The 55,977-nt window shown below is 36.5% G+C and overlaps 1 protein-coding gene across 2 annotated transcripts; it reads left to right on the top strand.

Moving 5' to 3' along the window:
- Positions 1-16,433: 16,433 nt before the first annotated feature.
- On the top strand, positions 16,434-54,918 carry LOC581978 (adhesion G-protein coupled receptor G4). Of its 2 annotated transcripts, XM_030996368.1 has the most exons (32): positions 16,434-16,476; positions 19,469-19,628; positions 21,926-22,053; positions 23,975-24,238; positions 24,993-25,097; positions 28,038-28,142; positions 28,819-29,055; positions 29,435-29,584; positions 31,008-31,132; positions 31,610-31,864; positions 32,966-33,118; positions 33,526-33,750; positions 34,221-34,380; positions 35,150-35,277; positions 36,543-36,803; positions 37,543-37,656; positions 38,606-38,719; positions 40,528-40,920; positions 41,261-41,379; positions 42,314-42,539; positions 43,266-43,382; positions 44,008-44,129; positions 44,700-44,846; positions 45,899-46,084; positions 46,670-46,819; positions 47,276-47,530; positions 47,891-48,115; positions 48,471-48,580; positions 49,145-49,428; positions 49,754-49,820; positions 50,648-50,906; positions 51,636-54,918. In XM_030996368.1, the coding sequence occupies exons 9-32, from the start codon at positions 31,114-31,116 to the stop codon at positions 51,987-51,989; spliced, it is 4,443 nt and encodes a 1,480-aa protein (XP_030852228.1). In that variant the 5' UTR covers positions 16,434-16,476; positions 19,469-19,628; positions 21,926-22,053; positions 23,975-24,238; positions 24,993-25,097; positions 28,038-28,142; positions 28,819-29,055; positions 29,435-29,584; positions 31,008-31,113; the 3' UTR covers positions 51,990-54,918. The 2 variants fall into 2 exon arrangements, with proteins under 2 accessions (XP_030852228.1, XP_030852227.1); XM_030996367.1 differs by lacking the exons at positions 16,434-16,476; positions 19,469-19,628; positions 21,926-22,053; ... (3 more) ...; positions 28,819-29,055; positions 29,435-29,584 and having other exon boundaries at positions 30,849-31,132.
- The last annotated feature ends 1,059 nt before the right edge of the window (positions 54,919-55,977 follow it).

Genomic DNA, 55,977 nt, shown 5'->3' with positions numbered 1-55,977 from the left:
TTACAATAAATCTGTGAAGCCGTCCAATAGCATATTGTGAGCTTGGCATCAGGGGAGGGGGAGGGGGGGTGACATCTGAGCTTTTTTTTCGCATTTTAAACCTTTTAATATAAATGTGCATTTTTCCTTAAATTCGGGCGTATATAATGCTCACAGCCCCTAAATTTCTTTCTTTTCCGGACTCTCACTTTCTATCTTATGAGTTGTTTATGTCTTTTGTGTTTGCCCCTCCTACCTTCGTCCCCCCTTGATACACAAATGGATCGGAGTAGAAACAGAGTACAACATAACAGAACTGACGTCCAAAAGGCAGTAAATATTTGATATCTTTTAAAAATAAATTTAGGAGCAAAATGCTGCGGTTTCATTATGAATCAGTTATTTCGGTATGTGAGCACAGAAGTAGAATATATATTTGCATGGTTATGAGTCAATGGAGGTGTATTGGCGTAAGACCATTCCTGCCAACCTTCCACAGCCAAAGGAACCCATGAGGAATCTCTGAAGTAAAAATTAGGAATAGAGTGCAGGCGCGGATCCAGGAGTCTCCAATAGGGGGGGGGGGGCGTAAATTTGAAAATTGCGCAGACCGTTTTTCCAAAGTCATATTAGAAGCACCATACCGGTACAATTTTTGACATTTTAATCGGGGGGGGGGGGCTATAGCCTCCAGCCCGTGGAAGCTTTGACCTTTTATAGTTTAATGAAATTATTAGAGAAAGAAGATGATTTGTTATTCCATTATCGACTCTTAATCCTTCTCTGAATTCATTTTTACCCCTCCTGCGGAAAGCGCAGAAGCTTAACGTTTCATTAAATTATTAGAGAAAGAAGACTCTTCGTTGTACCGTTCTCGAATCTTAATCCTTGTCTAAATTCAGTTTCCCCTCCCTCGCGAAGCGCGGAAGCTTTGACGTTTCATTAAATTATTAGAGAAAGAAGACGATTCGTTGTACCGTTCTCGAATCATTATCCTTGTCTGAATTGAGTTCCCCCCCCCTCTCCCTTGCGAAGCGCGGAAGCTTTGACATTTCGTTAAAATATTAGAGAAAAAGACGATTCGTTGTACCATTCTCGACTCTTAGTCCTTGTTTAAATTCAGTTCCCCCCCCCCTCTCACGCGAAGCTTGGAAGCTTTGACCTTTCCTTCAATTATTAGAGAAAGAAGACGATTCGGTGTACCATTCTCGACTCTTAATCCTTGTCTGAATTAAGTTTCCTCCCGCCCGCGTGAAGCGCGGAAGCTTTGCTCTTTCATTAATTATTAGAGAAAGAAGATTTGTTGTACCATTCTCGACTCTTATTACCCTTTACAACTCTTTTCATGTATGTTATTACCACTCAATAGTGTCTGACAGTGAAGTCTAGCAAGTAAACAGGTTTCCTTGCATAATTTGAATATGAGGACACTGCTAACGTTTAAATTTCACAGATAGGACATACATGACATATTCATAATTCCTGCAAAGTTCTACAGCATTTGAGGTTGGCTGCAAAAGGGACATAGTACCTTTAATGAAATTATTAGAGAAAGAAGATGATTCGTTGTACCGTCATCGAATCTTTATCCTTGTCTGAATTGAGTTCCCCCCCCCCCCCGCGCGAAGCGCGGAAGCTTTGACGTTTCATTAAATTATTAGAGAAAGAAGACGATTCGTTGTACCATTCTCGACTCTTAATCCTTGTATGTATTCAGTTTCCCCCCTCTCGCGCGAAGCGCGGAAATGTTGACGTTTAATTAAATTATTAGAGAAAGAAGATGATTCATTTTACCATTCTCGACTCCCAATCCTTGTCTGAATTCTGTTTCCCCCCCCCCCCCCCTGCCGAACGATGCGCGGAAGCTTTGACATTTCATTCAATTATTAGAGAAAGAAGACGATTCGTTGTACCGTTCTCGACTTGTCAGAATTTTCGAAAATGTTTCTTTGTCTGCTCCTTTTTCGTCCTATGTCCTCTTACTGCCCCTACCGCCCCTGGCCACGCGCCTGCGTTAAAGGGAAAATGAAACAATCATGATTGTGATAGCACACAATTAGGTTATTAGAAATGAAAGGGGAAAAAAATCTATTACACCAACCATGGATAAATCACGGCCGGGAGCGTCATAGTTTTGTGTTATTGGGCGAGGGCCGGGGCGTAGCGACCAAGCGAGATTTTGCAATGTTGAATGCTGAAATTATGCATTCTAGAAAATCCCTAAGCCCAATATGTACGTTCTTTCCGCTATATTCCTTTCTAGCTATATTTCTAAATTTCCTGGGGGACGTGTCCCCCTATCGGGCCCAGGATTGCCGCCCCTGTCTATGATTACTACCAACATGAGTTCAAATACAAGCACAAGCGAGTTGGTATGAGCTGAATCCAAATGAATGGCAACATAAGAGTTGTGAAGCGACCCTATCGTTAATTTAAAATTTGACTGTTGAGTATATAACTTCTATATAAAAGAAAACCAAAATATTTTGCCCTTTTCAAATTTCTCTCTAAAGATTGATGAACGCAGGGGCTGTTCTTAACATTTAACTTTGAATCCGCGGCTCGAAATTTTATGCGGCCGGCCCGGCCCCCTCTATTCAATAGCGTTTGCCAAGCCTTCTGGAATGACCCCAAATCTCCCGATTACAGTTTTCCCTTATTCGTCGTTACTGTTACTTAGCTCCTTTTCCTTGTCTTTCCCGCTTTCTCACCCGACTTTTCTTCCCCCCCCCCCCCACCTACTCAGTGTTATCTAGAGTACGCACATGTATGTTCCCTCTCTTTGAAAGCACCCATCTTTCTCCGGTGTGTAAAGTCAGTACGGGCCGGATTTTTGTGTATTACGGGCCGGACTTTGTTGCATGAAAAGTAACTCTTTATCGGAAATTTTGGGAACATAAATTCGGTCCCTCTGACCCCCGGGGGGGGGGGGGGCTTTCTTCTTTATCTTTTCTGTTCTCTTTTCTTTTCTCTTCTTTTTTCCTTTCTTTTTTCCTTTCTTTTTTCCTTTCTTTTCTCTTCTCCTTTTTTTTTCTCCTCTTCTCCTTTCTTTTTTCTCTTCTTTTCTTCCTCTCTTTTTTTCTTTCTTTTTTTTGCGCCGCCAATAGGGGGGGGGGGGGCGCGGCCGTTTCGGCCCCTCCCTGGATCCGCCACCGGAGTGTGTTTTAAAAGCTTTTACTCAGATGTTTTTTAGAAAACGAGTGGCATGGGTTTCATAACACTCGATTGAAGACAGAAAATAGGAGTGATTACTCCAAAAAAGGGATGGGTGGCAGCTATGTAAAACGCCACGTACAATTACTCCCCGACGCTCTGCTAGATACTACTGGCAACGTCAGGCCACTTGAAGCTCGTTCTGAAGAACCCCGCACTTTTGTTTGTATCTGAACGGCATGTGAAGTTTCCAGCAGGAAGATTAATTACAGGATAAGAGGGGCGGCTGGTGACTTTCCGAAGTACCCAGTGCCAATCCGGACAAGTTGAACAGGATTCATTCCTAAAATAGGCATACAAATTAGATGGTCTTTTCTAGGAATCAAGTTAATCTTTTTGAAAGATTGATGATAAACGGGGAATAGGTGAATCAAGAATTGGGATGGTGTGAGACTTGATAGGCGATATATCATATGACATATTGAAGAAAAATGCTAAAGTTAGAGAGATGTTCTTGCCTTGGCAGAACATATGAGAGAGGGAGAGAGAGAGAGAGAGAGAGAGAGAAAGAGAGAGAGATTATATGCAATTATTTTGTATTGTGAACCCCATCCCTACCCTCTGGAAGTTTCGAGCTGTAAAAGGGCATCGAAAGCGTTTAAAAGCTGTTTACGTCACAGATGTTCTTTTTGAGCACAGGATAAGGGATGACTCGCAGTCGTTATGTTTGGTCATGCTCTGAATGACACCTAATACAAATATTTCTTCCTCGAATGTTGATGATTTGCAAATGTTTGTACGAATATAGATTACGATCCTAAAATAAACCTTTCTGATATTTTTTCATTGGCAATCAATTTTCATATAGCAAATGTCTGAACAAGTTTAGAGAACTTTAGCAATTCCATATACTAAGTCCAATAATAAAAATTATACATACAGCGCAGATACTTTGCAAATATAATATATTCGTCTGTGCTACAAGAGCTCGTGATATGATTAATATATACAACTCTATAATTCTACAACATAACGTTAGGTGACAAGATGTGCTTTTGGTTTTGACTTAAAAGCACATTCGATGGTGGGCATGCGGTATGCAAATGCTCAATCTCTCAAAAGAGGGGGGATCTGTGAGATTTTGGAACAACCACGAATCAGTCTTGCACAAGTGTTTTGGACCCACTGTAGTCGCCCTATTTGGGTGTAAGTGAGTCCATACAATAACCGATTACACAAATATATACTAAGTGGTGTTTATGGAACGTTCTGGAATATTACAAGAAGTAAGACTTTCCCAAGTAGTGGCCACTATTATAATTGTAAATGAGACAAGTTTTAATTTTGCATACATTTATTGATTTTTAATGAATTTATTTATCATACTGTGCATCTTTTGGTCCAAGTCAAGTATCGTTAGGCTTTTACAACACCCTATGGTCAATTGCATCCGTTGGGTTAAAACCTCTAGGGTATTCTCCACAGCAGCACTATTCATCTTGCGAGACAGCTGAAAAAAATATTGATATTCGATTTCAGTTTCAATATTGGTTTTATTTGACAACGCTTTGCAGCCACACGGTAAAGTGTGCATGTTCACAACAATTTCTCAATATCGTTTCACATTAAATGTTACCATTAGCATTTGCATTCAAAATCAAATGACAAACTGTAATTGGTTTAAGAATATATAATGCTTTAGAAATTATGAAATATTTGTATAATAAAAAAATCGTTCATTATGTAAGTGTGCAATATCAACAAAAAGGATAAACATGGTTAAAATATCTAAAATACAGATTGGAATAGTCAAAGGAAAAAGTCATAACACTAGTTGTAATGTCATAAGCTTTAGTAGAATGATTTTATTATATTAAAATCGGGTCATTAAAGTCATTAAATAGAAGTAAACAAATAACAAAGAAATTAAATTAATCGGGTTTTAATATCTAAAATACCGAATGTACTACAAATGACGTCAAATGAATGTAATTATTTTCTTGATTTAGGTGTGGACCTCATGGATTGGTCCAAATACATCACGTGTTTTTTTTTTTATAAATAGACCTGCAATATTCAGTAATAACTATCAGTGGCTAAGCAGTGCTCTTGTAACCGGAAGGTCCGAAGCTCTAAACCAAGTTGATAAGCTGCCCTTCCGTAAGGCATTAATCCTCATAAACTAGTTCCTAGGGGGGAATTTAAAGTTGTTGGTCCCCTGATTGCTTACTTATAAGCCTACACATTCATTGTTAGCAGTCAGGTAAATAACCAAAAATCAGCCGTTAACATGTAACCTTGTACGCCCTAAATTTCTTCAGCATATTATGTTCTGTATTCTTCATCTAGTTAACAATTATGACCCTCTATCACATCTCCCCTAACATTGCTTCCCCAAGCGTAATGTACCTAAATCTGGCTACAAAGTCTCGACTTGTATGCTATTACAATAACCGGTCACACCAGCAAGCCCGGCTCCAGAACCAGACGGGTTGGATGTAGATCATATGGGAATAGACCGATTGGGAAGTGAACGAACTTTGTGTAGACCAAACGGCAATAAACCCAAACAGCCCGACTCCAGACCCTATAGCAGACCTCACAACATGAAATTACACTAACTGAAAGGGCCAAGAATCGGTTGATCTGGAGTTGGTGTGAAACTCGCGGGTTTGGTGCCGAAACAGCCAGCCGGCGAATAATGAGGGGGGGGGAGGGGGGAGGAGCACTAATTTTGTTTTTCCCAATTCGTGAAAAAATATTTAACATGCATCCAGCCCATCCCCCCCCCCCCCACCCCCATTCCCTTGAGCCAGGGGAAGGGGGCCCGTCTTCATTTTTCCTCCAAAAAAGGTTAAATATATCCGTTTTGGGGGGCCAGGGGAGATCCCCCCCCCCCCCCCGCCTAGATCCGACACTGTGAAAGAGTTGTGATTGCTTTGTTTCGTTGAAAGGGTTTTCTCCCGTGTTCGACCCTCTTCAACACATGCACTAACATTAATATTATGGCCCTACCTATACAGAAACCACATACAATTGATTTGAAGCCAGCATTTCATGCATGGCATACATAACACAAAGAAGGTCCAAGGTCTCCCTGTGTCTGAAAGCGGAACTCAAAAATATGACAAAGACAAACATTCGTCACTCTACGAATTAGTCGATATATTGAATGTGGTTTGGGTTTTGTTATGCTTTTAAATCTAGAATATTTCTGTTTTGTGTGTAGTCGTACTACAAGATGTACAGACGCGGAGACAATTGCACTCTTATTGTGGTTTTCTGTTAGTGATAGCTACACCTTTTCGTTTAAGGACCACGAGAAAGTGAGTATGAAGATATCTACAGGGATAAATCTATTGTCTGTTTTACAAGCATTCTCTTCAAAATGATATATAGATTGCATTTACCTCGAATTGTCAAAAACGGTAGTGTAAGGAATTTAGCCGATCAAGGACCTCCGAAGTTTCATAGGTCTTCGTCTGGACGGTTTGCAGGTTATAGGTGGACACGTTCCTTTGGTTGCTACATTCTCGTTTTCATTATGGCATTTCTGCTATTAGAGAAATAAACTCTTCACATTTTCGAAATAGTCTTTAAAATCAGCCATGCCGCATTAGTACATATTTATACTGTATTTTAAAAAGGAGCCACATGGTTTTGTTTGGGCCGATTTTAAAGTTGTGTAAACTAAATCTTTAGTAGATGACTACTATCTCAACTTACTGACAGGCGTGTGTCCCGCAAATTTTCGACCTCAAGTTTTGCTTTGACTTCTTAGAAAAGTATCTCATTAAAATCATCTTCGAATTTATATCTGCACAGGAATGCTTTGTATGTACCTATAGTGAATTTACGTACTTTGAAACCTATTTGTTGTTTGGTGGTATATTACGTTAACAATTGCGCGATGTGTGTTAAATGAGCTGTATATGTGATTTGAGGTTTAGAATATGTTTTTATTTGTTGTCTAAGGGGGCGTGCAAATAAGGAAATAAGGAACAACATGATGATGATTAGTTGTCCCAATGCCAAATTTTCTAATGATTATAATTATACTGAATATCTGTTCATAATGATAATGCTAATGATGGGGATGATGATAATAATAATGCGTCTTGTTTACCCCCCCCCCCCCCCCCCGGTAGCCTCATAAGTATTTATGGTTTTCTCGTGAGCACTTTGCAGTCATACAAGAACTCGTCTTTGTTGTTATGATTATCATTATTGTTATCATTATTATTATTATTATTATTACAATTCTTCTTGAGTATCATTATTGTTATCATCACGTCCAAATAACCATCTATAACCGGTCTGGACTTTTATAGAATAATTTTGATTATTAAATTATATTCTGACAATATAAAATTGCGATCTTTATATAGATCACAAACAAGTAAAAACATTCTGGAAATCATGTTTTACTAAACGAAAGCAGTAATGTTATCGTTATGAAATAAAGCATTGCTATTATCAGTGTGTTATTATTTGTTATCAAGTTAGTTTCATTACTACTATCATTTTAATGAGTATGGACAATTATAATTCAGATTTTTAAAAGGTTAGTACATTCGTGAAATGAAAAAGCCCTCTACCTTTAAACCAACCACTCACGATACGGTTGTTCTCCGACTGAAATGAGGAAAATCGTGTTGAATTCCCAATCATAATCCCTTGAGAAACTTTCATCCACTACATGGGTAAATAACTATAATTGCAAGATGCCCATTTCTTCATTTTGTAACTTTTTACCCATATTTTATCCATATTCATCACTCAACTGCACATTCAAAAATCTCATAAGTATTTAAACGATCAGTTATCCAACAACTAAAAATAATATTAATCAAACTCGATTATCAATTTTTGGACAGGTTTATAGGCATGTAGGTATTAACTCTTATCGATGCAATATAATTTAGGTTTAAAAGCGACACATGAAAAGAAGTCATCGAACGAAGCTAAAAGCGACGATTGATGTTATAATGCTTATGCATGTCTTCTTTAAAGGACTTCACTTGACGAGTAACAATGGTAAGCTCATCTGTAGGAACTGCCCTTTACCTTGGACTTCTGGTCCTCCTTTTCCAGTTGGATGCTGTTATAAGCAGTAAGTATTATTATACAATTAATAAATAAAGTCCGTTCATGGAGTTGTCATGGTTTAGTGGTTTATTCACTTGAATATCAATGCAAGGGTTGAGGGTTAGAATCCAAGTCCGGCACTTTGTGAAGACATTAATCCACAAGGTATAACTGAGTACATAGTAATGATGATGCTGATGATGCTGACGAAAACTTTTATCACAAGGTGCGGTTACTAGATCATACACTTTAAAAAAAAGATACCAAATATTGGGTAAAATTTTACACTTTACGAGGGTAAAAAGGGAACATGCATGTTTGTTGGGTAAAATTTGACACAGGGGTGGTTGGGTAAAAATTTGCCCAGCAAATGTTTTATGTTTTACCCAACTCATGTGCAATATATTTGACCCAATGTAAAAGGTAAAATGTTACCCAACGACAACCATGTTCCCTTTTTGACACAACATTGGGTAATTCATTGGGTACTCGTTTACTTTGTTCTTGTGTAATTTTTTACCCAAAAGTTGGGTAAAATTTTAACCCAACCTTATTGTAGGATTTTTTATTTTTACACAGACTTGGGTAAAAACGAAAATTTGTCCGAAGAGTTGGCTGGAAAGGTACATGTTATATGTAGTGTAGTATATAAGTAGCAGTCCTATCTCTCTCTTTTTTGCTAGACAGTCTTTTGCTTGGCGTGCTCGCAGTAGGTGACTGCATCACGGCCGATGACATTCTCCATACAAATAATGTATTGTCCAGAATTATGAGGAATTTCATGTTCATATTGAGAAGATTTACACGCATTCATGCAAATAAATGCTGCAGAAAGACACAAGTGCATGATCGTAGTCTATTTCGAACAAAGTCGTCCATCTTCTGTCGATCTTGAACACGATTAATTCGACGAACAGCTGATTCGGAATGACCGACCACGCTAGCGCTTCAATCATAGTTGTTAACATCAGTTGTGTCATAATACCAACGTTTAGATGTCAAAACTTGTGTTTACCCAACGCGTGGTTCAATATTAAGCTGCATCGTTACTTTCTTACCCCAGAAATGAGCACAGTCGAATGTTGATATGACACAATGGCAAGTGTAATGACATTTCGAAGGGACTTGGTGTTTGACACAAGGTTGGGTAATACTTTACCCAACTTTTTTAAACAGCGATTTTGCACAGCAAAATTTTGCACTCTATTTTTAGAGTGTATATACTGAGGAGAATTATAAAAAGCTCATACATGAAAGAGGAAAATGGATGACAACAGTCGCAACTGTGTATTCAATTTCAAGTTCCATGGATTATATATTTAAAAAAAGTAAATTAAACAAATCATTGTCATGTGTATTATTTGGGATAAAAAATAATTTGTTGATCATATCTTTGGAGTAATATGAAAAAAGAGAATATGACACATCCCATGAAATATAAATATGTAAAAAAAATGAGCAGAAAAGAAAAATGTTTGCATTCATTGAGTAATCTTCGCATAAATTAGTGTTTTTTTCAAGGACACCCTTTTTCCCCCTCAAAGTCAACTCATATGTAAGGCACTCCGATGCAAACACTTTCTGTCTTTCCTTTCTGTTATTCTTTGTTTTTCCTGCTATCACCTTCTCTTATGTTATTCTTTATCAATTCCTTCTATCACTTTCTCTTTTGTGTTTCCTTTAATATGTTATTCTTTATATATTCCTTTAATCACCTTCTCTTATGTTATTCTTTGTGTTTTTTTAATCATTCTATCACTTTCTCTTTCTGTGTTTCATTATGTTATTCTTTGTTTCTTCCTTCTATCACTTTCTCTTTCTGTCTTTCCTTATGTTATTCTTTGTTTCTTCCTTTTGTATCACCTTCTCTTATGTTATTCTTTGTTTTTATCATTCTATCACTTCCTCTTTCTGTGTTTCCTTATGTTATTCTTTGTTTCTTCCTTCTATCACTTTCTCTTTCTGTCTTTCCTTATGTTATTCTTTGTGTCTTCCTTCTATCACTTCCTCTTTTGTGTTTCCTTATGTTATTCTTTATTTCTTCCTTTTATCACCTTCTCTTATGTTATTCTTTGTGGGTTTTTTTTATCATTCTATCACTTCCTCTTTCTGTGTTTCCTTATGTTATTCTTTGTTTCTTCCCTCTATCACTTTCTCTTTCTGTCTTCCCTTATGTTATTCTTTGTGTCTTCCTTCTATCACTTCCTCTTTTGTGTTTCCTTATGTTATTCTTTATTTTATCACCTTCTCTTATGTTATTTTTTTTAAAATCATTCTATGACTTTCTCTTTCTGTGTTTCCTCATGTTATTCTTTGTTTCTTCCTTATATCACCTTCTCTTATGTTATTCTTTGTATTTTATCATTCTATCACTTCCTCTTTCTGTGTTTCCTTATGTTATTCTTTGTTTCTTCCTTCTATCACTTTCTCTTTCTGTCTTTCCTTATGTTATTCTTTGTTTCTTACTTTTGTATCACCTTCTCTTATGCTATTCGTTGTTTTTTATCATTCTATCACTTCCTCTTTCTGTGCTTCCTTATGCTACTCTTTGTTTCTTCCTTCTATCAACTTCTCTTATGTTATTCTTTGTTTTTTATCATTCTATCACTTCCTCTTTCTGTGTTTTCTTATGTTATTCTTTGTTTCTTCCTTCTATCACCTTCTCTTATGTTATCCTTTGTTGTTTATCATTCTATCACTTCCTCTTTCTGTGTTTCCTTATGTTATTCTTTATTTCTTCCTTCTATCACCTTCTCTTATATTATTCTTTGTTTACATCGTTCTATCATTTTCTTCAAGGACGACAGCTAGCTCCGCTCCTAAAGTCACGTGACCTAACATCGCGATGTTACAACTGCGAGCGTTCATACTTGCCAAAACACGCCCAAACACGCCAAAAGATCACACTTCGTTTTGGAATGGCTTGGCATTTCTGCGGGTAAAGCATAGTTGCCCTTTGTAAAATTGCGATCAGGCTCCGGTTTGGCATTTTTTGCGTGTTTGGAAAACAGTGTAAATGCCCATAATGCTACATTATCTTTTTTCTATTCTGTGCTTTTTAATTTGTGTAAAAACAGAATTTACGTTTTATTTTAGTTTGTTTCATGTTCTTTATTTGCTTACAACTAAAAAGCACATATAAAAGAAAAATTGAGGATACATAATTGAAGTTAACATGATATAAACAAAAATAAAACATTCATACAAATATAGTTCCGTAAAATTTGCAGAGATATATGCAGGGAAATAAGCAAAAATAACAATGATAGTTAATGAAGTAAATAAATTAAAATAAAGCAATTTTTTTAACCCCCCCACATGTCAATAGGAGGAAGGCGTCACCGTCCATGCCACAACGCATTATCAAGAAACACGCACACAGAAATACACACGCCCAGAAACTCACACGCACATTCACTCTTACACATACAAGCACCCGTGCGCTCAAAATATCACATGAACACATCACTGATAGTGATAACTGACACCTACCCAATTAACTGTCTATAGAAATACAAATTAAATCTAAAACCATTTATAAAACAGAAACCATAAAAAGCAACACTCCCTAACAATTATATCTTTTAATTTCCGTCTCCCTAACAGTACTCCATTCAGGCCATCGATTGGAAAAAACAACATTCGTGTAATAGTAAATTTAGTTTTAAAAATTCTTTTAATGCATCCACATGGCTCAATTCAAATCTTCACAATTTACTGTTGCTTTGTACATACTTTTTTCTTGATTTGTTTTATTCGCATAGATTAAATTGATAATGATGATGATAATGATAATTATTATTATTATGATTAAAATAATTATGAACATTATTAAGGTTAATAGTACTACTAATATAAAAAAAGATCTGCAAACTTGTCCAGCTTCTTGTTTGCGATTAGTCTTCTTGTATTTAGTTCATGATTATAATATATTTCATTCCTTAACTGCATGTTCCTGAAAATAAAATGTGTATTCCCGAATAGATGAAGCACAGACCGATACAATAGTTTAAAATCGAAATGAAATAACATTTCTTCACCTAGATTTTTGAGAACCGTTCAAATTGCGCCAAATATGTATCGTTTCCTAAACTTAGAACAGTAAAACAAAATTTAAAAAAAAGAGGAAGAGAGAAGATTGATTCTATTAATAACATTTTTGAAGGAGACGTTTGAGTTTTGATAATTTGGCAAAGGACATTTTGTGACGCCTTAACCATCGAGTTTTGTTTGTGCTTTGGATCGTATGTTTACCTTTCATATTTAGCCATTGTACAAGCTTCGATTGAAACTATGTTTGAATAGCAAATATGAAAAAATGAATTGTGTGTAATGTACTAAACAAATATGCTTTCATTCAATACCTTTTCTGGCCCGAAGCAGAGTAAATAATGCTTTGTGTTTTCTCTATTGTATTCCCGAGGAGACTCTCAATGCCATCAATCCAATTTTCTGAACCCCCCTGACGCCAACTATAAACGCGTTCCTCCAGACAACTTGACAATTGAGATTCAAAGGTCTATTTGGTCAATTTTCTTTTTTTTGCAGTTCAGTTTCTATAGTTCGCAAGACACTTGTAAAAAAAAGTTACTTTCTGTAATACTTTCTTCCAGCTACGGCTGATTGTTTCAGACATTTTGGGAGAGGGAATGAAGAGGGTGGGGTTGTGTAGCCGACCCGCCCAGCTGCTGTCTTCTACCACTATAATTTGTCAAAAGGCCTTTAAATAGATACGTCTTTTTTCCACTCTGTCGGAGTCAGATTTTGAGGTGTTTATTTTCCGCAAAGGCTGGATATTTATTAGAAAATATATTGCATCAGTTTTAGTTTCAACCATAAAAGTTGTATTACATATATTATACATCAATACAAAGCCAAAGCTTCATTCAACCTAGTCAAAAATGAATATCAGTGTAATTATATTTGCTATTAGAAATCAATAAAATCATTATTCGGAAGAATACAGTAATATTTACTGTATGGTAATCTGTGACGAGGAGCACTCTAAATACATTTACTTAATAAACTACCATTTTTCAAATTCTTTAGAGCAAAACATGAATACGACATTAAACATGCATGAAGTAATTATTTCATATGTTTTTCGTCAAATCACCATAAAATCAGATAATATGCACAATATTTGACAGGATCTGCAAAAATAGATAATCTACTCATTGTAGCCGTCATATGCAGCTCCCTCATAAGGAATACTATTAATATAACAAACCAGATAAAATTCGAAATATCCTATGAATATATTATTATTATTTTACATCAAAAGCGCTATGGTACATATCAGTATAGCCCAGTATAAATGACCATTATTATTATTATGATTATTGCAGTTATTATCATTATTATTATTATTATTATTATTATTATTATTATTATTATTATTATTATTATTATTATTATCATTACTATTACATTGAAATATATAAGAGATATTATAATATAAGAACTGTTTATGCAATGAAAGATTTGTCATTGACCCCAGCTCGCACTTGGTCCTCGCACCCACAACCGCTATGGTGGCAGGGCCTTCTCAGTCTGTGTCCCCATTCTTTGGAACACTCTCCCCGTACATATTCAGGACTCAGCCACCACTGACATTCTTCAACAAAAATCTTAAAATTCATCTATTCCAAAAACAACCCCTGCCAATAAATATAAAAATAAGTGTGAATTTGTATTACAATGCCTTCATTATGTCTTTTGTAAATCGTTGATATTATTAATATGATATGTTAACTTTCCCAGAAATGTACATGTTATGTAAATTGCTTTTTCTTGAAGTAATTTTGATTTGTGTACAGCTCTTTGAATGTTTTACGTCACAAGCGCTATATAAATTGTTCGTATTATTATATTATTTTGTATTATTGTATCTAGCCGACAAACTTTTCGTAGCCGATGGAACACTGGGTCAGATCTTCTTGGCGGAGACTGACGGGGACTCCTTCCTTGCATCACCGCTTACTCCCCTGAATCTGACCATCAACGAATCACCGATAGGTCTTGATTACGACTATCGCTCCGACACTATATACTGGAGTGACCAAGACACGCACACCATCCAACGGTCTACTCTCAACTATGGTGGCCCTGAAGGGACATCGCGAATAGACTAAATCGTGAAAAATATGCGATAAAATTCACGATATCGTCAATTTTATCGCATATTTTTCACGAAGAAATTCACGAAATTGACGATATCGTGAACTTTATCGTGAACTTTTCACGATGAAATTGACGATATCGTGAATTTTATCGTGAAAAGTTCACGATATAAAGTTCACGATATCGTCAATTTTATCGTGTACTCTATCGTGTACTCTATCGTGTACTCTCCTGACGGGCGCTTCGTAAACAAAACCAGCCCTAGCTGGGGGAGACAGAGAGAAGGAAAAAAGGGAAAGGGAAAGAGAAGATAAAAGGAAAGAAAGAATAATAAGAAGAAAAGAGGGAAACGGGGGGGGGCGAAGGGCTCTTGCCTCCTCCTCACCCCCCCCCCCCCTCCCCGCCAAAAAATAAATCAGAGAGAGAGAGAGAAGGGAAAGGGAAAGGGAAAGAGAAGATAAAAGGAAAGAAAGAAGAGGAAGAAGAAGAAAAGAGGAAAACGGGGGAAGGGCGAAGGACTCTTGCCCCCCCCTCCCCCCGCCAAAAAATAAATCAGAGAGAGAGAGAGAAGGGAAAGGGAAAGGGAAAGAGAAGATAAAAGGAAAGAAAGAAGAGGAAGAAGAAGAAAAGAGGGAAACGGGGGCAAAGGGCTTTTGCCTCGTCCCCCCGCCCCCCGCCAAAAAAATAAATAAGAGAGAGAGAGAAAAGGAAAGGGAAAGAGAAGAAAGAAAGAGAAAAACGAAAAAGAGGGAGAATAGGAAAGAAAGGAAAAGAAAGAAAAGAAAGGAGGCAAGAGCCCTTCGCCCCTATTTCCCTCTTTTCTTATTCTTTTTCCTCTTCTTTCTTTCCTTTTATATTTTCTTTCCCTCTCCCTTCTCTTTCCCTTTATGGCGGGAGGGGGGAGGGGGAGGTAAGAGCCTTTCGCCCTTCCCCCGTTTCCCTCTTTCCGTCTTCTTCTTCTTTCTTTCCTTTTATATTTTCTTTCCCTTTCCCTTTCCCTTCTCTCTATCTCTCTCTCTCTCTCCTATTTATTTGTTGGCGCGGGAGGGGGGAGGAGGCAAGAGCTCCTCTTTTCTTCTTATTCTTCTTCCTTTCCTTTTTTATTCTCTTTCCCTTTCCCTTCTCTCTCTCTCTCTCTCTTATTTATTTTTTGGGCGGGGGGATGCAAGAGCCCTTCGCCCCCGTTTCCCTCTTTTCTTCTTCTTCTTCCTCTTCTTTCTTTCCTTTTATCTTCTCTTTCCCTTTCCCTTTCCCTTCTCTCTCTATCTCTTATTTATTTTTTTGGCGGGGGTGGGGAGGGAGGAGGCAAGAGCCCTTCGCCCTTCCCCCGTTTCCCTCTTTCCTTCTTATTCCTCTTCTTTCTTTCCTTTTATATTGTCTTTCCCTTTCCCTTCTCTCTCTTATTTATTTTTGGCGGGGGGGGGGGGGAGGAGGCAAGAGCCCTTCGCCCTTCCCCTGTTTCCCTCTTATTCCTCTTCTTTCTTTCCCTTTCCCTTCTCTCTCTCTCTCTCTCTTATTTATTTTTTTGGCGGGGGGGGGGGGGGGAGGTAAGAGCCTTTCGCCCTTCCCCCGTTTCCCTCTTTCCTTCTTCCTCTTCTTTCTTTCCTTTTATATTTTCTTTCCCTTTCCCTTTCCCTTCTCTCTCTCCTTACTTATTTTTTGGCGGGGGGGGGGGGGGAGTGAGGAGGAGGCAAGAGCCCTTCGCCCCCCCCCCGTTTCCCTCTTTTCTTCTTATTATTCTTTCTTTCCTTTTATCTTCTCTTTCCCTTTCCCTTTTTTCCTTCTCTCTGTCTATCCCAGCTAGGGCTGGTTTTGTTTACGAAGCGCCCGTCAGGAGAGTACACGATAGAGTACACGATAGAGTACACGATAAAATTGACGATATCGTGAACTTTATATCGTGAACTTTTCACGATAAAATTCACGATATCGTCAATTTCATCGTGAAAAGTTCACGATAAAGTTCACGATATCGTCAATTTCGTGAATTTCTTCGTGAAAAATATGCGATAAAATTGACGATATCGTGAATTTTATCGCATATTTTTCACGATTTAGTCTATTCGCGATGTCCCTTCAGGGCCACCATACTCAACGGATCATTTCATGAAGTTATTGCGAACGGTACAATCGGTAATAATACCCTTCGTTGATGTTGTTTATTTAAATCTAAGAAAAGTTGTGCCGATGGTAACTGAAGTACGAAATCACCGTAGTCAAAACATGAATTTATCAACTAATTTGAAAATAATTGGATTTTAAACATTTATTTAAAGGTAACCAAGTACATACATTTACTGCCGTAGATGTGTGTTGTGTTTGTGTGTGTGTGTGTGTGTGTGCGTGTGTACGTGCATTTTGGGATAATGCATGGCATCCATGCTAAACCCCTTGCAAAAATAATAACGAAAGCGGTTGATACAGGTGCATGCGACGCGGATTTGTTTAAAGCTCAAAAAACTGAAAGAATGTCCAAAATCATAGTTTTTCACTTTTTGATCTGGTTGCTAACATTTGAATTGGTTTTATATTTGTTGTTTGATTATAAATATGAAGTTTATTCAAATACAAAATGGTAACAGCCATGTTCCACCACCCACCACTAAGTTTATGTAAAGACGAGCAGATACTGATAGCTGATGGAACTAGATAACAAACTTGTATAACTTGATTATTTTGGTTATTCTGCATGTTTTATATTTTGTATTGATTAATTGCATTTCTTTACATTTTTTTTATTGGGGGGGGGGGGCGGGGTGGTCAGTTCTTGAACATCCTGTTTTCATATAAAACGTCCCTTTTTGTTACTTGAAATGACTCAAATTGTAATTATAATCAAACGGACAGCTACAGTTCTTAAATGCTTACCATTTGTTTAATGTTCTTGAAAATCGTATTTTTCTCTGAAATTCCAATATTTCTTCATTTGTTTTTATTGTAACTGCCCGGCGCTCACGTTTATCGCCTACTTTATGTCAACTAGACACATCATCATACCCGAGGTTCCTGAAAAACAGAAAGTCGTCATTTGAAATTATGTAGACCCCCATTTAACTTTTTTTTAATCAGTTTCAGGTTTTTGTCGTTTTGTTGTTGTTGTTTTTAAACATGTATTGACATAATTTCACTGTGTTTATCTTAAATTAGCCAAAATAAGCATTTTTTTTTAAATTGATATGTTCTTGATCGGTTAACATTGTAATATAGTTAATTTGTATTACCCCATATTCTGAGTAAAAATGTTTTGTTATGTTTAATTGCGCCATACGATGATATGTTTGTAATATCCAACATTAAAATGTACATTAAACAGGGTTGAAACATACATACATATATATATATATATATATATATATATATATATATATATATATATATATATATATATATATATATTTGAATAAGGCAGACTTATGGAACATAATAGCCCCTTCACCCATGAGTAAATCTTATTGTTTTGTATTGTATTAGTTTAGTCTTATTTTGAACGTATTTGCACTCAGGTTGTAGAGTAACCATGTACTTTTAAGAATGCTATCAGTTGCCTGATGATCGCTCGCAAGGCGTGAAACTCGGAGTTGCGACCATGTTCCATTAGTCTGCCTTGTTCAATATATAGTTTGCTCTGCCTATAGGCATTGAGCACTGTACGGAGGAATAGACCAAATCTAAGTATATATCAATTAACAGATAATACGTATTAATGAAAATGCGCGTGGCATCCACCTGTATCTTATTCCTCCGTATTTGTGCAAGAGTTTTCGCATGGATGCCATGCATACCCCCCAAAATACCATGAAAACGTTTTCGAGACGCATTTCATGTTGTTTTGCTGGTCTACTATATGGTGCGTATACAAAAGTGCACACAAATTAGTCGCTCCTATTTAAGTTATAATCAATATGACTCATAAATATATTACATGATGAAGAGTACTCGTTTTTTAATCTAATTTTAACCGATTCGCAATATTTCTGCCACGGGTGACTAAGCATCAGGGTCATTAATACGTGTTATAAAATCGCTTTGTACCCGGTTTGGTTTGATGGAACGAATGTGGGTCAGGCTACATGCACGTACTTCTTTAATCTGATATCCTTTTAAAATTTAAATTATGTGCTTCAGTGCTTCATTGTTTAAATTTATACTATGTATTTGGGCTTTCACAGAACCATGTTTCAATCCATTGGAGCCTACTAACTCTTGCCTCATGACGTTCTTTCAGCTCGCTTGTCAACTGCGCTATTTCACACGCGGAAGGAGCAAATTGTGTTCACATCGAATAACGAATGAAAACTAAAATGTGACTAAACCCAAATGCAAGAAAGAAATTATCAAGAAATTAAAAATTAACATCCCATATAAACTTTATCCATTTTGAATGAATCAATAAGACGGGTTACTTTTAATAAACAAAGGATGCGAATGTAGTCAATATTTTTATCATCATAATAGGAAGAGAATATCACACAGTTTGTTTGTAATGAGCATTTTTCGGAGTTTGAGTTGATATTAACACTTTTTCTTTTCAATAGCAAATGTGAATAAGTGAGCAATTGTTTTTGGAATACGACACAATACACATAATGGATTTTGAACACATTTATTGCCTAGCCCAAACTTGGTACAAGAGGATTTCGACTATACCTTTTGGAAATCCTGCTGCTCAGTTATCCGTAGCAGCACACTTATGAATATGGCATCATTAGATCTTGTATTAGTTATCATTTGCCTTGATATATGATTCAAGGTCACATAGATTATAACTGTTTAATTAGAAGCTAACAAGGTTGGGTATACTTTTCTTAAATATACGCACTTGATAGGCCCGAATTCACAGAGGAGTATTATTTCCATCCATGGTTTAACCACCGTACATAATGTATGCGTATGTCTTCACGTCTAATAGCCAATTGTGTATATTTATGTCCATATTCATGGCCCCGTGAAACAAAATTTTGAACAATCGCAGAATAGCAAAGGCAAATCAAAATCATCGTTGCATACACGCATTGTTTAAAAGACTGACTATCAACCAATCAGAAGCGTATTTTCAAATTTGTAATTGATTGCAAACCTTTGTGTTAATGTTACGGGGGCCCTGATCTGTTATTTTGGCCTACAGTTCCACATGGTATCGTGCTAGATCTGGAAGAAGACAAGGTGTTCTGGTTGTCAGCCGGTTCTGGGAACCTCTACCGGGCCAATCTTGACGGATCTAATCATGAGATCCTAGATCCTGTATTCATGGTCCCACGTGGTATCACAATCTCCTACAAAAGAAGGTATACCCAGACAGTGAATGTACATCTTGTGAATCCGGACAGTTGATTAAATCAGCAATTTGAAGAAGTTTAAAAGCAATATTTTGTAAGTTTTCTAACACTAATGCTGGAAATTATTATAAAGGATAAATATTCATCATGATTATTGCCATGTGATTGATATTTTTCGGTCGATCCAAAAGCAAAGCCGGACACCCAACCCCATCAATTGTACTTAATGAAAACTGAAGGGTGTAAACAAATATATGACACCTTTATTATTCCTGGCTCATTTTTCCTTATTGAGGTGTCATTATGCAAGGGCAGAACATTTTCTAGAAATGTGATTTTCTCTTTAAAATTCAGATACCGTTCGCCAAATGACGTATAAGTACCCTTTCTTTAAATTTTATTTAATCACTCATACTTGAAAAACGCATCATATGAGCTGCATCAAATTGAAAAAGAAGATCTAAGGTTTACAAATATGTGTCATTTATTAATCATAATTGTGATTAAGTCATGATAAAACATCGATAATTCTCGGTTTCGTTTCTTTCTCGGACGCACTGTATAGCGTATCCGGACACCTACCCCTGGACATCCACACCCGGATAACCAACCCCGGTCAACTACCCCCTAAGATAACTACTCCCTAGGGCAACCACCTCCTAGGACGACTACCCCCAGACCATTTCCCCCAGACAACTACCCCCAAGGATAGTTGTCCGGGGGTAGTTGTCCTTAAGGATGGTTGACGTAGGGTGGAGTTGTCTTGGGGTAGTTTTCCGGGGGTACTTGTTCTAAGGTGAAGTTGTCCTAGGGGGCAGTTGTCTGGGGGAAGTTTCCCCGAGGGTAGTCTTCCTAGAGAGTGGTTTCCTTAGGGGTAGTTGTCCTAGGGGGTAGTTGAATGTGGGTGGTTATCCGGGGGTGGATGTCCAGGGGGTAGGTGTCCTACAACCACTGTATATTACTGGATACATTAATAATGCCTAGGTCACATTTTCTCTACGCTTAGGATACGGTGGCCGTAGGCCCTCGAAATCGAGAGATACCTGCAGCGGCCGCAGATGATCTGCGGTGGCCTCATGGTCACCCTAGGGCGTACGGATCGCCCTGAGTTAAACCTTTTTTTCATTTCTAGCTTCGCCGTAGTAATTAGACAATTCGGCACACCGTGTCGTACGGTGGCCTTGCGGCTATCTTGCGTCTGCCTTGGTATTTGTCAAAAAAATTACGGCCGCCGCATGGACACCCTAATGCGACCGTTCGTCATCACTTCAAACGCCGTACGGCAGCCGCAGGTTCTCTGTCTCCACAAATTCTCAATACGCCATGCGGCCATCCTAACACATGTGACTGCTACAGTATGTGACAGTGTGAATGCTGCGGCGGCCCTATAATTTTGAATTGGCCGTATATATTTCAGACCTCACGGCCGCGGCGGCAAATGTGACCTAAGCATTAGTAAAACTGTGATTGAGTACTGGACATGTAATTACATATACACTGTGAAAGGAACTGTGTGAAAGCAATCGGGAAAGATCGATAATGAAGTACATAAGACTGGATGTACACTAGTAATTATGCCTGGGAATGAGTATGTAGGACTACACATACACATCTGACGTAAATTTTTCCCAAATATTTCAGATATTTCTCCACAGAAAAATTGAGCAAGCAATACTTTTATTCATGGGACATTGATGCTATGATTTTCTTGCTAACTGACATAATATGAAATAATAATACCCACAATACCCAATACCTGTTAATAGCATGCTACTAGGAACGTTGGTTACTAAAACAAATAAACATACGATTCTATCAGTCTATCCTCTATCGCTATCATATTTAGTTTTGACTCGACGTATGCTTCTCAGACAGGGCTGTATTTATTATTACAGGTAGAGATTGAATTAATGATGCACCTGGGATTATTCGTAAATGTAGGTTTAGATATATTTTCAATCCAGGGCTAAATTTCGGTTAAAGGAATTCAGTAAAAGTGGGATACTGACGACTGAGCATCTGTCGTAAATGTAATCAATTTGTAATTGAGGTGTCATGGTATAGTGGTTCATTCGCCTGACTCTTAATTCAAGGTTCGAATCTTAGCCATGCACTGGCTAGACATTAATCCCCTTTTGCCACACTCCACCCAAATGTAAAAGGACCTGGCAATCACTGGGGTAAAAAATAAATGCAGGGCCCTCAAGAATAATAGGATTTAAGCTGATGAGGCATTTCTGGGTAAATAAATTATCATTATTAGTTTTATCATTTACATCAATCTCTATCTACATTAATTTTACTAGAAAGCTCTATATTACAACGCGTCTGTCTTCACCTGCTATCAGAAGTGTGAACACTGATGGGACTAATGACGTTGTTCTCATCGACACAAATATCGCTTCGCCAAGTGGCATAGCCTTCAATTTCCAAGGTAAATGTTTTGCTTTTATTTTCAAAATTAGTACGCTACTCTGGTACCAAGACAGTTGGCCTGAATACATAATTTGTGAAACACAAATTAAGCTTGTATGCTTGTATCTTTACTATTTTTAGTTCTTCTTTTGGGGTGTGAACGTGTCATCACGAAAATGCAGAGAGCACCCTATAAACGGATATCAAAACCTGTTAATAGCTTTAAGTGTACTTTGATAGTTTCACTGTTAATGTCACAGTAATATTTATCCACCTGTATTTTACTTTTCAGAATCGCCTGGCCAGATTCTGTTTTTATAACCTTCATGTGTGTGTGTGTGAGTGCGTGTGTGAGTATGAGTCGTGATCGCATTACGGATTATGATACCCCCCCCCCCCCCAGGTCGGAATTCCAGTTGATACCAGTTGAAACAGTAAGGATTTCCAACTGGTATATACTGGTTTGAACTGGGCTCAACTGGTCTCAACTGGTACCAGTTAAAATCAGTTGATACAATTTGGAGACCAGTAGAAATACCAGTTTGAAGTCGTACAAATAGAATACCAGTTGTTAAAGGAACCAGTAGATTACTGGTGTCAACTGGTACCAGTTGGAAACCAGTAGAAAATACAAGTTTGAACTGGGACCAGTAGAATAACAGAGATGGGACCACTTGAAAAAAAAGTTTACATCTGAGACCTGTTGATGTTACCAGTTGATTTACCAGTTGAAAACCGGTAGACGAGTACCAGTTGATTTACCAGTTGCAAATCAGTAGATAAATACCAGTTGATTTACTTGTTGAAAACCAGTAAATGATTACCAGTTGAAAACCAGTAGATTAATACCACTTGGTTTTAATACCAGTTGAAACCCAGTAGATGATTACCAGTTGAAAACCAGTAGAATACCAGTTTGATTTACCAGTTAAAAAACCAGTAAATGAATACCATTGGATTTACCAGTTGAAAACCAGTAAATGATTACCAGTTGAAAACCAGTTGATGAATACCAGTTGATTTCCCAGTTGAAAAACGAGTAAATGTATCATGATCTGTCAAACAAATATGACAATGCACATCAATTTTGGGATATATATTTTTTTTAAATAAATTATTGTCAAATATATTAATATGTCTGATTATTTTTTACGTCTAATTTAAGACGCAAAAATAGATATGATATAATAATAACTAACCAGGAAACAACGTGTATACTTTTGTATATATGAGAACGAGCTCTAAATGTATTATTTAAGATAATACACATCTGTAATCCACTTTAAATGGCCGTTGTGATGGGGTAATTGCAAGAGTTTGTATATATGGTCAATTTGGTGGCCTGATGCTAATAATGATTATTCATTGATTATCATTCGATTACTGGATCATCAACTGGTATTCAACTGGTAAATCAACTGGTAAATCTACTGGAAATATCAACTAGTAAATCAACTGGATTTTCAACTGGTACATCAACTGTTTTTTCAACTGGTCCCAGTTAGCGTTTTTTCAATTTCCACATTAAAAACCAGTTGAATGTACTGGTTTCAACTGGTACCAGTTGACTACTGGTTTTAGCTGGTACCAGTTGACCAGTTGCCTACTGGTTTCTGAACTGGAATTCCGACCTGGATACGAGTTCATCACTTCCAGAAATTCAGCCAAAACAAAAGTGTTTGCTTCTATCAGATTGTTGATGAGAGAGCAGTTATACTCGTTAATGTTTTACAATTTCCTGCCACAGAGTGTTTTTTTTTCGTTTGATACGTTGCAACTTAGCATTGGGAAAAGTCGGTCGTATTTACTCTTATATGGCCCTACATAATGACTTTCGCGTGAAATGAGGGAAATGAAAATAAGAGCTTTTGCCTGTTTCTATGTCATTCTAAGGTAATGGCGTATGCTAGCGTAATTTATTTTTGTACCCTCATTCACAGAGCAACGTCTGTATTGGGCAGACGACTCCTTAGACAAAATAGAGTCTATGGATCCTGATAACAGCACCGATCGGATAATTCTGCCCTCCGTCATAGCAGGTTCAACGCTTGATTTATTCCCTTTTGGCCTTGCTCTCCATGGTGATGACGTCTACTTTAGTGATATCAACAGCCAAAAAGTCATATTGGTTGATTCTCCTTCAGGGGAGGTTAAAACGTTGCCCTCTTCATTTAGTCTGCCGACTGAAGTTCACATTTATATGGGTACGTTTATTATTATTACTATTTTCTAAAGTTTCATTTCGGAAAAATAGTCTCAATATATGTCCACTTCCGGAACGGCTCTTCACGAAGCCCCTTTTGTAATCGAATGTCTTATTTTTAAAGAGAACATTGTTAGCTTTTAATTGATATGTGACTCCATGGAATTGCACGCGAGAATTGTACCTTTCTGACTATATATGATAAACCTTAATCCAGCTCTAACTGTCAATGTAACCGATGTGTAGTGCATTGTCACAGTTATGAAAACCAAAGATAAGAACTCTTAAAATGCACAAAATAAGAAGCACTGCATAAATCAAAGATACTCACTATGGAATCTGAGGAAACGCATGATATCATTATTTAATGAAATCATAACAATAGACAACAGCAATTGGACCGTGACGCAGTATTTTTGAGAAAAAAAAATTTGGCACCTGAAACCGATATGTGTTATATCCCTGTTGGACAGGACTTATTTAGAGTGCAGCATTTATTTAAAGCATGATTATTAAAGTCGTCCTCCCCCACCCCCATGGCTGTTATTGATGGCATTTGTCGTAGTTTTATTCGGAACCTTACCCTTGTTTTAGTTTCTCTATCTTTTGAATATTACATATTTTTATGAAATATTTTATGATCATGAGATTTTATTACGTGTTATATAACTCTCATTTATTATGTTTTATTTTGTTTTTTCTTCTTTTTTTACCTTTTTTTTTCACCTTAAATTCTTAATAACTTTCTAAAACAGATGTATGCGCAAATAGATGTCTTAATAACGGTAGCTGTGTAAGAAGCTTGACATCTGTAAAATGTTCCTGCCCTTTCGGATTTCTTGGGTCAAGATGTGAAATCGGTAAGTATAATAAAAGCAGCACAATCATTTTTTCATTCGCTTGAACTGTAACAGATTTGTAAATAATTGAATAGCCGACGCGTTTGTCTTTAAAAGACGTGCTACTCTGTCAACATGATTTTATAATAAGAAGATTATAATAACATGATCGTAAAGATATTCGGAAAATCATTTTATAAATTTCAATAGCCTTGTCCAAAGGACTCATAAATATATGTGTTATGTTATCAATAACTGAATACACTCTCTAAAATATGTATAAGAGTTTTCCTTTCCTTTTCTCATATGGGTTACAACTGAATTCAACTAAATTCTCTATTTCATACAAATACAATATACTTTTGTTTGTATCTAAATATTCTATCATGTCAATATCTCATAACCAATTAATCTCCAAAGACTAAATCTAGTTTAAATGACCATACTAAAGAAACATGTAGAACTAACCAAAAAATGAGAAATATAGTCATTTCTTTCATTTCTATCACCAAATCTTCAAACTATAAATTCCACTTGCCCTCCTGCGGCGTTCTAACAAATCATTTTAAGCCTTGCCCATCGCATTTTTTAATGAAACAATACAATTCATCATAATATATTTAATATTTCTTTAAGGATCAATATGCGAACACATTTTAAGTGTACCAAAGTCTAAATTGCTCTAATTGCATGAACTTGTCTTCTCTTTAATGTTTTATAACCCAAATAGATATTTAATAATATCACTGGAACTTTCCCTTTGAAATAACGCGCCACGTCTTCAATTCGTAAAACGCCGCCTACGTTCAAACTAAATACTATTTACACGTATGCAATATCCTCAAACACCTGTACTATACTAATTAAAAATGTAAATTTCAATACCAGCTTATTGTTTTGCTTGAGCTCTGAAAATTATACATTACTCATACTTCTTTCACACATAAATGAAATTATTAAATGTTCAATGTCAACTAAATAAAACTCACTTCCTAGGCGACAATCTGGCGTCACAAGTAAATAATTTGTCTCTCGACAACTACTGACTTCTTGTTCTGTATTATGTCAAGTTTATTATTCTTCTTCGTTTGGTATTATAATGGCTATTAGTCAAATTTGACTATTGTTGCCAATTTCATCGCATCTCTTTCTTTTAATGTCTCATTTTCATATAATATTAGTCATAGTCTACCCAGTGTTATGTAACAAAATATATATATATATATATATATATATATATATTTCAAATTAAACCACGATCCGCACACAGTTCCAACTCACGCTGGCCCTGTCCTTTCTACGATGCCTAATATGGCGTAACGTACGGCGTACGGCGTAACGTAGCGAGTTACGTTACGCCGTACGCTTCCCGGTTGATAAACTCAACCTAGAACACTATGGCATAGACAAGGGGGCGTCGTGTACCTGTATGTTCTAGAGGGTTTATTTATTTATTTGTTTGTTAACGTATATTAGGAGAAAAACAACTGAAAAAACAGGCAAAAGCAAAACACTTGTGGGCTTTATTAGTTTATATGAGTTAGGAGTTAGTACATGAGATTATTTATATAGTGCATGAATTTTAACTACTATTATTATTCTATTTGTTTTAATTATTATTATTATTTATATTTTTTTTTAGCGTAATATGGTAAAACTTATAACGATTTTTAAACTAACTCCAAAATCTACGCTATAATAATAATAATAATATTTAATTTTTATATATAGCGCTTATTACAAATGTCTCTAAGCGCTTTACAAATATACTATTACCCCGGTCATTGGATTCAGTGCTTGCTCGCACACACTGTGTGCACAATCTCCACTCCCAGGGGAGCATTCCAGCCAGGCGATACATGACGCTCAAAAACTGTTTGACCAACAAGGACGGTCGCATCCTACCGGGTACCCATTTAACACCTGGGTGGAGAGTAGCAAGTGCAGGTTAATATCTTGCCAAAGGATATTAGTGCCGTGTCGGGATTCGAACCCTCGACCTTCGCATCTCCAGTCAAGCGCCTTAAACCACTCGACCACGACACTTCAAATGACCATCAATAAAAAGAAAACAATAAATAGCATGACAAAAAAAGGTTTGTTTAACAAACCAATTTACAAGTAAAATGTTTTGTTTTACATTGTGATCTATAACTGCAACACCCGCCACTAAATACGTGATAGACAAATTGCCTTTGTAGACAACTTTTGATATGCAAAATAGTTTGGTTTTCATATCTTTATGCTTGACGTTATAATGTTGGAATACGGTGAGCCTAAATGATACACAAAATATGATTCTAATTTGATAGTAGACATAACAATTTTAATGTGAAATATTTTGGGTTTCATATCTTCATGCTCGAAGTCATAATGTTGCCAATATAGGCCCGAATTGGCGTGATTCTACTCAAGATTACAAACGTTGATGATGAAAAAAATAGGATTGTTTTCTCTGTCATATTAAAGCCCCACTGTCCTACTTGTAGCTACTTGCTCCCTCTATATAGAAAACTTCCCCGATCGGTGCCTGTTGGTCCCCCATGATCCTCTTTTTCTTATGTTATTTGAGAGCTGAGATGATGAGATAGCCACCTGTCAGTGACCTCGCTGTGTGGTCTAATTCCTCCTAGTCACACTAGTGTTGATAAGCTTTAACAGAAGATGTCATAACGATGTTGTGTGCTATACCAGGATGATATTCAAAGTAAGGTGTTTTTTTTTAATGTGGAGAAAACAGGGTATTATGACATAGGCGATATTTCGTGCTCTGTACATTTCTACATTATTTAACCAAACTCCTAACTTCAACTTTGGACTGAATCCTAACCTTAACCTAAAACCTAATTGTTACACTAAACCTAACTCTGTAATTTTGACAAGGGTCACCGGTGCAAAAATTATATGTCGGATCTCCGTATAAAATATATTTGTCTTACCAGTTTCTGTCTTTTGTCGCAGATGCATGTATTAACAGATGCGTGAACGGAGGGACATGTGCTCCGTCTGAAAGAGGCTCCATATGCATCTGTCCCGAGGGATTCAGCGGATCTAAATGTGATTCAAGTAGGTCAATAGCTTACTATCCCTTTTATAACTTGTTCATTCTTCATTCCCACAACTGTGTTAGTTTTAAAAAAAATGTGATTCCCTCTGGAGCTTACAACCAACAAGCCATTATTTTACCCTAAGCTCCTTAATATCCTCATTTCCAAAGTCATTTAAAAATTAACTACACGTACAAGCAAACCAAAGTGATGTGAAGTAGTTAATGTCCTGTACAATCTTTAAAATGGTATTAACGTAAAGTGTTAGTCAAAGCATTGAGCATGATGAAGGCACAAAATGTAAAGTTTATTTCTCTCTTCTCTCTTTATTTCTGTTTTTGTGGGGGGGGGGGGGGCTAGAAATGTCTAAGAAACATGTATTCAAAATTCTCAAAGGCCCTGTGCAAAATCTCTTTCTCACTCTGGTAAGAAGCTGTGGGATTCCCCGGAATCCAGAGTGTTTCAGTGCTTAATACCTGTTTTAGGTGTTCCTAAAAGAAGAACAAAATATTGGACATTACACGTAGAAGTTTCTTAGAGCCATGCAAAAGTCTCGGTTTCAACTTCCGTATATTTCTTGGTTATGGGCCGTACGTTGGAAATTATGAATCGAAATTGAAATGGCTTTGATAGGTGGTTGGAAATATTGTTTTCGTTTATTATTAAAGGTCTCTCCCACTCTCTATACTAAACAGGATCGAAATATGCACCTCTGATATTTGTCTGTGATGAGGAAGCTGGAGCTATCTTCGAAAGCAGTGCTGATTCCTTTGATTTCCGCCCGCTACCAATCCCGAATGTACACCGTCCCGTAGCTGTGGCCTATAGCCCGGAGGAGGACCTCATCTTTTGGATTGACGCAGAAAACGGCACTCTTAATCGTGCATTCCGGAACGGTTCTGGTCACATTGAACAAGGGAGGACCATTTCGGGTAAGGATTTTGACGTGGTTTTGACGAATAAAAAGAATTCCGTGATTTTCCTTTCAGGAAGATGTTGCTAAAATATTGTTTGATTATTGCTTATATTGATTAAAGACAACGAATAATTATCTGGTGACAGTATATCTACCATGAAAATCAATCCTGCATATATATATATATGTTATTTTACATTCTTTAAAACTGTACGTTTTCATACTGACGAAGCTACCACGACCTCCCTTCCTGGCCCCTCGGATTATTTATTCATTCATTACTGCATTTTTCTAATGACATGCCCCAAAAGTGTATCCGTCTGTAGCCTTTTCGCGCACTTTCTCAATGTTACGTCAATTGTAATTTCTTTTCATTTTAAAAAATATCCTTCTAGATCTAACAATAATACCCAGTCTAAATTCCTGGCGTACATCGAATCTCAGACCGGTATAACATTTGAAGAAGGCTACAACTCAGCGTTCATTGGAAGTAGCGGCTTTAGTACCACAGGTCATCTGACGTCTGTTTGCCTACATCCGAACACGTATTTATTCTAATAGGCTTTTTAAATCGTGTATATTTAGTCATCAACATCCAAAACGACACGTTGTAGATCTTAATTCTTTATGTGATTTTAGCTCAGTGTTCAACCCAGACACTAAATTCGATGATCAAATTCAGTACACATTTTTATAGAATCCGCTAACATCCAATGACATTAGTGTACACAATGTACATGTTATCAAGTTGCATATGCATATAGGGAATATTTTAATAATTTGCATTATCTCAAAAAGGTCATAGTTTTACAGGGTTTGAAATATATTAATTGATCTCGTATACTTCTTTTTTTGAGTGGCGACTTTGCTTTATAAAGTACAGATTTTAGTTTAGTATACAGTGTTAAAAAACGTGTACCCAACTTTGTAAGCTTCTTATTCAAAAGTTACAACCTATGTGACCTTGAATTAAAATACATGGTATTAATTAGTACTGTGTCTAATGATACCATATTCATAACTGTGCTGCCACAGAAAAGAATTGTCAAAATCCTACAAAGTTTTGACTGAAGCCATGAATGTGGGTCAAAAGTCATTATGTGTGTGTCATCTTATTCTAAAAATAAATGCTCACTCATTTAAATGCATTACAAGTCAGCTGAAAAGAAAACGTGTTATTATCAACCCAAACTCAAGGACATGCTTATTACGAGCAAAATTTATGAAATTTTCTTGGTGATGATGATTAATATCTTAACTTTATTTGCATGTTTAACGTAACCTTTTCACCTCTGGTAACACAAAATTGTTAACGTTTTTTTTTGGGAAGTTATCTTTTTTAATGATAGTCTAGTGTCAATATCTTTGACATTTATCATCACATCTGTTCTTTATTGCAATTGGGTGTAGTAACCGATTTTTCATTCGCTATTCGAGATAAACTCATGATGCTCTTTACGCGTGTGAAATAGCACAGCGGACAAGTGAGCAGAGAAATACCAAGAGACAAGAAGTTAATAGCCTGTTATCCGATGGAAGAAACAAGGTTATGTGAAAGCCTAGATACAATGCATCATGTTAAACAATGAAGCACTGAAGCATGAGGCATAATTTAACTTTTAAAAGGATTTAAGACCAAAGAAGCACATGCATAATGGCCTGACCTACATTCGTTCCATCAGCCCAAACTTGGAACAAGGCGATTTTAACCAAACTTATTAAAGACCCTGCTCAGTCACCCGTGGCAGAAATAGTATGAATAGGGTATCATTGGGCTGAAAACAAATTACTGTTCATCGTGAAATAGATTTCAACGTCATATAGTTTATGACCTTTTAATTAGGAGCTACCAAAGTTTGGTACATTTTTTATACGCACTGTATGTCCTGACTACTAAAAGTGATAATAGTTTAACTGTTTTTCATCGATGTTATTTCATTTGAGGTTCATTTGACTTATGTCTTCCAGAGATCTGTATGCATTGCAGAATGGAACCATTCCTGCAATATGGAGAAAGGAACTCTACAGCACGTCAGAGACGATTGAGAAAGCATCCTTATTGTCTCCATTAAGTATGGCATTTGATCGGCAAGGTGAGCATGATTTGAAATGTAGCGATTGAAGCGTGTCCAAAATTCAAATTCTCCTTAACTCACTAAAACATTCCCTATTTATCACCATGGACAGGATAGATTAATAATCATTGTGGTACACTTTCTGTTATAGTGTTGGATAAAAATTTAAAAAACGTACAGTATAAAGCATGTGTGTGGGTGGATTTGTGTGCGTCGTGCAGGCGCAAGCGTGTGTGTAGGTATTGTAGGTGATTGTGTAGTCTAGTCTGTACAGAAGTTTATCGATGAAATATCTGATTATCTTAGGCTAGCTGGGGACGGACCAGGATCCATCATGTGTCAGTTTAATACTCGCCAAGACAAGAGATCTTTCCCTCTCTGTGCCAGTATTTCCGTTTCCCTCTTTGTCTGTCTTCTTGCTCTCTCCTTTACTTCTCCCATTCTCCTTCATATGATAGAGAAATAATTGTTCATTACCTCTTTTGTTGGCTCTAGGATCCCGTCTTTTCATTTTGGATGACATAAAAGGAACAGTGGAGTCATGTGGCCCGCTAGGTGAAGACCATCATATTCTTCTTTACTACCAGAATACCAAGCCCGTAGATGTAGAATGGTATGGAGGGTCTCCCCTCTGGACGGACGACAGCCCCTACCGAGGCATCGGGTTCGTGGCGAAGAGAGGGGGTCCTTCGACCGGCATTACAAGCTTGAACCAGTTTCAAAAAGCAACAGGAATCCATGTTTACTACGGTGAGTACCAATTACGTAACATCATCATGTGGAGCAGTCGAGGTATAGTGGTTCATTAACTTAACTCTCAATCCAAGGGTTGAGGGTTTAAATCCCAACCAAGCATATGACGTATTTAAAATACAGAGAGAGCAAAAACACACGTTTGAAATTTGAATATGAGAGTGTCAAATTTTGTGTGGTGAAAGTGTTGGTTTTCACAAATAATACAATAAGCAAATTGGAGTTCTGTTAAACTATACTAGGAAAAGAAGCATCAACCTTTGGTAATTAAATTAGTTGAACAGATTTGAAGGCATTTTAAAAATGAAGAGGTTTCCTAGGCCCAACGAAAAGATACAAGTGATTATTTGCTTTAATGAATACATGTAATTGTGACATGACATAGCACTTTGGTCGTCCCATGAATACCTAACACATAAGATGTTTAAGTATTTATGTTCCTACTGTGCGTATCGGGAAGTTCCTGTTGAACGCGGAGAGTTGTAAAAGATCAATCCAATTTACTATGAGCCAGTTCGAAGACACTATTTGCGTATGGGCAGATTAAGGTCATTCAAACAAAACTATGAATACCCATCGACACGAATGTTGGATAAATGTTCATGACAGTTATATAAACACCATTTACCTATGAAACGACTGTATTAAATGCTATATATTCTAGTTGTGACGAGATGTGAAAGTCTTGATATATAAGCCTATTTCGAGACTCAACATGACATACTTTAACAAAAGGGTCGGCATTCAGTTTCGCTTTTTTCTGTTTATCAGTCTTACACCCAGGAATAGGTCAGTAAGTTCGAAATATTCTGTTTAGGAGGGCAAACGAAAGTTTTCATAAAGCACCTCCATCTGTTTGGCTGTAATTATATATCTGAAATACACAAAGTGTGAATTCCTTTTTCTTAAATAAAAGACATCTCGTTATTTGTATATGTGCTTCCAACTTATCTGTCTTTACTATTTCTATTTTTGTTAGTATTATCATAATTATTAGTTTGGTTATTTTCATTACTATTATTATTATTATTATTATCATTACTATTATTATTATTATCATAATCTCAATTTTTGTTTATGTTATTACCCCACCTGCAGGCCAAGTTTACGAAAGGCAGGCAGGAAAAAATTGTCTTGAAGATGAGTTCACATGCAATGATACGGTCTGCATACCAATATCATGGAGATGTGATGGACTGGTAGACTGTGACGACGACCTGGATGAAGCGAGCTGCTATTCTGATGAACCTGGTCAGAATACTAATGATATCAACCTTAAATGTGCTTGGATTTGTGAACAGGATTTATAGAGGGAACTTAGAAGCTATGTTAAATGTTCAACGTGTCAATGCTTTACGATGTATCTTCATTTACTTGACTCTCAATCCAAGGATTGAGGGTTCGAATCTCATCCTGGCACTAACGAACATCCTTTGGCAAGATATTAAATCAAAATTTGTCACTCTCCACCTAGTTGTAAATGGGTATCTGGCAATTGCCGGAGTAATGATAATTACAGGGCTCGTAGGAAGAGCAGTATACATACTATTGCAGCTACCCTCGGTAAAGAGGATCCCATAAATCAGTATCATTATTCTTATTATCATTATTATGACTTTCATTTGCATTTGTATAACTGTTCATCATAATCATGACAGATTCCATCGTCTTCGTAACCGACTTAGACGAAGGTGCAATATTCATGGCAACAACGACTAACCTCACCTTCACCAAACTACCCCTGACTGGTCTACAAACTCCCGTGGCCGTTGATTATGACCCAGTGGATGGCATCGTCTACTGGACGGATAGTTCTAACCGTTCAATAAACTCGGCACGCATTAATGGGACTAACCAGAAAACAGTTATAGATGGGCTCGGAAGTAAGTTGTTCAACATGTTTTGTCACTCATTTTCGATTTGCAATTTCTTCTTTGTTCCTTAGATCTTGCGTACTTGGCCTGGACATTTTTCACGATTAATATGTTTTGTTTTGTTTTGTTTTTTTTTTTGGGGGGGGGGGGGGCGAAACCAATTCGTGGAATTTAAGTTAAGTTACGTCAGTCACTAACCATGCCTCTCAAATATAAAACGAAAACTGCATGGTCATTTTTGTGTGAACAAAATATTTGCGATCGCAATTCTTGATTCAACCCCTATCTCTTTCTCTCTCTCTCTCTCCTAATACATCACGGGAAAAGAATGGCATTTTCTTCGATAAACACAGAATATTCGTTACCACTCTAAAATCCAATCAAACTCGACAAAAAGTTTTTTTTTTAAATTACGCATTTAAAGCACCTCTTCTTGTTAATAAATGGTCATTATCGTGCCTCAATTGTTACCCATTCAGCACCCGATGGGATGTACTTTGATGTTCAAACCAAGACCATATATTGGACTGATGCACTTCACAACACGATAGAAGCAGTGCACCACAATGGCACAGGCAGACACAACATTCTTTCAGACCTCGATAAACCGAGAGCGATAATCATCGTATCAACCAACAGGTTTTATTTTGATATTGCTTCACGTTTTGCGATTGACTGTATGAACAGTAGAGGTGTTGTGGTTTAGTGGGTAGGGTGTCGTACTGTGGATTCCATGGTTCGTGTTCGACTCCCGCCGCGGCACTTATGTCCGGGTGTAGTAAATATGTGCTTGGATGGAAGTTAGTCCTTCAATGCTTTTAGTGCCTTAGGGCAGCTCGGCTAAAACCAGGGTAATATTACTTTACTTTGTAGGAAGGAGCCTTCAATATCCCTTGAGATAGAAATTAATATGAGCACAGTATCTGTTCAGAGCCAGAAGGGCGTTAACTCTTTTCATAGTATGTGAATTAACACCCTTCTGGCTCCAAGCAGAACAACAATAAATCGCATTGTCATAACCTGTGCAGCCTTAGCTTTTGACAAATCTTGATATAAGAACAACCAAATCATAAAGTGTAGGCCATGTTTTAATTTAACATATAAACGAGCGAAATACATTCATTAAGGAGCTTAGTAAAAAATAAAAAAAATAAAAAAAACCTAACTTAACGATGTACCTTTCTTAGCCCTTATTGTCTGATTCGGCGAGCCAGAGTCACGTTGGTCGTTTCATAACTCAAAATTCCTTTCAAGCGAACGTTAATTTGCAACTCTTCTTAGAACAATACTGAATTACGGGGACACGTTAAAATCCCAGCCTTTTTAATTTAAAATAATGTCTGTACATAAATAAATTCAATTTGATTATTTAACTACTTGATAATAAATGAGTCTTATCTGATTTCAGAATGATTTATTGGACGGAATGGGGAGATTCTCCAAAAATAGAATTGTGCGACCTCACGGGCAATAATCGACAGGTTGTTATCAGCACAGGTCTGGGCTGGCCAAACGGTATCACATATGATAGAGAAGGTGAGTTTGAAATGAAGTCCACATTATTTCACCCAATGGGACCAAACCTATGATGGAACTAGTCTAAAACAAACACCATAAGCAATGGAAGCAGGATCCAATCACTTAAATTTGCTAGATTTTCTGATTTAGTGACTCTCCTACAAATTTGTGGTTTCCAGGTGGTAAAAGAAATTTTAAATAATTGTTTCCTTCCCTCATGTACTATCTACCCTGGACCCAGCCCCGCTATATATACACACAAAACCTAAATTAGGCATATTCTAATTGGAAAACCATGCTGGTTTTCAAGCTCGTTTCAAGTTAACTTGTACATGTAAGATTTGGGTACAAGAACAAGGAAAAAGAAATTGTACAAATATTGAAGATGAACTGGAAATGAAACTCTGTCGTCAGCATAAGGAAGGATTCTCTTGACGGTCCAGATGTGATTTCCACGAAATTTAAAAGGTCTGAAACAATGGGCAAATTCAAAACTTTACATATTTAGGTTTGTGGTATTCTTCATTTATGTCTCTTTACATGTTCCTACATTTCCGGTCCTCACTTTAAGAATGTATTATTGTTTGTTAAAGCAGAGCCTCCCGGGCGGTTCGGAATGATATTACCTGCAGTCCGGAGTTTGAGACGCCAAGGCATAGAACTTATAATAAGAACATGCCAGAGGGCGCTGTCGTCCATTTCCTGAATATCATAAATAACAACTGTCGAGTTATACAGTTTCTTAATTATAAAGCTCCAAGAATATTTACAATTACCAGACAGTCTGTGAGCTTTGAAAACTTTTACATACTTCCATTTTACAGTAATTACTTAGCTTTTCAGACATGTTCATCTTAAAAGGTGTTATTTATCAGCGTATTCACATACTGAGAAATTACTAAAATAGCTTATAAGTTTGGACCAACCTTTCATACCACATTCATATTTAGTCCGATATACACATTTCTGTGTGCACTGCATATGATTTTCAACAGGATTGGGTCAACATCTTTTCTTTCCGATTATTCCGAGCCTCGCACTAACTTTCAATTCTCATATTCTCCATTACCAACTTTTTTATGGTCCTTCTTTCCAGCTACTTCCAATGCAGTGGCAGGACCTTGGCCAAGTAACAACATATTAACTTAGCAATCGATTGCTATTATTGAATTATGCCCATGATTTCAAAACAATGGACTGTACGATTGATCAATCTTAAAATCAATCACTAAATATTGTGTAACAGGGCCCGAATCTCATCTTTAACTTGACTTTCTGTCCAGGTTCACGGCTCTATTGGTGCGACGCTAAAGTGGACAAGATCGAATCCTCAAACCTCTATGGCAGTGACCGTAAACTCCTTCTAGATAATTCCCATGGTACGCTCCATCCATTTGATATTATCTTCCACCATGGAACTCTGATGTGGTCCGATTGGAAGTTTGATGGTATAGGGGTAAATGAAGGTTCTCAGCATGCATGGCCAAAGAATTATATTCTACCAGGTGGCTTTTCGCAACCAGGAGGCTTCCATGTATTTGAGGGTAAGAATAGATTCATATCAAATTGTGTTTTATCTATCTTCTGCAGTTTTATACATTTAAAGTACAGTGTGACATTTAAAAACTAAATCGTTCACTGTCAAATAATAAAACTAATGAAAACACATGTTTCACTGAGTATAATATATTGATTATATATGGTTTATGTAGAGGTGTCGTGGTAATGTCTTCAGACTGTCGGTCACATGGTTCGCGGTTCTAGTCTCACCACAAGATATTGATTTATATTTGCCACTCTTTACCTAGGTGATATAAATTAATGTAAATTTGTCGAATGCCAGAGTGCCTTATCAGGGCTGCTCAGCCGATGCCGTAATAATAGTACAGTCTTTAGAAACATCAATATTTAGCAGTATTTGAATGTTACTATTATAAGTATTGTTATAATTCAGATTATTATTTGTAGTAATGAAATTAATGATAATGATATTGATAATAATTATAATGATAAGAAGAAAAATAATAATGTATTAAATTATAAAGTTCATTACGTGAATGATTCAATGTACTTTAATAAACAAAAAATATAACCCTTTGTCACTAGACTTTAAGCTCAAACACAATTGTGCACCATTTACACTCCTTAGTATTCCAAAGGTTTTGTACTGTTTCCATGTATGCAAGTTCTCCTGTTATTTTCAAAACAGCTTTTATACATACAGGAATCAGTTTGCTTGATTGTGCAGAAATTTACGTTTTTCTTTTAAATATTTGGTTTTAGATATCAATGAATGTGAAAGCAACCCCTGCATGAATGGTGGAAGCTGTGAGGAAGAAATCGACATGTTCACGTGTACTTGTGTACCGGGCTACGTAGGACCCACTTGTGCGATAGGTAATTTACCTTAGAAATTTAAATGAATTTTCATCACAAATAAACATATTCACGAAGATTTATTTGAACATAGTATTAAAATTCTAACTGGTATATACTAGTAGCTTACGATTTAAAATAATAGATGCACTGTGATTTAATATTGGCTAAAAAACATGACTTTACTTTTTAATTAACCAAATGTATTATTATTAATAAGTGTAGATGAAAATGTGACGATACGTGTCATATTTGAAGATGGAGAGAGCGGGAGTAAATATAAGAGGGAAGATAATGCAGAACATGCACAATAATTGTCATCTGCCCTCGAAAACTCTTAGCAATAAAGAAAATTACCGTCACGATTGATATAAATTGTATTTTTTCCTTTAAACTCGTACAGCCCCTACTATATTCGAGGAGACATCTTTATCACTTTTTCTGTTTTTCTATCTGTCTCTCCTTTTCCTCCCTTCTTCTCTTTATTTTTTCTCAGTTTGATTTGTTTTTCTCCTTTTCGGTCTATCGTTCTCTCATTTTTCTAAGGCCGCCAAAGGGGGGAGGGCCCCATCTGGATCCGCCACTGCATTATATTTCTTTTTGTGATGAAGAAATGGTGATTGAAATGGTGATTGTTAAAAATTGCCTCAAAAGCTAAACTTTAATCAATCTGATACTGTGCATGTCTCTAGGTCTTTCTTAAGTCTCCTGAATTTTCGTCGTTTGGTGACATAATTGTACCTTGACCTGATCTCGACACCATTTGTATCTTTTGAAGGAAAAATATTTTTCATATAATTCAGTTTAGCTCTTTTAGTTCAATATCATATTACATGGAGAGAGTGAAAGTATGAGAGGGGAGAGAGTGCCGGTAGCAGTAAAAATATTTTAAAAAATAATTAAAAAGACGATATAAAATGGGAATATACTGTTAATAATTCCAGAATTCTTTCTCCAAATTTACTTTCAGAAACCGACGAATGTGTTAGTCGTCCATGTCTCAACGGAGCTTCATGCGATGACTTAATTAACATGTACATTTGCGACTGTTTACCGGGCTACACAGGCACCAATTGTGAGATAGGTAATTTACCTTTGAAATTCAACAGAATTTATATCACAAATATACATATTCTTAAGGAGCAATGGGACAATTTTATTTAAGTTATCTGTGACTATCCGTGAATATTCCACAAAGTACAACATAGATTTCGCCCTATGAGTGATAAATAAGTCGGTTGAAATATATTTTTCTGTTAGATACCAACATTTTCACATTAAATTTTTCTCAAAAATATGAGGTAATCGAAGTTATCGACAAAACAAATGTTAATGTAAACAATTTAAGCATTTTTCGAAACCTTGAGACTAGTTTTCATATAAGAGATATAACGTAGATCTCAAAATATAAATTATACGTGAGAAATTGGTTCGTGCCGATGAAGCGCTTTTTTACAATGAATACGGCACTTCTACTTTTTCTTCAGTACGTGTCGACAGATTTGTTATTCCATGTAGAGACACTGAAACGAGGCACGTGGTCATGGACTAGAACAATCATTCATGAATTTTAGTGTAGGGGATCAAAAGGAATCAATTGATACTGTGTTGATAATGCTATCAGGTAATTGTTTTTAGTCCTTGCGTGCACGAGGGAAATATGAAAACTTGAAGAAGTATGTCCTGCAATAAGTCTTGTTCAATTGCTGGATATTGCTGGTTGACAAAAGATGAGAGCTAGTAACAGCAGGAGGTGTTAGGGTATTCGAAATCGCAGAGAGGCCGCTCTGGATCTGCTTCATGAGAAAAAGTCTTGCAAATTCTAGCCCACAGGCTAGCCCATGTTCCAGGGAGTCCACATCCAGATCCTTCACCATGTCAGTGACACTAGCACGTTTGCTAAAATCATTCTTTACGAATCTGGTAGCACGACGTTAGACCATTTCCAGCTGCTCGGTGTACTTTGCCTCATGAGGATCGTATACATTAGCTGCATATTCTAAATGAGGTCTTACTAGTGCAAGATAAGCAGTGCTCTTGACCGTTCCCGAACAACCTCTAAGATTACGCCTTATTAGCATTCCAAGAACCATGTTAGCCCTCTTGGTGATGTGAGCATACTGGAAATGCCACTTGTATTTGTGGGTTAGGAAGACACCAAGGTACTGGTGATGTTCAACTGGATCTAGGTTTTGTGCATTAAGAGTATAGGTGGATCTTAACTTCTTCCTCTTGTTGGTCATGTTCATGCCAAAATATTTCTAAACATTAAATTTCATCTGCCACTCGTTCCCCATTTTTCAAGTTGATGAATGTCTTTCTGTACATTCTCACAATCACATAAGATTTTAACGACCTTGTTTAAAATACAATCGTCAACAAACAGACGAATGTCAGACTGTAGGTTTTCGGTATTGCTGAAGCTAGAGACACAAGACAGTGTTCCAGGAAATGTTGACAAAAGCCCACAAACAATGCTACAGGATTGTCTTAATTCATGGATGTTCCATTTGCACTAATACATGGTGTTAGTGTTGTAGCTAACAGTAACAAATTACACTGTACTCAAGTTTAATTATTTTCAGAATTTGCATAATTATGTTTAATGAATCCTTCTTTATTCAATAGAAAGTCGCTGTCTGATGACAAAGTTGTAACCTCACGTAATATCGGCCTCATTTTGTATGTTTGGGGGACTTTTTTTTATTCTCATATAATTAAGTTTAGCTTTTTTAGTTTAATTTCACATTAGACGGAGAGAGCAGAAGTAAGTATAAGAGGGGAACGAGTGATGGTAGTGAGAGAGATGAAATAAAATGGGAGTACGCATGATAATTGTCAAATGTTTGGTTGTTAATAATTCCAGAATTCTTCCTCCAAATTTACTTTCAGAAATCGAGGTATGTGCCAGTAGTCCATGTTTAAACCGCGCTACCTGCAATGACTTATTGAACATGTACACTTGCACCTGTGCACCGGGTCATACAGGAACCGTTTGTGAGATTGTTACAGAGCTAGAGCCGATTCAAGTACTATCTTCACCGACAAGTCTTACGATAAACGCTCTTGAACCTGTCGAGATGATGTGTAGCTTTGAGAATGCGATTCGGTTTGAATGGCAGAAGGATAACGTAACGATCCCTGGAACTGAACACCAGCGTGTATACACCATCGCATCAATGACCCCTGCACATATCGGATACTACCGCTGTCAAGGTGAAGGCAGGAATCAGAATGGTGCTAGTACCGTGGTTTTTACTGATCAGGCTACCGTTTACATCACAGGTAGATTTATTTTCTTGTTCCTTAGGTTTGGCGAATACATAATATGATTATAACTCTATTTCACTAATCTTTGTATTATAGAGCTTTTGGATAACAATGTTGTAGAGATTATTTGGACTGTCATTTAAATACATCTTACAGCGTAATTTTGTTTGGAATCATTCATCAAGATTCGACAACAATTTTTTTTCTTTTCCATGATGCACATTAATTGATTATTCGCCATAATACCACGGCTCTTGTTTTGTACTTTAATTATTACAGCATGCACGTTACACCAGTCATGAGTTACCCACCGGAAAATTTTCGAAATTTCTATTATATTGTTTTCTTTCTGCAGAGTTATCTAACATTATAATCGAGAATGGCAGGTTTAATATCAACGTCAATTCGTCCGGGGATTTGTCAGACATAACATCTCAATATTACCAGGATGCTGCGGAAATGGTCACAAATTACGTAAGAATTATTAATTTAAGAAATTGATATATTCTAAATTAGAATCGGTTCAATTATCAGTATTGACAAAAATATTAAATCATGATTCCACTACACAATTGGAAAGCAGACAGTGGTGTTCTATGTTGTAAAGCATGACTCAAATGTTATGCTGGTATACCTCCTCAAATATATTTAATGCTTTTTTTATTCTGCCAATGATCAGAAGGAATGGACCGTATGACAAAACGAGGAATGAATATTATCTTAAACTAGGATTGATTCCTTCACGATGCCTTTGTACCGGCCTATATATTTGTGTACATCCATATCACACTGTTGCAAAAGAAGCATATAACTAACTAGGAACGTTTACTTTGTCATTAAGATACCCTCCTTGTATAAGAATGAATTGGAGAATCCAATTGTCAGCAAATCGTAGGAATCATTATATTTGGACAGTTTTATAGCGCACCATTCCTCCAATTTCTAATGTTAAGGTTTTACTTATTAATCCCCTGATTAAAACCGTCTACATTCAGTATTTCCCTTTTCCTCATCCGCCTTTTCCTTTTCTTCATTCTGTTCTTTTCCTGACTTACTTTTACTTCTATTCTTCTCAATGACTTGTACCATTGCCTTTTCTTTTTTCTTTTCCTCCAGCCGGAAGGTTGGTCAATTGGAGTACATAATCATGTTAGTTGCGACTCACATTTGCCATGCTAAATCGAGTATCAGTCGTTTGTTCAGTGTGATATGTTTGTGTAGTATGTTATGTGTTGTTTAATAGGCGTTTTGTTTTTGTGTGTCGAGAGTTTGTAGATTGCAGCCTAGGCTTCGAGATAGATCTTGAATACATATACAATTAAATAAATAGGTTAATGCAAATTTTAGTTCCTCCTTTCCTGAATTTTGAAACTTATCCTTTACTTAACTTTCTTATGATACATCCTAGGTTCAAACGGGCATAGTGAAGTTAGGCACTTTTGAGGAACATTCTCTGTACGTGGTACCCTCCAACCTTCGCGAGGGAAGCATCATTGCTAACCTGAATATGTACGTCGAAGACAACGAGACGTCTTCTTTCCAGATTAAACAAAGTGTCAAAGACTCCTTCCTCGCCTTGTCGTCCCTGCCAGACGGAATACTTGATGCATCTACCGTCAGGGTCATCAGCACCTGTGAGTTTCAAAAGCATTTGTTAATCCGCCGTTATTGTACTACTCTAGTCATAATAGATTTTGTTAATAAACAAGTATTTTACTTTTTGATTTATTTCGTCAAAGTATAGGGTTGCGGTTAGGGTTGAAATTTGAGTCTTTAGGTTAAGGTTAGGAGTGGGATTAGGTGTAGTGCTAGGTCCAGAGACAAAGTAAGGAACTTGATTATTATATAAAATATTCCGCATAGCAATTGCCGGAGGAGAATCATTTTTTTAACAGCAAAAATGCTATACTATGACCGGTCGCAAATATTCAATGTACTGTTAGGCCCTTTGTCAAAGATTCTAAAGCTCCCCGTTTGTTGCCTTCTTCAAATATCTTTAGAAAATACACAATATACACAGTGACCTTGACCTAGATTTCAACGTTATAGTCTTGTTCTTTTTTAAGTAGCGCGTATAGCGACGTGAACTCCGACGATTCACCCAATGACCAAGACAGTCGTCATCAGTGGTCTGCCTTTGCTAAGGTGTAGACACAGCGGATGTCTGATGTCCATTTAAAAGACATCAAAGATATGTAGCAGCTGTAATGTGGCCATTATTTTACAATAATCTGATAACCAAGGTGTAATAGGTCTTACAAATCGAATGATTATCACTGATTTTAAGAGTACGGAACTTCACTCTTTAAAAGTCATTCCACTCTCCCACCTTTTACATGTATCCTTTGTTTCCACTGCAGCAATTTGTCCCAATTTTACTTGGGTGTCAAGATTCGGTGAGGCTCTCTTTGCGGAGGGAGAGTTGAATTCCCGGTATAATTCAACAGGACGAGATTGTCCCTTCAATACAACTAATGGTAATGATGAAAAGAATGGGTGATGATGATGGTGTTAATAACTGTAAATGCACTTCATATAGCACAATTTTAAAACAAGAATACCTTGTTCCAAACAAACCAAACATTACGTATAGCAATCAGGTAAAACGTAATAATAATATTTAATCACCTGCTTTATGATAAATAGGTTTGATAGCATTTAAAAAAAAAAATTGAAGCATAAAATAGTTCACATCTCACACCTAGAAAGACAAGAATACTGATATTTTCTGAAGTACACTTGTCAAATATATACTGCATATTTTGTGTCAACCTTGAATACCTTGTTCCAAACAAACAAAACATTACGTATAGCAATCAGGTAAAACGTAATAATTATATTTAATCACCTGCTTTATAATAAATAGGTTTGATAGCATTTCTTTTCTTAGTTATAAGAGTGTTTGAAAAGACTCTGTTTTTTATGTGAAAATGTCATTAACTTTCTTTGCAGTATTGTTATTATGGTCACAAGAGTTTGTGTCTTCAAACTCCTCATCATGTTCTTGTTCTATCTTAGCTTCATGCAGTATGTAATTAGTTATTTGGTATGCTGTACAATTTTATTATTTTTACTATTTTCGTTTTCGTCCCTCGATGGTAGCTCACCAGCCTGTTGCTACAGCCCTGTGTGTTGGGGACAGGATTAGCAGAGCCGTATGGGTACCTGAAAATAACTGTGGCGATTTCAGGAATGTAACAGAGCTGTTAAAAGAAATTGATAATGTAAGACCTACATTTTATGCCATTTACTACTCTTAAAACTGGTCGCTCTGTGAGAAAATATTGTACTTTCGATTCCTATGAAATTTCTCGGGTAATTCATATCAGTATCTTTTTCCACAATATTTGTTTTGATGTGGACAGTTCTTCTTTTTATTATATTAATTAAAAGAAAGTTGGCTCAATATCTGTACATTTTTTGTAGAAGGTTTTTGTAGACCTTTAATTTCAAATGATAAATTTTCAACCTCGTTATTGTAGGTATCTTTGAAACTAATTTCAGTCATAGCCCATCCGAAAATATTAACATTGAGTAAGCTTTACATTTTTTTTGTGATGTGTCTTTCACGATTCCTTTATAATTCAATACCACAAATAGTTTCAAGTGCATCCTGTAGCAATATGATTGTAATGACTTTCTAGAAACAAACTCTAGGGCGCAACATCCATAGCTATCATGTTCGGATTACCTAATACGTCACTGTCACATTTCAATAGTTGACAGAGAATGCATTCAAATTCGGCTGATTTTTCGAAAGCCTTTGCGATTGTGTTCATTATACATATTTACAGGTTGAGATCACGCAGGAAACGGTTGAGGACATTACAGATCAAGTTGCAATCATTACAAAAAACACTGGAGAAATCACCGCCTCGGATGTCACTCTAGTTTCAAACATTGCCACAGTAGTAGCAGCTCTAAACAACAGTGGAAGAGAGGTAAGGACTGCCTTACCCTTTGATCGGTAGTTTCTTCAAAGTAATCAGATTTGTCGATTTCCCTGGCGTATATTCTTATTTTATTCACAGATGCCATGGTTAACCGCAAAGCCAAAAGTTTCTTGAATTAGGATCATAGAAGTCTCAATAGTAATATATGATGCCATTGGAATTGATTCTGGAGCTATTAATGACATTTCTGAAGGTTCTACATGTAGGAAGGGATCAAACCCCTTTAGAAAAATGATCGTGGCAAGAGGATTTGGAAGATGTTATCTTGCCTTCAATTTGTTTTCCTTTTTGCCATTTTGTATGCGTGCCCGTCCTCGAATGACGTGGACTAACCTGGAAACATATTTTCTTATATTCATATAATATATATATGTATGTTCCTATGTAGTATACATATATCTATATAAAGAAAGTGACATTTAAAAACACAAGAAATAATAACATATACATAGAAATTGTTATACAAATTTTCGCTCTAAAACTTTGTCATTAATGATCTTATTCAACTTTAAAAATGGTATTGTCATTATGCATCAAAATAGGCGCATCAAACCCCCATAAAATACGCCAAAGTTCAGGTAGAAGGGACGTGAACAATTACATCTTATATGTTTTGATATATATATATATATATATATATATATGAAAACTCTACAAATAAAACATCAAATTAGATCAACATTTCACGATGCTTCTCGTTTTCACTCAAGATCGTGTACGAGCCATATGATACCACGAATGTTTTCCAAAATTTGAACTGTCAGTTGCCCCATTTTTGGCAATTTTCTTTTAGAGACTCATTTATTGTTAAAGGATATGCTTACTCATGCATGTTTGGTATGATTCAGTTGCATTTCATCTTAAAGAGGATTGATTTATATCTTAGTTAATAGATGAAAGATAAGTTTATTTTGAATATTCATTTAGAAATATTAACTGTAAATAGTGCCCACTTCTTTTATATATTTTTTTTTGTTGCTGAATGTATTATCTTACATGAGTCACTCTTGTTTTTTACATTTTAATTTTTGTTTATCAAGTTTACTGCAGTAGTGACGAGCATTGTCAGCAACATTGCCTCGGTTGACATGATCGAGCTCCAGCAGGCAGAAGAAACCACCAATGCGATCTCAAACATTCTCATGGCCTACGAGACGCAGCTCAACAACGTCGATGTTGCAGAAGGAGAACCGTTCGATGTATCAGAGGAAAACATAGCAGTTCAGGTATTAAGTCATTGATCACCAAATCCTGTCATCTGCAAGGCTCATTACAGGATTCACCCGTTTACTGTAGGTAAAGGGTTAAGCAAATGTCTTTCTGTAACAAGATTTTGTACCATTACTTCATTGCAGCTGTAACACGATTGTTTGGAAGAGTGACCGAACACCAAATTGATATATTACAAGAAATTCTCTTCTTCCTACCTATATTAATATCTTTGGATTTCATCAATTCACAGGATTCTGCTTCCAAAAAACATTTAAGGATTTATCATGAAGATAAACATATTTGATTTAAATGTAAACTTAAACAGAACCATAACGTGGAATTTTCTTGAACCGGCATACTGCAGAGCACTACTGCTAAATTAATTATTGTTTTTCCTTTAGAACAGATGGAACCTTTGTTTCAAAAGTAAATATTGGAACAAGGATTCCTGAGAAGAAAAAAAATTATAGACATTTAAACTCGACATGATTTAGAAAAAGTATTTAGTTCGAAAATGAGGCGTGCATACTGCGTTAACATTATATAAACATTCTAAGTGTAGAAAAAAGTCGTAAAACTCTTTTTTTTTTTTTTTGAAGGTTCGGAGTGTACCTGCAGAAGAGCTCAATCAGGGGTTGGTCCTATCCCTCTCCGGAAATAGTTCTACAGACCTTTCTGGTTCCAACATTAACGTCAGAGCAGGAGAGGATACCCCTTCGGAAGGAAGGAGTGTCGGTGTTATAGCTGAGGTAATGTGATCATTAACCTCTATACTAGTCCTTTGTATGTTCGCGAAGGTGGTTATGATGACTTTCAACTGTATTCTGCTTAAAACTGTCAAACGTTTCGATAGTGGCCACTTTCTGTGTTTCTCGTGGATGGCCTCAAGATAAATGATCTTGAAAATGAATCTTTCAATTAGTTTTTGAAACGTTATTGCTCTTTTGAGTGGGGAGGCCCGGCTTATTTAATTTGTGAAACGCGTAAAACGCTTTTCCTAAATGTAAACGTGGAAGGCGGGAATTTTTAAGAGATTAATAATACCTTAATACCTGCATATATTTTCTGCCCCCAACCAACCATTATTTCCTCATTATTGTTTATCTTAAATGATCACCTTTGCTAAAAGTACATGTACATAGATTTAGTGAGAATAGGATTAAAAACAGATTTGTACTTTATCCATATGAAATATATGAAAACAGGTAAGCTTTCCTCCTGAAATCGCTGCCATCACTTTAGGAGCTTTAACGGGCAACGTTAACAACACGAATATCAACATCATCATGAGTGTCTTCTCCACACCTGTTCTGTTTTTCTCACCGTCGCTTCTTAACTTCAGCAGTGAGAACCCAGGTGTCAATCGGACCGCCAACACACCTGTCATTCTATTGAGTGTAGGTGGGGTGGTCGTTGCAGACCTAGACCAATCGATTAACCTGACTTTTACTGCTTTGGTGGTGAGGAACTGTTGATTATTTGAAGAAAAAAAGAAACGTGTGTTTTAGCCGTATATTAAAAATTAAACTACCACTCAGTGTCAAACTTGTCCATTTAGTTGTGCTGGAAGCATTAATTCTGCACCGAAGAATGAAAATTTGAGACCGGAATTTGCGTATGCCCTAAAATGACATTCCTAAATTTAACCACAGACCCATCCGTAATAATAAACCGAACACTGGTCATAAGTAGTGTTTAAAGCATTAGAAGACTATCCATTGACTTGCCCATGATATGATGTAAAATTCAGAATAAAACTCAGTACATGTAAGATTAATACATCAGCTTTCTCTTAAAAGTCTGTGCTTTTTTTTTGACAGTCTGATTACGTGAATCAGATGTGTGTTTTCTGGGACGAGGATGATTCAGAATGGTCCTCAGAGGGATGTCGTCTTGTTTCCTCGAGGTCTGTCCCATCAATGCTGTCTGGTGTTTCAGCCAGAGCTCCTGAAAGCAACAACTCTGAGAACGTTCTAGAAGACTTGGAGACCATGGAGATGTACACATGTGCGTGCGATCACCTAACCAACTTTGCGATTTTAATGGTAATGCATTCAAGAGTATGTTGCCTGTAAGTAGCCTTTAAAGCCAAATTCACTCTCTGCGATCACACTGAAGTCCGATTTATTAGGATTGTATTGGTTATGGACATTAAAACAACTGCAAACTTCCTTTTCGAGGTTTGCACTAGTGGTTGATATCACTTCGAATCGGGACCGATATGTCCTTTCTAATAAGCTTGCAAATAATCTGAAATTGTTGAATTCGTTACTCATAGAACTGAGATTTTTTACAACTTAAAGGTTCGAATATACCTGTCAATTGCTATTGCAAATTCTTTAAAATCAATTTCCCCACCACTTTGACTATTTCCTTCTTCTGCTACATCGTTTCGTTCAGGATATCCACGATGTTACTACCGAGTATACCTACAATATCCTGAGCTACATAGGGTGTGCAATCTCTACTGTATGTCTACTGATCGCACTTGGGACATACCTCTGGAATAAGTAAGTCCCACTTGAAATCTTCTTAGAGAAAATTGTTTGTCCTTTTTGGTTTTTAGTTTGTTCTAGATTAGATAACTACAATTTGTTTTGGGGGTTGGATAGGTATGGGGGAATGGCCCCCATACCTACCCAACCCCCCCCCCCCCAAAAAAAAAGTTTAATTTTGTGTTGGTCTAACTCCAAAGATCAGCACTGTTTGTGATTAGTCTACATAAGAACCTACCCTCACGTGTTGTCACAGGTGCGATATTTTAAGATACTGAGGACATTTATTTTCTTAATTTACGCTAGAAACGGTCTCATTTTGTCCATATTTGCACCTCGATCCAAAAAGGGGCTTTAAAACATAAATTTCATGACCGTTCCTCTCTGACTTATAATTGGCATAGGACCTTCATCATGAAGGCCATGTTTATTAATACGAATTAAAACATAAATATATTTTGCGAAAGTCGGTAGGCTACTCTCTGGCTGAGATTGTAGTTACTCATTTAGCTCATGTCGGAAATTGCACAATTTCTTGGTTCCATATGCGCTTGCTTATTTCAACTTTCTCCTCCACAGAAAGCTGCGGAGTCGCCAGACACACAAGATTTTCATTTGTCTGTGCGCCACCATGCTGGGGCTGTACACCTCGTTCCTCGCCCTGCTTGTCTTGGACACTACGCGAGGAGATACGGTGGTGAACTCAGTAGCGTGCGGGTTTCTGGCCGGTCTCATCCAATTCTTCGTACTTTCCTCCATTGCGTGGATGGGAGTGGAAGGCTTTAATACCTACCTGGTCATCGTACAAATATTCAATACATACATACCAAACTTCATGGTCAAGGCCGGTCTTGCAGCCTGGGGTACGTTCATATGACCATTTGAATGTGATGTAGATAAGTGTAAAGAAAGATCAATATATTTAACCAGACCCCCCCCCCCCCCTCCTCCCCCCCCCCCCCCCCAAGAAAAAAACAAACAAGCAGCATGGAAGACAAATATTCTAGCAAATACAAGAATGTTCAAGGATCTCCCACAGATGTTTCGGCTATTACGTGGTTCGATAGAAGCTGATTTCTTTTTACACATCTAACTTAATGTCTATAAAGTAGATCTCCCTTCTGTATTATTTCAAACACTAAACAATGAACTTACCCATGATTTGTTGTATTTTCTCTACTACTGTAGGTATCCCTGCAATCATCGTTATCCTGACTGGTGGTATTGCAAACACGAACTATGCCAGGGAAGATGTGTAAGTAATGATCTTTACACAGAGCACGATCGCAAAAGCTTTTAAGAAATCAACACAGGGGCAATTTTATTTCTCTTTTACAATCGCCCTTAAAATAAAGTTGAGTTGTGGTCATTATGCAATTGCATTGTGAATGAACAGTGTGGAATCGATCAGAAAAGGTCGTTCGTCTAGCCCAAAAGTATTAGTGTCTACTGCAAGTTTCTGGAATCATCGAAATAATAAAACAAATTGGCCAAGTCTTGGTAAAGTTATATAATGGGACTAAACGAACATGTGACATAAAAATCCGTCCCGATTGGTATGCTGTTACATGCCATATTCAGAAAATTAAGGCATTTGAAGAGCCATGCTTTTCAGGGAACATTTTTAATCCGATGTTTTTCCTTTCTTGCATAATAACAATGATAACGCTTACAAATTATTTTTGAGAACTCTTTTGAGAACTCAACCTTCTTTTTAAGAATTATGCTCGGATTATGAATCAAAGTTACATGTCGGCATATTTTGATAAGATTCAAGTTTTTTCGATCGTGTTACAAAAAATGAAAGGTCTTAAATTCATCTTACACAAATCACTATCTGTTATTTCATTGTATTATTCTTTATTTTCCGTTGATCTATATTGCATTGTATCATATGCTGCCTAAATTTATTTAAATCCTAATACAAGTAATGTAAACGCACACAAACGAATCTTTGAATGTATAACAAATGTATATAACACATAATAATAACCACATCATAAGATTGCTCGACGTGCGTGCAACCTATATGTTATTATTGTTGTTCATTTACCAACTGTACTGTACGTCTCGTCAATGTAGCTGCTTTCTTCGCCTCTGGTCTCAAGTCGGTGGCCTTCTGATACCTGTAGCCGTCGTCCTGATCGCCAACATGGTCATCTTTATTATGGTCATCCGACAGCTATCGAAATCGGCTCAGATAGCCGGGAAAATAAAGAAGGACAAGGATGGGAAGCGCGAAGAGATGATTGAACGCGTCAAGAATGCAGTGGCAATCCTGGTATTGATGGGGCTGACTTGGACTACTGGATATCTTCTACTTATCGAAGCCTTTACTCTGGTAAACCCGTTCTCATTGACTCACATACGCGCGCGCACACACACACACACACACACACACACATATCCAGGCCTGTATATATATACATAATAAGGCAGTTGAAATAAAAAAATCCTTGGGAGTTCACTTCTTTACTATGACCGGTTTCAATCTTTGACTATCTGACAAAATAAGATGAAACTGGTCATAGTGAAGTAGAAAACTACAGTATAAAGGATTTTTATTTCACTAGTTTTGATGTTTACATATATATATGTGTGAGTATGAGTATATTCAGCCATGGAAGAAATTATTAGACCAAGAAAGGTTACCAATAATGTCTGTTTTTCTTTCAAGAATGCGCCAAGAGATAGACCCAATCGCTTATTTGCTTCAATGTGTTATTCTATCAAGGAAACACACACTAAAGTTGTTTTTTTTTTGTAATTTATATGAACAATATAATTCCCCCCCTCCACCCCCGAGAAAGTTCTTGAGCCCATTAAAAAATAAACGTGACTCTTTACAGACTGCAAATATATTCATACAATAAACGTTAAAACGTGGGGGGGGGGGGAATAAAATACACATCCTTCCTGTATCCAATGCTTCCGGCCCCATCATTTTGTTCTGAATTTTGGTTATCGCTTCCTCCGTTAATTACGATAATCGAGGACCTTTTAAAAGAATTGGCACAAACTGTAAATGCTCCAAAGTCAACAGGAATTTGATCCATTGTCTCTTGTCCAGGTTGTCCAGGCCTTATTCATCCTGTTCAACTCCTTCCAAGGTCTCTTCATCTTCATCCTCTACTGTGTGCGGAAGCCTCTAATTCGTCAGCAATGGGGTTTGACCTGCTCCTGGTGCGATGGAGAAAGTACGCAGAGTGGTGGAAGACGGGTCTCATCAGCTTCTGATAGCCTGACTACCATCTCTAAGTTCTTCGGCAACAAACGTAAGAAGAAGTATAGCATTGGCGAGGAGAGTCTTACCGGGGCTTCAAATGGCACAGATTCTTCATTGTCAGCGCCAGTCTCCAATCTCTCATATAATGACCTCGACTTTGGCACTTACATCAAACAATCTGACGAAAGCAAAGTATAATCTCATTGGATGAATAAAAATCTCTGCTAAGCTCCTTTATCTCTAACGAAATTCCTTTAACTATACTTTTGGTTTGTAAAATAGGCCCCAAGTTTCTTGATATGTCTTCTTTTTAATTACTGTTGGCAATTAAAGCACTGTTATCCCTAATGAGATTAGTTAAATAAACTTCAACTTTTAGTCCACAGAAGTGGATGGAAGCGTGCCCACTGAATTTAAAGGTTGGTAGAAGCTTAAAATCCATGTTAAAATTACTCCAACCAATGACAGTTTTCTGTATCACTTCTACTTTGAGTTTGTAATATATTTTATATGGGCCTGTTGGTCCTTTATTTTTAATTATTGTCGGCAATTAAAGCACTGTAGCCCTATTAGCCTGAGAAAATATCTTAAATTATTCTTTATTTTGTAATATACAGGTCTTTTGATGTATCTTTTTTTCCTTTGATGTCAGCATAGTCAGCACTCTTTCAAGACATATTATATAAATGAATGATTGTAAATGTAAAATAAATCAAATAAATAACAATGAAAATTCTTGTCTAAATGTAAAAATAGTAAGTTTTAAAAAAAAGGAAAAAAAGTCGTATAACTTTATAGCACACTGGTGATTCCTCGAGACTTTTCCTATCTAGAAGTAGTTTATGTCTTTAAAATCTACCTTTAAAACTAGTTTACACAGACACACGATCGTACATATTTACCGCTGTCCATACTCAAAGAAATGAATGAGTTACTAGTGTATAACGAATCCTTCGTCAACATCGATATTGAAATATCAATTTGAGCAGAGCTATTTTTTAAAATAATTTGTTGTATTATAAGTATTACGGAATGCTGGTCATTCAATTGTATTTTTGTTGTTACTTTTAAATGGTAAATTTCAATCGTGAACTCGCCTGCAGCTGACTTTGAATGGTCAACAGAGCCTTGTAAAAAAAAAGCGCCATGAGCGTCAGAGCCTGACGGATACAGGTCGGATAACCATATTATATTATTATTATTTCATATTATATGCCCTTGTTTGCCTTATGAAACAACATAGAGTTCAGCCACATGATGTATCATGAACAGGCGTTCTAGGTGCCAATGAAGCTGAATGAGATATAATTTGCTTTCTCACCTTTTAAAATTCTGTTGGAAGAATACCATAGTAGAAATTCGTGCCTCTCTTAAACTTTTAGACCAAAACTTTCATGAAACAGGTGTGTGTAGTCCCATCTTTGTTTGGAGTACATGTAATTTTCAGCATGATTGATTTTCTTTCTTTCCATTGTAATTATTCCAAAACCTGACTGTTTATGTAATTTCTTATTTTTCATTCACCCTTTGCAATTAATTACCCAGCAATCTCTCTCTCTCTCACAATGTAATTACATGACTCGTACCTAATTTCATTAGACAACCTCGGGGTTTAGTACATTTCAGTTATTCATTTGTGTTCAATAAATGTATGAAAGGATGCAATACATATATTAGGAAAAACTTCTTTAAGCTACAACCGGGATTATAATATGATGCTTTGAATTAGGCGCAGTGTATATATCTTAAAGAGTAGCTGAACAAGCTACTTTATAAATATATACATGGACCTATTCATAAGTACACATCCATTGATTATTTGGAAATGTTATTGTATAGTATTGGGGAAGTTGAACTTAAGTGGTTCAAGTCATATCTATCTAATAGGCAACAATGTGTATTCTTGCAAGTTACGAAGAGTAATTTTCTAACTGTGAAATCGTGAATTCCACAAGGATCAATGCTGGGGCCATTAATTCTGGCCTCTATGTGAATGATATTTGTAACCTGCAACTCCATTCTAAGACGAAGATTTCCTTATATGCGGATGACACGGCAGTGTTTCCTCATGGAAAGGATTATAAAGTGTGTGAATGAAATCTCCAAAAAGACTTTTCAAGTATCTTGACATGGCTGAAATACAATGGACTGTTTTTAAACGCAAATAAACCAAAGCAATACTTTTTGGTTCTAAAAGAAAAAGAAAAAAAAAATATATATATATATATTCATTTATGTACTCGACTCAGTCGAAATATGAAATATCAAGGTATAGCACTAGATAAATGTGTAACATGGTCGCTACATGTAAGAGAAGTTGTTAAGAAAGTTTCGGGTACGATTGCCTGCATTAGACGTATACGCCAATATATTCCCGTAAGAATCTGAACACATTACACTATCCTCTTTTTCTACCGCATTTAAAATATTATAAAATAGATATGTACGATTAGTTCTTCGTGCCGAATATTTTACACCCCAAAATGTTTTAATGAGTAAATTGAAATGGCAGTCAGTAGAGGAAAAAATAAAATATCAGAAATGCATCTTGATTTTTAAAATCACAACCATATCTATATCCATGTATAAGTAAAAGACCGGTATTTTATAATACTCGTCATGCTATAAACAGTCTATTATTCATTCCGAAATGTAAACCAAGTTTTAAAATGAAAACCTTAGCGGTTTCAGGGGCTAAATTAAATAATAAATTACCCTGTAATATTAAAAACTGTAAGTCTCTGCAAAGTTTTAAACGGAATGTTCAACATTTTCAGTTTCTCTTGTAAACATCTTTTCACGTTAATTCGACCTTTATTAATTACATTTCATTTAGTTTTCTCAATATGATAGTTGTATTTTTTTCCTTATAATTGTTAATGTGTGTTTTTATATTACCTATGTTTAATAGTTCTTAGTTTTCCTTTCTCTCATCTAAATCAATTTGAGTTGAATTATTGTATATGCCATGTATATCTTACCTTCATATGTATGTTTTGAATTCATGTTTGTATTGTACATGTTTTATGTGAATGCAGGTCTCTCTGGGAGAGCAGGTCCAGAAATAGACTTGAAAGGAGACCGCCCTGTTGAAATAAAACTGTAATAAATAAATAAATAAAATACACAGATTGTCTTGCTTACACACAAAAGGGAAAATTCGTTTTGGTCACCAATGGCAGCTACAAAATCTAGTGATGATCCGAAAATTATAGTTGACGGTCGAAAATATAAGTTCCCTTGTGGGAACTGTGATAAGCCAGTCAAATGTAATCAACACGGCCTTCTGTGTTCTTATTGTAAAAAATGGTTTCACACTAATTGTCAAGCTATCAGTTTTTCAGAGTACCGCAGGTTATATTATGAATGCCCTGATGAGAAGTGGAATTGTTTAACATGTTGTCTGCCATCTTTTTGTGACTCATTATTTAACGACGATTGTTTAGAGAAAGAAAGCCAAAACGAGGATAGACTAAAAGAAAACTATTTTAAGATAACGCGCGTTACACCTGAAAAGCAAGCGATAGCAAGAGTAATTCAGCCAAACCTCAGAGATGAAAACACTTCTCTTTATCAAGAATTTGAAGAAAAGTTTAAAGTTAAAGGTCTTCATTTTTTACACCTTAATGTGAGGTCTATTCTAAACAAGATATCGGAACTTAGAATTCTTTTTAAAAGAAAAAGGCTGTCTATTATTGCTTTCACTGAAACATGGTTAAACAATTCCATAAATGATGAAGAAATTGAAATAGACGGATATAAAATCATACGCCATGATCGATCCTCTGGCTCTGGAGGTGGTGTATGTTTCTATATCAGAAATGATATTGCATTAAATATTATGGATGCTATAAGTACTGGAGATACGGAATCCCTGTGGATAAATTTGCTTATACCAAGATCAAAACCAATTGTTGTTGGTGTTCTGTATCGACCTCCGAAAAACAATTTGTTTATCGAGAAATTGTCCAATATTCTTGATACATTAAAGAAGGATGACGAAATAATTCTTTTAGGAGACATGAATATTTGTCTTCTTCGCAAATCGCCACTGGCTAAAAAATATATTGACTTGTTGAGTCTTCATGGGTTTAGTCAACTCATTAAAGAGGCAACACGCGTTACACCTACATGTTCTTCTCTATTGGATCATGTTGGTTGTACCAAAGAAAATAAAATAAGTCAA

Source organism: Strongylocentrotus purpuratus, unplaced genomic scaffold, assembly GCF_000002235.5.
Source record: "Strongylocentrotus purpuratus isolate Spur 01 unplaced genomic scaffold, Spur_5.0 spur5_scaffold_3, whole genome shotgun sequence".
Lineage (NCBI taxonomy): Eukaryota > Metazoa > Echinodermata > Echinoidea > Camarodonta > Strongylocentrotidae > Strongylocentrotus > Strongylocentrotus purpuratus.
The sequence above is the reverse complement of the archived record's forward strand: the minus strand, read 5'-3'. Positions and strand labels throughout refer to the sequence as shown.

What these genes read in the sequence shown, in the direction of transcription:
- LOC581978 (XM_030996367.1), top strand. Translation starts at nt 30,997, where the DNA reads ATGTCTTCCAGAGATCTGTATGCATTGCAGAATGGAACCATTCCTGCA. An exon ending in GGGACATACCTCTGGAATAA is followed by an intron (nt 48,581 to 49,144) that starts GTAAGTCCCACT and finishes TCTCCTCCACAG; the next exon opens with AAAGCTGCGGAGTCGCCAGA. An exon ending in TTATCGAAGCCTTTACTCTG is followed by an intron (nt 50,907 to 51,635) that starts GTAAACCCGTTC and finishes TCTCTTGTCCAG; the next exon opens with GTTGTCCAGGCCTTATTCAT.